This window comes from Ranitomeya variabilis, chromosome 3, assembly GCF_051348905.1.
Source record: "Ranitomeya variabilis isolate aRanVar5 chromosome 3, aRanVar5.hap1, whole genome shotgun sequence".
In the NCBI taxonomy this organism is placed as follows: domain Eukaryota; kingdom Metazoa; phylum Chordata; class Amphibia; order Anura; family Dendrobatidae; genus Ranitomeya; species Ranitomeya variabilis.
Genome location: NC_135234.1, coordinates 761,636,039 through 761,708,127, shown reverse-complemented (window position 1 = coordinate 761,708,127; position 72,089 = coordinate 761,636,039). Strand labels below are relative to the sequence as shown.

At 44.8% G+C, this 72,089-nt stretch overlaps 1 protein-coding gene across 2 annotated transcripts; it reads right to left on the bottom strand.

Annotated features, from left to right (window-relative positions):
• Positions 1-33,870: 33,870 nt before the first annotated feature.
• THAP12 (THAP domain containing 12) lies at positions 33,871-67,403 on the bottom strand. Of its 2 annotated transcripts, none has more exons than XM_077298730.1 (5): positions 67,104-67,403; positions 60,552-60,672; positions 54,246-54,350; positions 53,006-53,042; positions 33,871-35,889 (listed from the first exon to the last, which is right to left on the bottom strand). In XM_077298730.1, exons 1-5 carry the CDS (start codon positions 67,190-67,192, stop codon positions 33,965-33,967), a joined length of 2,277 nt encoding a protein of 758 aa, XP_077154845.1. In that variant the 5' UTR covers positions 67,193-67,403; the 3' UTR covers positions 33,871-33,964. The 2 variants fall into 2 exon arrangements, with proteins under 2 accessions (XP_077154845.1, XP_077154846.1); XM_077298731.1 differs by having other exon boundaries at positions 33,871-35,886.
• Between the last annotated feature and the right edge of the window lie 4,686 nt (positions 67,404-72,089).

Sequence of the window (72,089 nt, the reverse complement as noted above, 5' to 3'; positions counted from 1 at the left end):
AGGTAGGCCTAAGAGCATCTCTGAACGCACAGTGCGTCGAACTTTGAGGCAGATGGGCTACAGCAGCAGAAGACCACACCGGGTACCACTCCTTTCAGCTAAGAACAGGAAACTGAGGCTACAATTTGTACAAGCTCATCGAAATTGGACAGTAGAAGATTGGAAAAACGTTGCTTGGTCTGATGAGTCTCGATTTCTGCTGCAACATTCGGCTGGTAGGGTCAGAATTTGGCGTAAACAACATGAAAGCATGGATCCATCCTGCCTTGTATGGAGCATCTTTGGGATGTGCAGCCGACAAATCTGCGGCAACTGTGTGATGCCATCATGTCAATATGGACCAAAATCTCTGAGGAATGCTTCCAGCACCTTGTTGAATCTATGCCACGAAGAATTGAGGCAGTTCTGAAGGCAAAAGGGGGTCCAACCCGTTACTAGCATGGTGTACCTAATAAAGTGGCCGGTGAGTGTATATTTGGACAGAGACAACATTTTTCTAATTTTGGTTATAGACATTACCACAATGAATTTTAAACAAAACAATTCAGATGCAGTTGAAGTTCAGACTTTCAGCTTTCATTTGAGGGTTTCCACATTAAAATTGGATGAAGGGTTTAGGAGTTTCAGCTCCTTAACATGTGCCACCCTGTTATTAAAGGGACCAAAAGTAATTGGACAGATTCAATAATTTTAAATAAAATGTTCATTTTTAATACTTGGTTGAAAACCCTTTGTTGGCAATGATTGCCTGAAGTCTTGAACTCATGGCCATCACCAGACGCTGTGTTTCCTCGTTTTTGATGCTCGGCCTTCACTGCGGTGGTTTTCAGTTGCTGTTTGTTTGTGGCCTTTCTGTCTGAAGTTTACTCTTTAACAAGTGAAATGCTGCTCAGTTGGGTTGAGATCAGGTGACTGACTTGGCCATTCAAGAATATTCCACTTCTTTGCTTTAATAAACTCCTGGGTTGCTTTGGCTTTATGTTTTGGGTCATTGTCCATCTGCAGTATGAAATGACGACCAATCAGTTTGGCTGGATCTGAGCACACAGTATGGCTCTGAATACCTCAGAATTCATTCGGCTGCTTCTGTCCTGTGTCACATCATCAATAAACACTAGTGACCCAGTGCCACTGGCAGCCATGCATGCCCAAGCCATCACACCGCCTCCGCCGTGTTTTACAGATGATGTGGTATGCTTTGGATCATGAGCTGTACCACGCCTTCGCCATACTTTTCTCTTTCCATCATTCTGGTAGAGGTTGGTCTTGGTTTCATCTGTCCAAAGAATGTTATTCCAGAACTGTGCTGGCTTTTTTAGATGTTTTTAGCCTTTTTATTCTTGATGCTTATGAGTGGCTGCACCGTGCAGTGAACCCTCTGTAGTTACTTTCATGCAGTCTTCTCTTTATGGTAGATTTGGATATTGATACGCCGACCTCCTGGAGAGTGTTGGTCACTTGGTTGGCTGTTGTGAAGGGGTTTCTCTTCATCATGGAGATTATTCTGCCATCATCCACCACGGGTCTTTTTGCATTGATGAGTTCACCAGTGCTTTCTTTCTTTCTCAGGATGTACCAAACTGTAGATTTTGCCACTCCTAACATTGTAACAATTTCTCGGTTGGGTTTTTTCTGTTTTCACAGCTTAAGGCTGGCTTGTTTCACCTGCATGGAGAGCTCCTTTGACCGCATGTTTACTTCACAGCAAAACCTTCCAAATGCAAGTACCACACCTCAAATCAACTCCAGGCCTTTTATCTGCTTAATTGAGAATGACATAACAAAGGGATTGCCCACACCTGTCCATGAAATAGCCTTGGAGTCAATTGTCCAATTACTTTTGGTCCCTTTAAAAACAGGGTGGCACATGTTAAGGAGCTGAAACTCCTAAACCCTTCATCCAATTTTAATGTGGATACCCTCAAATGAAAGCTAAAAGTCTGAACTTCAACTACATCTGAATTGTTTTGTTTAAAATTCATTGTGGTAATGTCTATAACCAAAATTAGAAAAATGTTGTCTCTGTCCAAATATATATGGACCTAACTGTAACTACTGTAATACTGCTCCTATGTACAAGAATATAACTACTATAATACTGCCCCTATGTACAGAATATAACTACTATAATACTGCCGCTATGTACAAGAATATAACTACTGTAATACTGCTCCTATGTACAAGAATATAACTACTATAATACTGCCCCTATGTACAAGAATATAACTACTATAATACTGCCCCCTATGTACAAGAATATAACTACTATAACACTGCCCCTATGTACAAGAATATAACTATAATACTGCCCCTATGTACAAGAATATAACTACTATAATACTGCTCCTATGTACAAGAATATAACTACTATAATACTGCCCCCTATGTACAAGAATATACCTACTATAATACTGCCCCTATATACAAGAATATAACTACTATAATACTGCCCCCTATGTACAAGAATATAACTACTATAATACTGCTCCTATGTACAAGAATATAACTATAATACTGCCCCTATGTACAAGAATATAACTACTATAATACTGCCCCTATGTAGAAGAATATAACTACTATAATACTGCTCCTATGTACAAGAATATGACTACTATAATACTGCTCCTATGTACAAGAATATAACTACTATAATACTGCCCCTATGTACAAGAATATAACTACTATAATACTGCCCCTATGTACAAGAATATAACTAATATAATACTGCCGCTACGTACAAGAATATAACTACTATAATACTGCTCCTATGTACAAGAATATAACTACTACTAGATGGTGGCCCGATTCTAACGCATCGGGTATTCTAGAATATGCATGTCTACGTGGTATATTGCCCAGCTACGTAGTATATTGGCCAGTTACGTACTATGCAGCACAGAGCCACATAGTATATTGGCCAGTCACGTATGTCACAGGTTAAAAAATAAAAAATAAACATATACTCACCTTCCGAGGGTACCCTTGTAGTCCTGTCGCCAGTGTGCGGTGCAGGCAGCAGCTTCCGGTCCCAGGGTGTGAAGACGTCGCGGTCACATGACCGTGACGTCATGGCAGGTCCTTCTCGCAGACTATCCTTGCCACCGTAACCTGCCGCTTGCATGGACCGGTCAATGGAGCGTCGCGTGGAGCGGGAAAGGCGGCAGAAGGTGAGTATATAATGATTTTTTTATTATTATTATTTTTAACATTAGATGTTTTTACTATTGACGCTGCATAGGCAGCATCAATAGTAAAAACGTGGTCACACAGGGTTAATAGCGGCGGTAACAGAGTGAGTTACCCGCGGCATAACGCGGTCCGTTACCGCTGGCATTAACCCTGTGTGAGCCGTGACTGCGGGGAGTATGGAGCGGGCTCCGGGCACTGACTGCAGGGGAGTAGGGAGGGACTAATCGGACTGTGGCCATCGCTGATTGGTCGCGGCAGCCATGACAGGCAGCTGGCGAGACCAATCAGCGACTGGGATTCCATGACAGACAGAGGCCGCGACCAATGAATATCCGTGACAGACAGACAGAAGGACAGACAGACGGAAGTGACCCTTACACAATTATATAGTAGATAATACTGCTCCTATGTACAGGGATATAACTACTATAATACTGCCCCCTATGTACAAGAATATAACTACTATAATACTGCCCCTATGTACAAGAATATAACTACTATAATACTGCCCTCTATGTACAAGAATATAACTGCTATAATACTGCCCCCTATGTGCAAGAATATAACTACTATAATACTGCTCCTATGTACAAGAATATAACTACTATAATACTGCTCCCTATATACAAGAATATAACTACTATAATACTGCCCCCTATGTACAAGAATATAACTGCTATAATACTGCCCCCTATGTGCAAGAATATAACTACTATAATACTGCCCCTATGTACAAGAATATAACTACTATAATACTGCTCCTATGTACAAGAATATAACCACTATAATACTGCTCCTATGTACAAGAATATAACTACTATAATACTGCTCTTATGTACAAGAATATAACTACTATAATACTGCCCTATGTACAAGAATATAACTACTATAATACTGCTCCCTATATACAAGAATATAACTACTATAATACTGCCCTCTATGTACAAGAATATAACTACTATAATACTGCTCCCTATATACAAGAATATAACTACTATAATACTGCTCCCTATATACAAGAATATAACTACTATAATACTGCCCCCTATGTGCAAGAATATAACTACTATAATACTGCCCCTATGTACAAGAATATAACTACTATAATACTGCTCCCTATATACAAGAATATAACTACTATAATACTGCCCTCTATGTACAAGAATATAACTACTATAATACTGCTCCCTATATACAAGAATATATGTATTATAATACTGCCCCTATGTTCAAGAATATAACTACTATAATACTGCCCCGATGTATAAAAATATAACTACTATAATAGTGCTCCTATGTACAAGAATATTACTACTATAATACTGCCCCTATGTACAGGAATATAACTGCTATAATACTGCTCCTCTGTACAAGAATATAACTACTATAATACTGCCCCCTATGTACAAGAATATAACTACTATAATACTGCTCCCTATATACAAGAATATAACTACTATAATACTGCCCCCTATGTACAAGAATATAACTACTATAATACTGCTCCTATGTACAAGAATATAACAACTATAATACTGCCCTCTATGTACAACAATATAACTACTATAATACTGCCCCTATGTACAAGAATATAACTACTATAATACTGCTCCTATGTACAAGAATATAACTACTATAATACTGCTCCTATGTACAAGAATATAACTACTATAATACTGCTCCTATGTACAAGAATATAACTACTATAATACTGCCCCTATGTACAAGAATATAACTACTATAATATTGCTCCTATGTACAAGAATATAACTACTATAATACTGCCCCTATGTGCAAGAATATAACTACTATAATACTGCTCCTATGTACAAGAATATAACTACTATAATATTGCTCCTATGTACAAGAATATAACTACTATAATACTGCCCCTATGTACAAGAATATAACTACTATAATACTGCTCCTATGTACAAGAATATAACTACTATAATACTGCTCCTATGTACAAGAGCTGTTGAGGAGCTGCATACATGAAACGGAGGTTAGTTACAGTCAGTGGCGGATTATAATGAGGTCAATCTGGGCCCACACCACTGGGCCCTGGGCTACCGCTCAGATTGACCGCTGCCATCAGGGCATTACTTCCCTGACTGGCGTATGGGCCCAGCGGGCAGAGGGGCCCCGTGGCGGGCAGAGGGGCCCCGCATCGGGCCCCGTCTCATCTGCTCACCGCGCCCCTACCGGCGCTGCGGCAGTTTAACGCTATATCAATAGTTAACAGCCGCCAGCCAAATGGAGGCTGGCAGCAGGCGTCAGCAGCAGCGCGCACGTCGCTGGCGTCTGATGTAATTATCAGTCGCCGGCGAGTGCGCGCTGCTGGAGGGAGGTTCGCCGAAGAATCGCGGGCAGGTGAGGAGAACTCGGGTTTTTTAAATTTTTTTATTTTGAACGACCATCCGGGGGGCTCGGGCCAGAATGCTGGACACACTGGGGGCAATATGCTGGACACACTGGGGCAGAATGCTGGACACACTGGGGGCAATATGCTAGAGCCACTGGGGGCAATATGCTGGACACATTCGGGGCAATATGCTGGACACACTGGGGGCAGGATGTTGGACACACTGGGGGCAGATGCTGGACACACTGGGGGCAGGATGCTGGATAAACTGGGGGCAGAGATGCTGGACACTGGGGGCAGGACTGGAGACAGATGGGGCAGGATTGGAGACATGGGCAGAATGTAGATACGGGGCATGATTGGAGACACTGGGCAGAATGAAAGACATGGGGCAGGATTGGAGATAGATCGTGCAGGATCATGGGGCAGGATGGATACGATGGAGACTGATGGGGCAGGATGGGGAGATCATATTGGGCAGGATGGATACTCATGAGGGCAGGATGGGAGAACATATGGTTGATGCCAGGAATGAGATACACGGGGCCAGGATGGGGGATATTATTATTACCATAGGGGCTAATTAAGGGATATTATTACTGCAGTGATGTATTTATTTTATTTTTTGAGTATACTCTTTTAAATGGGGGGGCGGTCCTGTTACTGTGTAGAGTGACACTATGTTGCCTTTTTTTCTTCATGTGGTGTAATGTAGAAGTTGGGAAAAATTAAGTAATGTGTTCTGCAAGCGGAGCTCGAGATAACTGTTATTTCCTGCACAAACGAGTCCTGGCTGGAAGACATGATGGCGGTCTGTGCTGGATGAAAGATGAAGGACTTCACCTAGAGACGTCACTGGTGAGTCAGTGTGTTACCTATACACTGACACTATACACTGTATACTATATACAGAGCTCCTGTGTATAATGTCACCAGTGATCACTGTATTACCTGTACCCAGACACTGCATACTAAGTACAGATCTCCTGTGAATATTGGCACTGATGGTGATAGTATTGTGTTTTGTTTTGTTTTTTTCTTCCTAACTGAAGGGTAAATTGACTAGATCAATGGATGTTTGACAGGTTATAGTTTCACACAGCAACTATTTTTCTGGAATAATCTGGTTCAGTTATATGGTGACCCCGTCGCATGACCCATCACATGACCGGGGAGCCTGGCTACCCTTAATCCACCCCTGGTTACAGTAAAGGATATGTTAGGATGATGATGTTTTCACCTACAGTGGGGCAAAAAAGTATTTAGTCATTCAGCAATAGTGCAAGTTCCACCACTTAAAAAGATGAGAGGCGTCTGTAATTTACATCATAGGTAGACCTCAACTATGGGAGACAAACTGAGAAAAAAAAATCCAGAAAATCACATTGTCTGTTTTTTTATCATTTTATTTGCATATTATGGTGGAAAATAAGTATTTGGTCAGAAACAAAATTTCATCTCAATACTTTGTAATATATCCTTTGTTGGCAATGACAGAGGTCAAACGTTTTCTGTAAGTCTTCACAAGGTTGCCACACACTGTTGTTGGTATGTTGGCCCATTCCTCCATGCAGATCTCCTCTAGAGCAGTGATGTTTTTGGCTTTTCACTTGGCAACACGGACTTTCAACTCCCTCCAAAGGTTTTCTATAGGGTTGAGATCTGGAGACTGGCTAGGCCACTCCAGGACCTTGAAATGCTTCTTACGAAGCCACTCCTTCGTTGCCCTGGCGGTGTGCTTTGGATCATTGTCATGTTGAAAGACCCAGCCACGTTTCATCTTCAATGCCCTTGCTGATGGAAGGAGGTTTGCACTCAAAATCTCACGATACATGGCCCCATTCATTCTTTCATGTACCTGGATCTGTCGTCCTGGCCCCTTTGCAGAGAAACAGCCCCAAAGCATGATGTTTCCACCACCATGCTTTACAGTAGGTATGGTGTTTGATGGATCCAACTCAGTATTCTTTTTCCTCCAAACACGACAAGTTGTGTTTCTACCAAACAGTTCCAGTTTGGTTTCATCAGACCATAGGACATTCTCCCAAAACTCCTCTGGATCATCCAAATGCTCTCTAGCAAACTTCAGACGGGCCCGGACATGTACTGGCTTAAGCAGTGGGACACGTCTGGCATTGCAGGATCTGAGTCCATGGTGGCGTAGTGTGTTACTTATGGTAGGCCTTGTTACATTGGTCCCAGCTCTCTGCAGTTCATTCACTAGGTCCCCCCGCGTGGTTCTGGGATTTTTGCTCACCGTTCTTGTGATCATTCTGACTCCACGGGGTGGGATTTTGCGTGGAGCCCCAGATCGAGGGAGATTATCAGTGGTCTTGAATGTCTTCCATTTTCTAATTATTGCTCCCACTGTTGATTTCTTCACTCCAAGCTGGTTGGCTATTGCAGATTCAGTCTTCCGAGCCTGGTGCAGGGCTACAATTTTGTTTCTGGTGTCCTTTGACAGCTCTTTGGTCTTCACCATAGTGGAGTTTGGAGTCAGACTGTTTGAGGGTGTGCACAGGTGTCTTTTTATACTGATAACAAGTTTAAACAGGCGCCATTACTACAGGTAATGAGGGGAGGAAAGAGGAGACTCTTAAAGAAGAAGTTACAGGTCTGTGAGAGCCAGAAATCTTGATTGTTTGTTTCTGACCAAATACTTATTTTCCACCATAATATGCAAATAAAATGATAAAAAAACAGACAATGTGATTTTCTGGATTTTTTTTCTCAGTTTGTCTCCCATAGTTGAGGTCTACCTATGATGTAAATTACAGACGCCTCTCATCTTTTTAAGTAGTGGAACTTGCACTATTGCTGACTGACTAAATACTTTTTTGCCCCACTGTATGCACAGAATAGTTTAATATTAGATTGGTGAGGTCTATCTTTTGAAATCCCCTTGTATTGCAGAGTGGGGGGCTGGTGTTCCTCTTTAGAATGAGGTGACAGTGAGCAGTGATAGAACTTCCCCTTTCAGGGAGTCGGGTGTTTCAGCGGTCGGTTTTAGATGTTATTACTTATCCTGTGGAATATGCTCTTATCTTACTGTATAAGAAATGAAAAAAGTTAGAAAATCCAAACTGGGAGGAGAAAAAAGGAAATAATTAGGTGGTGCAATTAAAGGAAAGAAGAAAGGAAGAGGGAGAATGAAAAGGAAGGAAGGAAGGAAGGAAGGCTTAAAATGGAATGTTTGTTTGGACTATGGGTCTAAACATGGTGCAGGATCATGGGGCAGGATGGAGGCAGATGGGGTTTAGGGAGTCGGGAGGAGTCGGGACTAGTTGTAATATCAGCCCTTTTCAGGGTAGGTTACAGCAGTTCATAGCACTGTTTGCCAGGCAGGTCTGAGCCAGTGCTGTGCAAGTGTTAGTCACAGCATTTGGTGTAATCTAGCTCAGCCAATACTTTTGGGCTAGTAGCATTGTCTGATAGTCATCTGAGTAGCCCGCCTGTGAAGCTAGCTACACCGCCTGTGTATCTCAATTTTTACTGCATCTAATCCAGTAAATCGTTTTGGGGTTTTGGGCCTAGGAGCAGTGTCTGCACGTCAGCAGAGTAGCCCGCCTGTGAAACAAACTATACCGCCTGTGTATCTCTATTTTCACTGCATCTAATCCAGTTAATAGTTTTGGGCCTAGGAGCAGTGTCTGCACGTCAGCAGAGTAGCCAGCCTGTGAAACAAACTATACCGCCTGTGTATCTCTATTTTCACTGCATCTAATCCAGTTAATAGTTTTGGGCTTAGTAGCAGTGTCTGCACGTCAGCAGAGTAGCCCGCCTGTGAAACTAACTATACCGCCTGTGTATCTCTATTTTCACTGCATCTAATACAGTTAATAGTTTTGGGCCTAGGAGCAGTGTCTGCACTGTCCGACGAGCCCTGGTGCAATACGTTATGACGTATAGCCTGGGCCAACGAGCTCAAGAGGTGGGGCAAATCACGCTGCAGGAGTGGTCTCAGATCAGGGACCTATGCACCCTTCTGCACAGTTTTGAAATAGCAACGAAGATGTTTAGTGCTGACGATGCCATTATCAGCATGACCATTCCGGTGATTTACATGCTGGAGCACACCTTACACAGTGTTCGGAGTCAGGTGGTGGAACAAGAGGAGGAGGAGGAACAGGAGGAGTCATATGCGGAAGGGATCATATCTCCAAGGTCAAGAAGGTTGGCAGCACCAAGGCAGCTGGCATTGGAGGCTGGGGGAGAGGGATTACCGAGGGCGCATGGTAGCAGCCAAACTGTTGAGGAAGGTGCAGGAGGCGAGGAAGAAGTGGAGGATGAACTGGCGCTGGGCATGGAAGACTCATCAGATGACCTTGATCAAATTTCTGTTGTGCGAGGTTGGGGGGAGAGGGCAGACAATGGAAGCATGATTCTCACCTCGCCACCACCAAGACAACAAGGACTAGGTCCTCCTGGATGCGCAAGACACGAGTGCCTTCTTGCTGCACTACCTGCAACATGACCCTCGGATTGTCAGAATCTAAAGTAATGCCGACTACTGGGTTGCCACACTCTTAGATCCCCAGTACAAAAGTAAATTTGGCGAAATAATTCCTGCCATAGAAAGGGATTCATGCATGCAGGAGTATCAGCAGAGACTGTTACAGAATCTAACATCTGCTTTTCCACAAAACACCATTGGTGCACGTAGTCAATCTCTGAGTTCTAACTTGCCAACCGTGGGATTATCGAGTCATCACTCTAACCGTAACAGTAACATCGTATCTCGTGGTAACAGCAATTTTTTCCAATCGTTTCAAGATTTTTTTTAGACCATCCTTTGCAAGGCCACAGGAGACAAGAAGTCTGACGCACAGCCAACGCCTAGAGAGGATGGTACAAGAGTATCTCCAAGTTAACATCGATGCCATGACTGTGGAACTGGACCCTTGCTCATTTTGGGCTTCCAATCTTGAAAAATGGCCTGAGCTCGCCACTCACGCCTTCGAGATCTTGTCGTGCCCCGCAGCCAGCGTTCTCTCTGAACGTGTGTTCAGCGCTGCTGGTGGTGTGCTGACAGATAAGCGCACGCGGCTGTCCAGTGACAACGTAGACAGACTAACGTTCATCAAGATGAACAAATCCTGGATCCACAAGGACTTTTCTACCCCTGTGTCATCTTGGGGAGACTAAAAGCTTGATGATTTTTGAAAATCACCTCACCAACCGTTTTAAAAAACTCTGGCGAAATTGATGCCGCTTAAGTGGTGTCTGTGGCCGAATTTTTGGAAAAAATGGAGACTCTTTGATTTAGTCCCCTTGCTGAGTTTTACATGACGTTGCCATCGTCAATTCCAGGTGGGTGGGGTTGTCTGCAGAGTTGTTTACTCATACTATGGCCTGGGATTCAGAGGTCTGCTCCAAAGCTTCAGTGTCTGCTACTCAGTAGAGTAGCCCAGCCACCCACCGCCTGTTTACCTAAGTACTATTTTTAACAGCATCTGGCCCAGGAAATCCTTTGGGGCCTAGTAGAATTTGGTGCTACTCAGCAGCGTACTTCACCCATGAAGCAAGCTACACCGCCTGTTTACCTAAGTACTATTTTGTAACGGCATCTAGCCCAGGAAATCCTTTTGGGCCTAGTAGAATTTAGTGCTACTCAGCAGCGTACCCCACCCATGAAGCAAGCTACACCGCCTGTTTACCTAAGTACTATTTTGTAACGGCATCTAGCCCGGGAAATCCTTTTGGGCCTAGTAGAATTTGGTGCAACTCAGCAGCGTACCCCACCCATGAAGCAAGCTACAGCGCCTGTTTACCTAACTACTATTTTGTAACGGCATCTAGCCCGGGAAATCCTTTTGGGCCTAGTAGAATTTAGTGCTACTCAGCAGCGTACCCCACCCATGAAGCAAGCTACACCACCTGTTTACCTAACTACTATTTTGTAACGGTATCTAGCCCAGGAAATCGTTTTGTACCTAATAGCATTTTGTGCTACTCAGCAGAGTACCCCACCCATGAAGCAAGCTACACCGCCTGTTTACCTAACTACTATTTTTTAATGGCATTTGGCCAAGGAAATCCTTTTGGGCCTAGTAGCAATTTCTGCTACTCAGCAGAGTACCCCACCCATGAAGCAAGCTACACCGACTTGTTCCTTTCTCAATCTAACCCCTCGGCTCTGGGGTGTCCACTCTCCCTCCAGCTCTCTCCTTCTCACAGGTGGACTACCGCGTGTTTTCACACTGTGGCAAATCTTTTGGGCCCAGGCATAAGAAGTCGTTGAGGTAATGGATAATATGTGCCCCCTTACAAACGTCCATGACGACACATTCGAGGAAGCAACTAAACGCCTCAAATAGTGATTAGGATATGGAGCACCCCATGGGCAAACAGCGATCTATGTAGTATGCTCCTTCACAGAAGCAGGGAGGACACTATTCGGAGGCACAGGTAGTAACCGGAACGCCCCCTCAATGTCTGTTTTGGCCATTAGGGTGCCCCTTACCAACTTCTTGACCCACCTGATTGCCTCGTCAAAGGAGGTACAGTACATAGTACTGTACTTGGTTCCACGTCGATGTTGTCGTTTCCTGACCTGCCCCTTGGATATGACAAATGGTGGATTAGTCTGAATGTATTGGGTTCATTTTTTGGCACAACTCCCAACGGGGGTACCACTACGTCTTCTAAGGAAAGTGTTCTGAATGGACCCGCCGCCATTCTACCTAAAGATATTTCTTTTTTTTTTGTCAAGACGTCTGGGTGTTGGTAGAGTGAGTTTAGATTTTTACTCCAGCCTTTCTTGATTTTCGAAGGGCATGACATGCTTATATCTGTGTCTCCTCCTCCTTTTACTCTTCCACCTCTTTTCTTTTCGCATGACTATGTATAGTTGTGACTTTTCCATGTGTTTGTTGTGTCTTCTGAGCAGTTTGTCAGCTTTTGGACACCTTTTAAGGTGTTTTCTATGTGTTTTCCATGTGTTTGTATGTGTTTGTGTTTGCCTGCCATTGGTTTCAATGGGGTTCGACGGTGTTCGTCGAACATTTCGACGAAAAGTTCGGCGAACATCTCCCTGTTCGACGAACCGAACCCGAGCACTAGGGAGGTGGCTCATCTCTAGTGAGGACCTACTGTGTTACTCTGCGCATAGGAAGGCTATTGCATTCTACCTGAATAAGGAGACTCTGGATTTGTCTTCAGACCGGCCGGACTCTGCCTACCCTGTGATCCAGTGCCCTGGACTGCGGACACTGAAGTCTTCAGTAAAAGGTAAAGAGACTGCAACCTTGTGTCCTCGTTTTCCCTGCGCCTCACACCATTTACCATTACCATCTAAACTTCTGGGAAGCCCTGGGGATACACTTCACCTGTGGGAAGGTACACCATCTAGCTGCCATAACATCACCCCAGCGGACCCCTAAGCAGGGTCGGTCACCCTAACCGAATACCACCGGTGGCGTCACGAACAATCATTCTATAAACTCTTGTCCTGTCATTACTGGACGCCCCTCAATGGGCCACCGTGACATGCCCCCCCGAACCGAAGGACCCGGTACCGAGTACTCCATTGTCCTTACGTGGGGGCAATCCATAAACAACAAAGTTTTTAAATTTTGTAATAAACTGAATTTACTGTGAGCGACTGAATATTTTTTACTGCACCTGTACATAATCAGTCCAGGAAAAGCAGGATGATAACTTCTGAGATCACCCAAATGTAACCAAAGCGGTATGTGCTGGGGTTCACATACTTTCCTAGGGCTCTCTGGTCATGCATTTCTCATTTCACCACATATCTGGGCTGATGTGAGTCAGTTTTGGAAATCCTTGTTATATGTGGTTCAGGGAGCATCAAAGTCGGCGCTGATTGTGGTTACTACAAAGTAAACTGAGGAAACCACAGCGCGGCTCCCACCCATTACTTATCTGTGATCTCAGGACGGGCACCGCAGAGATCATCTCTCTCTAGATTTCTCATGACTGTCGCATCAGAATTTTACAAATAAGGTATCATTTTTATTGGAGTTCAATCGCCTATACAGCCATACCGCTGCTTCCATGTGTAACAGCCTGCTGCCACGTTCCATTTAAAGCATTGTCGTAGAGAAAAATGGTGACATCCATGAAGACATCTTTGGAGAAAGGACATATCACCCTCACATTGAAAATTATGGGATTAATTATAACTTGGGTTCGTGAAAAGTACTGACACTTCAACCTACATTGAACTGGGACCTCCTGCCGTGAACAGGTAATTACAGTAGAGATCTGCTCTGAGGACCAGCCAACAGGTCTCGGACTCAGATATACAATGGTGCACTTCCAAGGCAAGAGCTTCCTCTGTTCAAAGGACTGATCTCAGACTTTCTGGAGGAAGTGGTCAGTGATGAATATTGGAGATTGCATTGATCCGATATTTATGAGAGATACATTTTCGGTGTCGTAGGGAAGAAACAGACATAACGCATTCACTCACATCACTGTAAGGCCGGCATAACAGCTCCAACTTAAAATCGTTTTGATGGATGATGCTATCCATGTCATGTTTCTTCTCTATAGAAAGATAAAATCATGATAGGAAACATTACAACAATATCTTCCGCCTGGGACCTCCAGGGGCGAAGATATCCTGAAAGTTAGGGATCTCAAAATCTGCTAAAAGACCTAGGACATGAGGCTATCTCCAGGAAAAAAGAAGGTGGAAGCAGGGTATTGTACTTCCTGAATACTCAGGCGGAGGACAGCTTTATGTGCCGGCCTTCAAATGGATACGATCACTGGTGGACACAGGCAGAAAAAGACCCCTGTGCAGGAACAATACATGGGCCCTTTTCAGTCTGATAGATCATCATAATGCACAATTGCACCTGCTTTGGAGAAAGCTGGAAGTTATAGTTCATCAGTTGAAGGAGACCAGTGCATTACTGAGCAACATGCCACCTCTGGATACAACAAAAAAAGAGCTATGACCTCCAAAGTTGAACAACCATACTCAAGCCTGACCCCGCCATGCACAATGCCAAGCGGCAGCTGGATTAGGGTAAAGCCATCATCACCGGTCTCTGTTGTGGTGGAGATGCATTTGCCCATCTTAGGGGTACATTTTAGACATCAGGAGGACATATTCTGAGTCTTAACCCAAATTCTGCTGGAAACCTTCCCAGAAAAGCGGAAAAGGGAGATTTGGCCCCATGCAAATGAGATTCCTGAATGCATAACGTGGGTGGTGAAGAGGGAGGGGGGTCACATACATTTACAAATTAAAAGAAAATTTTTAAAAAAAGTTAACGCCACAAACTTTTTCTTCAAATGCAAATCTACCAGTCATGAAACCTGAGCCCAAACCGAGCATATTTGGAAAATCCGCTCACGGCTCAGTCATCGCTTTCATTAATATTTTCCCCGCTGTAAACAAATGAAGCAAATTAGAACCTGTAAAGCCACAAAATCTGCCAAAATTAGAAACCCACAGCGGTTTACATAACAGGAACAGATGAAGTCCTGCGCAAACGCCCCGGCGTAGTCCGCACGCACGGCCGGCCGTAGAGCAGATCACTGGTCCTAATAACTGCAGTGCCATCTAGTGGTCACAAAGATCATTTCACCCTGAAATCCAAAAAATCAGCAGAATGTACAGATTTGGAGGGGTTCTCTTATGGAAACCAGTTTGACTACCGTCAAGTTCTCCACTTGGGAACACCCAGCTTTCCTGAAATCCTCTGTGCTGCTGTGAGGACTCTGCCCTCTTGGGATCTTGTGTTGCCTGCCATTACGCTGACAGGTAGCGATGGCAGAACTGATTGGACAGGTTTGAGGTCCGAGGTTCTGCTGACAGGTGACCTCATGAGGCGCCGCCGTTTCGGATCCTTTCCATTTTTGTGTATTTTGGGTTCAGTTACATTTTCCGTTCAGGAAGTTTTCAGGAATTTAATCGGTATTTTGCATATTTTTCTTGCCGCTATCTCCGAGCCACCTGAGTATCCGGTTCTGCTCCGTGACCTTCTGACGCCTGTGTGAAGCTGGATTTAAAGAGACGCTGCACAATATTGGGAAAAAAAAGTAGCAAACCCTCAGCTGTGAGCAGTCATTGGCCATATTCACTAGATACAACTGTAACAAACCTTCAGCCGTGAGCAGTCAGAGGCCATAGTCACTAGATACAACTGTAACAAACGTTCAGCTGTGAGTAGTGATTGTTATTTTGTGTTTCTTTTAAACTTTTTTTCAACTTCAGGCTTTGAAAAACAACCGGTGGGGAAAAAAAATGTGCAGTGACTTCTTTAAGGTTTTTGCACCGATAACGCAGCAAAAACTGATCCCTGCGTTTATTGCTGCTTTTTTGCACTCGCCCATTGTTTCCTATGGGTGAAAAAAACTCTGTAAGAAGTGACGTTCTACAGTTTGCAAACATGCAGCATTTCTCCAAATCAGTCAGGGAAAAAAATCTTTATTTGATCTTTATTATTTTTAATGTATTTTTAATGCAACGTGTGCATGAGATTTCTGAACTCTCAGACTTTTCTGGTGCTGTGAATTGCAGTGGAAAATTTCCATAAAAATGCAGCAAAAAACGTAACGTGTGAACATGGGCAAAAAAAGGCTGGAAAAAAAAACACTTCTGGAAAACAATTCCTCACTTTTCAGGAAAAGAAAAACTCGACAATATAGGAGTCTCACTAATGGTGCAAAGTTTTACAAAAGTTTTGCTACTTTTTTCTGTTTGTGGCAAAAAATGTTATCAGTTAAGTGGGATAAGGGTGAGAGCCGACGAACGAAACACCAGTTTTCATGAATTCTTCCCAAACTACGCGAAAAAGTTGCAAAACTTTCCATCATATATGATAAAACTTTACTTACATAAAAGAAGGAATACCCCTTTAAATTGCATTATTCACATCCAGAGCCGCTTCAAAAATGGAGCTGCCTGCAACCTGATGAATTACGTGTACTCACAGTAATGCTTTGCCATCATATGCCTATAGGGCATGAGCTCTACTGCCCCAGCAGGGGGCGGCAGTGATACGTGAGCTTACATTAACACCAAAAAAATTAAATGCAGCTTTGGATGTGACTAGAGAAGGTGATGCTGATATGTCATAATCAAATACAGGGGATATTGGGTTAAAAATGGCTAATAAAAATAAAGCAGTGAAGGTCACCACATTCCCCTCCCCCTTGTATCAATTACGTCTCTCATGCTTCCCATGTATAAAAATACTTTTATTTGCCATAAACGACAACCTGCCCCGATCCTGCGGCGGCCGAACATAAAGCGATAATATCCCAGGACTTTACGAGGCCAGACAGGCGCTTTTTATTTCAGTCATCAAGGCTGAGAGCGAGCAGAAGGTAATCGGAGCGAGAGGAGACGTGACGGCGTAAAATAATGGAAGGTTAGAAGGATCTGGCGAAGCTGAGGTCACGGAATACCAGGAACACGACGCGGAGACTTCAAAGAGGTCGAGAAGGAGAAGAAAGCCGATAACTGAGCGTAAAACGAGAGTTCATCAATAGGGATCATTATCATTATCAGGGCAAGTAATTATCTTCGCCTTGTTTCTCCGATGCTGCACCCCCCAATGTCCTTCTCCAGTGATTGCTTTCTTCGTATGATGTGTCCTAAGTAGGCAAGTCATAACTTGGTGATCCATGACGTCGGTGACATGCCTGGTTGATTAGTAAAAAAATTGATTTGTTTGTTCTTCTTGCAATCCGTGGCATTGATAATATCCTTCTCCAGCATATTTAGAAGCCGTCGATTCTTTTTGTCTTGTTTATTTATCGTCAGTACAGACCAAAAGTTTGGACACACCTTCTCATCTAAAGATTTTTCTGGATTTTGATGACTATGAAAATTGTACATTCACACTGAAGGCATCAAAACTATGAATTAACATGTGGAATTATATACTTAACAAAAAAGTGTGAAACAACTGAAATTATGTCTTATATTCTAGGTTCTTCAAAGTAGCCACCTTTTGCTTTGAGGACTGCTTTGCACACTCTTGGCATTCTGTTGATGAGCTTCAAGAGGTAGTCACCGGGAATGGTTTTCACTTCACAGGTGTGCCCTGTCAGGTTTAATAAGTGGGATTTCTTGCCTTATAAATGGGGTTGGGACCATCAGTTGTGTTGTGCAGAAGTCTGGTGGATACACAGCTGATAGTCCTACTGAATAGACTGTTAGAATTTGTATTATGGCAAGAAAAAAGCAGCTAAGTAAAGAAAAACGAGTGGCCATCATTACTTTAAGAAATGAAGGTCAGTCAGTCCGAAAAATTGGGAAAACTTTGAAAGGGTCCCCAAGTGCAGTGGCAAAATCTATCAAGCGCTACAAAGACACTGGCTTACATGAGGACGGCCCCAGGAACGGAAGACCAAGAGTCACCTCTGCTTCTGAGGATAAGTTTATCGGAGTCACCAGCCTCAGAAATCGCAGGTTAACAGCAGCTCAGATTAGAGACCAGGTCAATGCCACACAGAGTTCTAGCAGCAGACACATCTCTACAACAACTGTTAAGAGGAGACTTTGTGCAGCAGGCCTTCATGGTAAAATAGCTGCTAGGAGACCACTGCTAAGGACAGGCAACAAGCAGAAGAGACTTGTTTGGGCTAAAGAACACAAGGAATGGACATTAGACCAGTGGAAATCTGTGCTTTGGTCTGAGGAGTCCAAATTTGAGATCTTTAGTTCCAACCACCGTGTCTTTGTGCGACGCAGAGGTGAACGGATGGACTCTACATGCCTGTTTCCCACCGTGAAGCATGGAGGAGGAGGTGTGATGGTGTGGGGGTGCTTTGCTGGTGACACTGTTGGGGATTTATTCAAAATTGAAGGCATACTGAATCAGCATGGCTACCACAGCATCTTGCATGCTATTCCATCCTGTTTGCGTTTAGTTGGACCATCATTTATTTTTCAACAGGACAATGACCCCAAACACACCTCCAGGCTGTGTAAGGGCTATTTGACCAAGAAGGAGTGATGGGGTGCTACGCCAGATGACCTGGCCTCCAGTCACCAGACCTGAACCCAATCGAGATGGTTTGGGGTGAGCTGGACCGCAGAGTGAAGGCAAAAGGGCCAACAAGTGCTAAGCATCTCTGGGAACTCCTTCAAGATTGTTGGAAGACCATTCCCGGTAAATACTTCTTGAAGATCATCAAGAGAATGCCAAAAATGTGCACAGCAGTCATCAAAGCAAAAGGTGGCTACTTTTAAGAACCTAGAATATAAGACATAATTTCAGTTGTTTCACACTTTTTTGTTAAGTATATAATTCCACATGTGTTAATTCATAGTTTTGATGCCTTCGGTGTGAATGTACAATTTTCATAGTCATGAAAATACAGAAAAATCTTTAAATGAGAAGGTGTGTCCAAACTTTTGGTCTGTACTGTACATATGTTAGGACACTAAAGACCAAACTATGTATGGGCCGTGTTTCCATTACCAGAGAAATGTTCCTTGATTTGAAGATCTTGTCCGGTAACTTCATTGCTGGTTTGCCCATCGCTATTCTCCTATTGACGTCTGGTGTTGTCGCTGCATCTTGATTGATCATCGATTCGAGTAGGCTGAAGTTCTTTACAACTTCCATTCATTGCGTTCTATCTCAGATGTGTCCCGGTTGTACCTGGAAGTTGTCAACATCTTTGTTTTTCTTTGTGTTGAGTAGCAGTCCCATGTTTCAGGTTTCCATCTTGATGCTCCGTAATGAATCCTTCATTCCATCTACGCTTGTTGCCATCAATGTTGTATCATCTGCGCATTTTATATTGTTGATGATTCATCCAGCAAGTTTGAGTTCTTGCTTGCGGAGCTCTGCCAATGAAAGCAGAGACGGAGAGATGAACCTGTACAGCATACGCTCTATATTGGGCCGTGCCCTATGGTGGAACATTGCCCACAGCTCGGTCAATCAAGGGTAGTGGTCGCAGTCTGTGTGACATTGGGTCACTCCTCAGTTTGGTAACCTCAGCTTTCAGAGTCCAGAAGTTGACGTGACCTCACCAGATATACTATTTTACTGGTATTGACACTTGCTTATCTTGACCCTCGTAACGTTGTGGTCTGAGCCTGATGTCATCTCCGGTGCTCCTGCCTCTAAGTTTCGTCTACTTAAGATTCTTCCAGAGTCCGGAAGTTGACGTGACCTCACCAGATATACTATTTTACTGGTATTGACACTTGCTTATCTTGACCCTCGTAACGTTGTGGTCTGAGCCAGATATCATCTCCGGTGCTCCTGCCTCTAAGTTTCGCCTACTTAAGATCCAACTAAGAAAGTCCATGGCTTCATATGGAGATAAGTTTGTAGATAGGCAAGGTTTCTTAGACTTCACACCCTAACTAAACCACGATCAAACCATACATGGTCACTATCTTGGTGACTTTCGTTGCATGAGCTCAAAGTACGTTGGCAGCCAGAAAAATCATTGCGGCGATTGTTGCACGCAGGGCCGGCGTCAGCACCCAGCGTACCCAGGCAAGTGCTGGGGGCCCTGGCAAGACAGGGGGGCCCATTTAGGGCCGGCGTTAGGGGCAGGCAGCTGCCAGTGCCTAGGGACCCCGCTCCCCCAGGGGCCCTCAGCTAGCAGCACATCACGTAGCTGCTATGAAGCCCCTGTGAGGCAGGGGGGACCGCCTGTCGCAAGCGCCAACTCCCCCACCGCTGCATTGAACTTTACCGGCGTCTGCTGGTAAAGTTCAAAGCAAATGATGGAGAGCGTCACCCGACGCTCCCTCTCCCATCATTACCCACTCTGCCTCTGACACTGCGGCAGGTGCGCGATGATGTCATCGCGCACTCGCTGTGTGTCAGGCAGTGAAGCGGCAGCTGCCGAGACCGGAGCAGGGAGGGAGCAGCGCGGCGCGGGAACGTTGAGAGGTGAGGAGTGTTTTTTTTTGTAACTATAACAGTGAGTACTGGACTATGGGGCCATTCTTGGGGGGAGGGGGGCTGTGCTGTATACATGGCTGTTCTATATACTACAAGGCTGTGCTATATACTACGTGGGCCATGTTATATGCTATGTGATCTGTTATATGCTACGTGGGCTGTTCTATATACTACATGGCTATTCTATATACTACGTGGGCCGTGTTATATGCTACGTGGGCTGTTATATGCTACGTGGGCTGTGCAATATACAACATGGCTGTTCTATAAACTACATGGGCCGTGTTATATACTATGTGGCTGTGCTATATACTATATGGGCTGTTATATGCTACATGGGCTGTGCTATATACATGGCTGTTCTATATACTATGTGGGCTGTGTTATATAATATGTGGCTGTGCTATATACTATATGGCTGTTATATGCTACGTGGGCTGTGCTATATACTATGTGACTGTGTTATATGCTACGTGGGCTGTTATATACTACATGGCTGTGTTATATGCTATGTGGCTGTGCTATATACTATGTGGGCTGTTATATACTACATGGCTGTGTTATATGCGATCATGAATCGTGGTATGTGTTAAAGGGGGGGCCCACTGAGATTCTTTCGCCCGGGGCCCTCAAAAACCTGGAGCCGGCCCTGGTTGCATGCTGCAAGTAATTCAATCCACAATTGGAATGGATGAAACCTCAGCATGTAACAGGTCTATACACTACCTGGTATATACGATGCCCTCCCGCCATGATGAATACTTTAAATAATAGACACATGAGTGCAGTCTGGGTTCATTACAGATGCCTGGATTGCTTTGTCTTGCATGACTTCCAGAAGAATAGGAAACCATTAGAGATAATTCTGATTGATCGGGCTGGCAGATGAAATACACAGGGGTTTAAATCAACACATGGAAACGGATACTTCTCTGATTTGTAAGATTAAAAAAAAGCTTCATCAATCAACCGCAAAAGGAAATGACATTTCAGAGGCTCCGAGCAAAAACAGAGATAAAATTGGAAGCAGATCTTAGTCCGTCGCTGGTTGGGATGCCACACTCAGGTGTTTCTGACATATTGGGAGGAAGTTTATCACAGTATCAAGATATCAATTGACTCTGGAGTCAAAATGGTGCAAATTGGACTTTTTTTTTTTATTTTATTTTCCTTAGGCGTCCCCAAAAACTGAACAGAACAAAAAAACATGCAACATGAGAATATATATAGTCAACAGCATTGGGATTTCACCACATGGCAGCTAAGAGATTTCTACAAGGCATCTGTGGGAATTTTTGCCCTTTCTTCCAGAAGAACATTTGTGGGGTCAGACCCTGATGTTGGGGGTCCGGGCTCACACTCTCTGGTCTAGGTGGGGCTGAGGTCCGGGCTCTGTGCGGCCGCTCATGTTCTCCATGTATGTATGTATGTATGGATCTCTTGCACTGGGCACAGTCATGGGGGACAGAGAAGGGCGAACCTCAAACTGTTCCCCAAAACATGAAGCTACAATTGTCCTCAGTGTTTTGTGCTGAAGATTAAGATTTCCCATCACTGGAGCTGAGGGTCCGAGGCCGCCCCCTGATAACAGCCCATAGCATCATCCCCCTCCACCATCTGTACAGGGGGCACAATGCAGTCAGGGGGTAACGTCCTCCTGAAATCACCAATCCCAGACTCCTCCATCAGACGCAGATAGAGAAGTGTGATCCATCACTGCACAGAACACGTCTCCTCCAGAGTCCAGTGGTGGCGGCTTTACACCACTCCCTCCGACGCTCGGCATTGTGCTTGGTGATGGCCGCATGCAGCTGCTCAGCCATGAAGCTCCTGGCGGGGGCGCGGTGTTAGTGTTCATGCCAGAGGAGGTCTGGACTCTGCAGTTATGGGGTCAGCAGAGCGGTGGTCTTTTCTCTCTGCTCCTCAGCACTCGGCCCCCCGCTCTGTAACATTACGGGGTCTCTGCTAAAGTGATAGGTAATCCCTATAAGAGAATAAAAATCTTGTTAGTCTTCGCACAGTATTTCATTTTTAAGCAAAACTTCTCACCACCTATAGTAGAAAGTAAGGAGTCCACTTCTTTGTTTTTGATATTTAAGGCGTTCCAGTTTTCCGGTCTACCTTTTTTTGCAGGAGGATAATCAATACATCAACATTATATATAACTTTCACCTTACTTCTTGACTCTGGTCATGAAACGATAAAGAAAGTGTGGTCATCTGGTTACGAAACTGGGCAGATTTGTCTGGAAAAGTGGAAGGATAGCTATGGAGTTTAACGGTGGTTGTATTGGCTTAATTAATGCTCACAGATTTTACAAAAGCAGAGAACTTTAATCAGGGCTGTGGAGTCGGTAAGCCAAACCTCCGACTCAGACTCCTCAATTTCTATGATTCCGACTCCACCAAAATGGGCTCCGACTCCCTAACAGGGCTGTGGAGTCGGTAAGCCCAACCTCCGACTCCTCAATTTCCATGACACAGACTCCGACTCCACCAAAATGGGCTCCGACTCCACAACTCCCTGACAGAGCTGTGGAGTCGGTAAGCCAAACCTCCGGCTCAGACTCCTCAATTCCCATGACACAGACTCCGACTCCACCAAAATGGGCTCCGACTCCCTAACAGGGCTGTGGAGTTGGTAAGCCAAACCTCCGACTCCTCAATTTCCATGACAGACTCCGACTCCAGTGCCCTGACTTTAATGACTTATGTGCTGCCATATGGTGCCATTGTATGGCTCTGTGTTACAGAGGTATTCCAGAAGTCATACTTCTAAAGGCAACTTGCTGTGATTTTCTTTCTCTAGGCCGTTTCCCTTCCTTTACCAGTCATCTCCAACCTCTACAGCAGCACAAATGGATGCAAACTCCAGCTATCTCCCTGAATTGAGACCCCATACTAGACCCCTCCAGAAGTATTGTGAAAGTTGCAACATATACACTCATGACCAAAAGTGTTGGCACTCTTGAAATTGTTCCAAAAAATTATTGCAACTACAAATTTTGTTATACACGTTTACCTCCTTTGTGTGTATTGGAAAAAGACAAAAATACAGGAAAAAAAGCAAATTGAACATAATTTCACACAAAAAAAACCCCAAAATGGACTGAATAAAATGGTTGGCACCTTTCCAAAATTGTGGGTAAACAACTTTGTTTCAAGCACATGATGTTCATTTAAACTCACCTGTGGCAAGTAACAGGTGTGGGAAATATGAAAAGCACACCTGAAACCAGATAAAAAGTGGAGAAGCTGACTTAATATTTGCATGGACATGGAGAACAGAAAGAGAACTGTATGAGGACTTGAGAACCCAAATTGTTGAGAAATATCACCAAAGATACAAGTCCATCTCCAGACATCTTGATGTTCTTTTGTCCACGGTGCACAACATAAATCACGAAGTTGACAACCCATGGCAATGTATCTGATCTCCATGAACGTTGAAGAAAGGTTGTAGTCCGGATGGAGCCTAAGAAACCCCAATCACTTTCCAAAGAAATTCAAGCTGTCCTGCAGGCTCAGGGTGCATCAGCTTCAGCGCAAACTATCCATTGACATTTAAAATAAATGAAACGCTATGGCAAGAAAACCCAGAGGACCCCATTGCTGACACAGACATAAAAAAGCTAGACTGCAGTTTGACAAAATGTAAGTCAGTAAGCCAAAATCCTTCTGGGAAAGCGTCTTGTTGACAGATAAGACAAAAATAGAGCTTTTTGATAAAGCACATCATTCTACTGTTCATTGAAAACTGAATGAGGCCTACAAACAAAAGAACACACTGCCTACAGTCAAATATGGTGGAGGTTCAAAGATGATTTGGGCTTGCTTTGCTGCCTCTGGCACTGGGTGCCATGAATGTGCTCAAGGCATTATGAAGTTTGAAGATGACCAAATGATTTTGGGTGGCAATGTAGTGTCCAGTGTCAGAAAGCTGGGTTTGCGTCCGAGGACATGGGTCTTCCAGCAGGACCATAACCCCAAACATACTTCAAGAAGCCCCCATGAATGTATGGAAACAAAGCGCTGGAGAGCTCTGAATTGGCAGCAATTAGTTTGGATCTAAATCCAATTGATCACCTGTGGAGAGATCTTAAAATTACTGTTGGGAGAAGGCTTCACATGAGACCTGGAGCAGTTTTCAAAAAAAATAGTGGTCCAAAATCCAAGTTGAGAGTTGTAAGAGGCTTGCTGATGGTTATAGCAAGCTGTGGAGACACGAGGGTCAGTGGTTGCTCTTGTTCACTGTCTTTAGAAAGACTGCACAGAGTTCACCCCACTCAAAGCCCATAATCCTTCCCCATGGGCAGACTATGACTCAGACACTACAGGCTGAGGGTGACACACCGCAGTAATACTTTATTCGATCATCAACAGTCAACAACATATAGTACATTCGCAGCAAAAACACAAGATGGTGCAAATGTCAGAGTGTCACCCTCCTGCTGGCTCACCGGGGATTAGAACCTTTGCGACTTTGGTACATCCAGGGCCAACTACTCCAACTAGTAGCACCCCGCTTTTGGTGGGCACCCACTGAGAAGGGAGCCGCAACCTAAAAAGAAGGACCAAGCACAGTGAAATAGATGGCCAGGTGACCCGATTGTCCAAAACTGGGTTCTCCAAATGTTTTCATGGTTTCAGTGATGGACAGTAGAGCAGATCTGTATTCCACAAACTGGAGATGTGGTTCCTCGGCTGATGTTCTGTAGAGTCAGTCTGAAGACAGAGGCAGACAACTTTTATATTCTACAGCTCTCATTCAGGGCATTCTCCCACAGGATTGGAGGAAAGAAAGGGAAGGTAATCCCTCATTGTTCGATTGTTCAATTAGACTGCATATTTGTCATCCAAGTTGTGCAGACTAGTACATCACTGGGGGCTGATGCAATACGTTATCAGCAGGGATTCCACAAATTAACATAACTAAAGGTCAATGACAGACACATGAACCAATGGCTCTTGACCTACTGAACAAAGGAACAATTTATCTGGCACCAGTGGCCAGGTTGACGGTGTGTCTTCACAGACTAGATTTATTGCAGTTATTTATTCCAAATCGTGTGGAACCATATATTAGGCTGAAGGCGACAACAAATTTGTCAGGCCCATCTTTGGGGCTTGGTGTGATGATATGTCTAATTTGTTTTTTTTGTTGTTTTTTGTGTTACTCAAATACACACAACGGAAATAAACTTGTGTATAACAAATCATGTGTAATCGCAATAATTTTCTGGGAGAAATACTTCATTTTCCAGAACAATTTCAAGGGTGCCAACACTTTTCACCATGACTGTATTTTTAAATATTATGTCAGAGATGGGGGCCGGCTTAGCCATTGAAGTGACCAGTCGGCCACATTAGACTAAACTATTATTTCCAGGATGAATTCTTGTTTTAATCAACGCTATTTTCAGATAGGTATAATATATTTACAACCATTTTTTTTTTTTTATTCAGAACAAAAAAAAAAAAAAGAATCCAAACTATATTTTGAATGTTTTTGACATAAAAGGCCTTTTTATGTCTCGGAATAGTGAGAATCCGACAACCAGCGTCGATCAGCTGATCTAGGAAGCACCTGCAAGTCCACCTGGAAGAGACTGAGGATTTTCAGTACCAGGCACTGCACCAAAAAATTCACAGATTTCACTTTGGTCACCAATGAAAAAGGTTGATGCCCTATTTTTATCAAAGTTCCTATAACTCCGACTTCATAAACCAAAATATTATTGCTCATCAGTGTAAGTGCTCTTTCTCACATCAGTTTTTTTTTGCCATCTGTTAAGGACAGATCACTGACACATTACATTCTATGTGCAATAACGATTGATAAAACTGCCACAAAAAATGGTTCCAGCACGCTCAAAAAACAAACCAGACTGTTTTTCATGTACGAGATACTGACGCCAGAATCCTTCCAAAGTCAAAAACTTAAGGCAGATCTTTAAAATGCCCTTAATATTCATAGTAACTAGTGATGAGCGAATGTGCGCGAATGTGTTATCCGCCATGCTCGTGTGCTAACCGGGAGTCTTCAGCATGCTCAAAAAATATGTTTGAGTCCCTTGCGGCTGCACGTCTCCCGGCATTTCGACAGCTGCCTAAGAAACAGGCAATCCCTGCATGTGTTGAGGCTGGAGCCGCAGGGACTCGAACATATTTTTCAAGGATGACGAAGACATTCGGTTAGCACCCAAGCATGGCGGATAACACCTTATCCGAGCACGTTCGCTCATCACTAATAGTAACCCATCGTTACTATTAGAGATGAGCGAACCTAAACTGTAAAGTTTGGGGTTCATAAGGTACCTAGTGTCAGGTGTTGAACTATGAACACTGACTTCTCGTGGAAGTCCGTTTTGCAGTTTGGGATTCTAGTTCGAAAGTTTGGTTCCCCATTGATTTTAATAGGGTTTGGGTACAGTCCTGATACTTTGGACTAACGTTTGTTCGGGTACCAGAACCTAAACTTCCATGGGTCTACTCATTCCTAGTCAGTATGTGATAGGGTTGACATAGAGCACCCCATCCGTAGTGTTGACATTGTCTATTATCTCTAATGGGTCAGACTGCCAAGACCGAGGTTATCTACGATCCGGGCACTAGTTGGAAGAGCCTTGTTGTGTTACAGCTGAGCTCAATCCTCGACAATGCATGTACCATATGCTGGGCAGTACGCAGGAAATCCCAATGCTGAATGTCTGAAAATTGCAAACATTTGTCTTCTAAAAGGGAAGGATGGCAAGCAAGCATAGTCTATGAAGGCGGCTAAAACAGGTCACCGATAAAGTGAGAATTCTTGAGGTATAAATCCAGGTTTGTGCGTACAACTAAGTGACGGTGGAAGAAAGTTTTTATTGGCGCCATTGATCAAAGCTCCTTGTTTCTTGAATTATCGGTTAGATGCAGACTATTCCCTTTATCCATCCTTTCATCACCCTAAAACCTGACGGAATTCTCTCCGACAGATCCCATTAGTTGAGCATGTTATCCATTAAGTCTTTACCATTTGCCATCTTTATGATTAAACATTTTTTTACAAATTACCGTCCAATTTGTTACGACTTTGTCTTCTTTTGTTTCCCCCGACTTTTCCTTCTGGACTTGGGTTGGAGATGGGAAGGATTGCGGTGACATGAAAAGCACATGAGAATGTAATGAGGAAATGTTTTCTTCATGACATACAGATTGGCCGTCTGCAATCACAGTTCCTGAGCAGCTGCGGCTGATAAACGCTGTCACAATCTTTCAAGGATGAATTTAAAAGCGGAGAAATTGGAAGGAGAAAAAACACAGAACATCCAGCAGCCGGAGTGACGGACGATGCGAGGATTAAGTCGTTCTTGTGCAAGGAAAATGATTTGTGGAATTTGTTTTTGCCCAACTTCTTGCTTTCTAAAAATGAAAAAAAAAAAAAATACTCAAACTTTTTGAGCAAATTTAGAGGCAAAGAACGGGGGTATAAGGTAATTCATGAGCATTAACAAAGAAAATAAAAATGATGACCACCTGCTGGTGTCTAACGTGGAAAAGGAGCTTTTGGGTCAATCAGGCCCCAGATCAAAGGTTATGACTGCTAATTCTACACCCTGTATAGTTCTCCGTTGGATGACTTTTTAGCTTTGCAATTTGCATTTGATTAGGGAACTTTTTCTAGCAGGAATCTGGACACTAAGGATTCCCTGAAGCCATCTGTAGTAACGGCCACACGTTGTGAACAGATTGGTAAATTTGCAGAATTGGTTGGTTCTGAACTAACAAATCCACTCACCAGTAAGGTGATTTTTTATGGAAACTAGTAATGAGGCTGAGCCGATACGGCAACGTGTATCACGATATTACATGATCCCGTGATGTGGCAGATCAGTCGCAAAACATCCAAACCTTTTTTTTTTTTTTTTTTTTTAAATACAGGTTGTCTGCAACTTGTCTGTGACCTGTCGGTAATTAGTTTTTTTTTTTGCAGCCAAATTGCAGCTCTAAGTTACTGTCTGGAGCCCTAAATATTTTGTGGACTGACCCACAAAGTGAACCAACTTCCTTAAATTCTGCTCCCGTTTCTGTTCCATTCTTCAACTTTACTAAATATTGGCGACAACTCAGTATGCAAACACAAAGAACAATTAAATCGGTACTTGGTGTCGGTATATAATGGGCACAGCTCAAAGAATCGATCATCCCATCGTTTTGGAAATACTCATTGAATCAGTACTCATTGTCCCTTTATATCGGTACAGCTCAATGAATCTGTACTCATCCTCCCTTTATATCGGCACAGCTCAATGAATCTGTACTCATCGTTCCTTTATATCGGCACAGCTCAATGAATCTGTACTCATCCTCCCTTTATATCGGCCCAGCTCAATGAATCTGTACTCATCCTTCCTTTATATCGGCACAGGTCAATGAATCTGTACTCATCCTCCCTTTATATCGGCCCAGCTCAATGAATCTGTACTCATCCTTCCTTTATATCGGCACAGGTCAATGAATCTGTACTCATCCTCCCTTTATATCGGCACAGGTCAATGAATCTGTACTCATCCTCCCTTTATATCGGCACAGCTCAATGAATCTGTACTCATCCTCCCTTTATATCGACACAGCTCAATGAATCTGTACTCATCCTCCCTTTATATCGGCACAGGTCAATGAATCTGTACTCATCCTCCCTTTATATCGGCACAGCTCAATGAATCTGTACTCATGCCGCCCTTTATATCGGCACAGGTCAATGAATCTGTACTCATCCTCCATTTATAATCGGCACAGCTCAATGAATCTGTACTCATCCGCCCTTTATATCGGCCCAGCTCAATGAATCTGTACTCATCCTTCCTTTATATCGGCACAGGTCAATGAATCTGTACTCATCCTCCCTTTATATCGGCACAGGTCAATGAATCTGTACTCATCCTCCCTTTATATCGGCACAGCTCAATGAATCTGTACTCATCCTCCCTTTATATCGGCACAGCTCAATGAATCTGTACTCATCCTCCCTTTATATCGGCACAGGTCAATGAATCTGTACTCATCCTCCCTTTATATCGGCACAGCTCAATGAATCTGTACTCATGCCGCCCTTTATATCGGCACAGGTCAATGAATCTGTACTCATCCTCCATTTATAATCGGCACAGCTCAATGAATCTGTACTCATCCGCCCTTTATATCGGCACAGGTCAATGAATCTGTACTCATCCTCCCTTTATATCGGCACAGCTCAATGAATCTGTACTCATCCGCCCTTTATATCGGCACAGCTCAATGAATCTGTACTCATCCGCCCTTTATATCGGCACAGCTCAATGAATCTGTACTCATCGTCCCATTATATCGGCACAGCTCAATGAATCTGTACTCATCTGTCCTTTATATCGGCACAGCTCAATGAATCTGTACTCATCCTTTATATCGACACAGGTCAATGAATCTGTACTCATCCTCCCTTTATATCAACACAGGTCAATGAATCTGTACTCATCCTTTATATCGGCACAGCTCAATGAATCTGTACTCATCATTCCTTTATATCGGCCCAGTTGGATAAATCAGTACTCATCCTTCCTTTATATCGACACAGGTCAATGAATTAGTATTCATCATTCCTTTATATCGGCCCAGTTTTATATAAACCAGAACTCATGGTCATTTATATCAGTACAGCTCATTGAATCTGTACTCCTCATCCCTGTGCATCGCTTCCGCTCAATGAATCTGTACTCATCGTCCCCCAATATCAGCACAGCTCAAAGAATCTCTAATCTTTGTCCTTTTGTAGAAAATGGATCTGATGTTCTCGAATGCTCCAGTTGAATAGCTAATGTATCCGCATGGCAGACCATTTTAGAAGGTGGCACGTAATGAATAAAGGTTTGCAATGGAAATTTCTGGGCAACAGGTCAAGAGGAAGCAAAAGTAAGACACATGCATTTGCCCGTTATTTCTATTTGCTTTTTAAAGTTGCTTTAGAAACAGACTACGGCATGATCCGTGGAGTGGTAAAGACATCTTCGGACTGAATGAAATGAGAAAAGTCATGCTCTAACTCTTTTAGATACCACTATAAATCTCTTCTGCCAGAATTAAACATTTGGTGTGGATTACTGCAAGGATCCAGATGTTCAGCTATGACAATCTAAAAGGAATTTACCAAAACCTAAAGGAATCGTAGACCACCTGCAACATCTTCTAGAAGAGCCGTTATTCTTCGTAGAGTTGATGAAATGCCATCTGATGAAACCGGTTATGACCAAGACCCGGCTCTGTAATGACGACTTAAGAGAATTATTCTGATCCTGTAAAGGTTATTAAACCAACTATGGAATCATTCTGCCAATTTTTTTGTACGGTCATCACTACAAAAGCTGCTGCAGGCTGGGGTGGGAACGTAAAAAAAATGCCTACATTTCTTCGTATCCGATTACCAAAGTGATATAATACTGAGCTAAACATGCATCTACACAATCATTCCATGGCTTACAAATAGTTTGGATCTTGCATTTTCACTAATTTTTCCATCTGCATGCTGTAATTATGGAATTGTCTCAGCTATTGGGCGTAGACCAGCTGTCATGATGTCTCCCATACATAGACATGAATGATTCCTGCTCTCCTGTCTCTTTGTAACAAATGTACCGAAGCAGCAGAGATCATTATGCTGAAGTACTGAGCAGTGTGGCTGTGAGTCCAGCACTGTGGTGAGATAAAACACTAAGAAAGCAGCAACACGGTTTGTGTCTCTCTGCCCCTCCAATCTCCATAGATTTCAATAGGTCGCTGTAACTTGATCTCTAAGGGAGCTGGAATTTCGTCTTGTTTTTGGAATAAAGCTGTTTTACAAATGCGGAGGTGAGGAAGCAGGGTGAGAAGCGGCTCAAAGTTACTAGCAGGGACGCTTCTGGTTATAAAAGTTCACCACAGACTGAACGACCGTGTTCCTAACTGTGTTATGATATTGTTGAGTAGCAAAAGTCATACACCAGCCATGCACATTAGACCGAGGTTGGTTTAGCGGACATATGCTTTCTATTGATCCCACCATATATGCTTTCTATTGATCCCACCCACAGTCATGCATGCTTGGCTTGGTGTGCATGAGTGTCAAACAGGGAACAACATGAAATCAAACAGCCCGATCCATCATTCCCTCGATATATGAGATTCAGCAACATTCGTGGGGTGTTATCCCACATACAGTTATATGAAAAAGTTTGGGCACCCCTATTAATCTTAAGCTTAATGTTTTATAAAAATTGTTTTTTTTGCAACAGCTATTTCAGTGTCGTATATCTAATAACTGTTGGACACAGTAATGTTTCTGCCTTGAAATGAGGTTTATTGTACTAACAGAAAATGTGCAATCTGCATTCAAACTAAATTTGACAGGTGCATAAGTATGGGCACCTCACCAGAAAAGTGACATTAATATTTAGTAGATCCTCCTTTTGCAAAAATAACAGCCTCTAGTCGCTTCCTGTAGCTTTTAATGAGTTCCTGGATCCTGGGTGAAGGTGTTTTTGACCATTCCTCTTTACAGAACAATTCCAGTTCAGTCAAGTTTGATGGTCGCCGAGCATGGACAGCCCTCTTCAAATGATCCCACAGATGTTCAATGATATTCAGGTCTGGGGACTGGGATGGCCATTCCAGAACAGTGTAATTGTTCCTCTGCATGAATGCCTGAGTAGATTTGGAGCGGTGTTTTGGATCATTGTCTTGCTGAAAGATCCATCCCCTGCGTAACTTCAACTTTGTCACTGATTCATGAACATTATTGTCAAGAATCTGATACTGAGAGGAATCCATGCGTCCCTCAACTTTAACAAGATTCCCGATGCCGGCATTGGCCACACAGCCCCAAAGCATGATGGAACCTCCACCAAATTTTACTGTGGGTAGCAAGTGATTTTCTTGGAATGCTGTTTTTTTGCCGCCATGCATAACGCCTTTTTGTATGACCAAACAACTCAATCTTGGTTTCATGAGTCCACAGGACCTTCTTCCAAAAAGAAATTGGCTTCTCCAAATGTGCTTTTGCATACCTCAGCCGACTCCGTTTGTGGCGTGCTTGCAGAAACGGTTTCTTTCGCATCACTCTCCCATACAGCTTCTCCTTGTGCAAAGTGCGTTGTATAGTTGACCGATGCACAGCGACACCATCTGCAGCAAGTTGATGCTGCAGCTCTCTGGAGATGGTCTGAGGATTGTCCTTGACTGATCTCACCATTCTTATTCTCTGCCTTTCTGATGTTTTTCTTGGCCTGCCACTTCTGGCCTTAACAAGAACTGTACCTGTGTCCTTCCATTTCCTTACTATGTTCCTCACAGTGGAAATTGACAGGTTAAATCTCTGAGACAGCTTTTTGTATCCTTCCCCTGAACAACTATGTTGAATAATCTTTGTTTTCAGATCATTTGACAGTTGTTTTGAGGAGCCCATGATGCCACTCTTCAGAGGAGATTCAAACAGGAGAGCAACTTGCAAGTGGCCACTTTAAGTAGCTTTTCTCATGATTGCATACACCTAGCTATGAAGTTCAAAGCTCAATGAGGTTACAAAACCAAAAAAAGTGCTTTAGTAAGTCAGTAAAAAGTAGGTAGGAGTATTTAAAACAAGAAAATGATAAGGGTGCCCATACTTATGCACCTGTCAAATTTAGTTTGAATGCAGATTGCACATTTTCTGTTCGTACAATAAACCTCATTTCAAGGCAGAAACATTACTGTGTCCAACAGTTATTAGATATATGAAACTGAAATAGCTGTTGCAAAAAAAACAATTTTTAAAAAACATTAAGCTTAAGATTAATAGGGGTGCCCAAACTTTTTCATATAACTGTACATCCTTCAATTCTGATTATCTTTGGTTTTATAGAGCCAGAGAAGGGTGGAGTTAGACAAAAAAAACAAAATAGGTGGTAAGTCATACTGGAGTGTTTGGCCAAACCCAGGGTGCACCAAGCACCGGTACTTGGGTTGAACATTCATTCTGTGCCAGTCTACCTTTAAATAAGGGATAAAATAGACAATAAAGAAGTCCCTTGTTCAAAGTGGGTGGATAATCGACATACTGTAAAATCGGCACTTGAGAAAATAGTTTAAAAATTACTTTCTGCAAGGAAAACAAGATTATATTTTTGTTCCGTTAAGTCTTAGAAAAAAAACCACAACTATTTCAGTATAAAAATACAAACAGTACAATATTTGTACACTTTTCTTTCCCCATCTCTATAGCTTGGCTATTCTGTACTACTCCTGTAATTAATATACAGTGCAGAAATCAAATCTATTAAAATTTCTTCGCAACGTCTCCAAGTATAAAGATTCTCTGTACAGAACTACAATGTTAGGGTCGACTTAGGTCGAAATACTGAATATGCCCTAGTCATGGATCATTTTATAAAGTTTTGGTAACAAACTGCATTTTTTTGGCAGATGGTCAACAGAATGGCAAATTTTATGTTCCAAAGCAGGAAAAACACAAAATTATTGACAACTAAGAACAAAAATATTGGACTTATGTGCAATCGGCATCAAACTTCGACCACAATTTCCGAACTTGGAGATGTGGACTCAAACTTATCGCTATTTTCCACAATTTTCATGTACATGTCCACCATTACATCCAAATCATGTTTGGAGTCATAGCTTATGTTGACGAAGGCCAGTTGACTTGATCTTTGCTCCATGGGTGTGCTCTCTAAGTAGAACCTCAGACGCTTTCGTCCACTTTCAAATTTCTCATTTTCGACTTTAAAATCGGGTAAAATGCACAAAACCTTAAGAAGGGCGTAAACGTTGGGAAAAAATTTTATGTCTGGGAGATGAATAGACTCGAAGATGTTAGATGGAAGCTCAACATCTTTGCTTCTGTGTTTCCACTTGACACGCCAGCAGTGAAGTTCTGCAGAGAGCGTTTCGGGACTGGGAAGGTCATATTTATATAGATCTGTATTATGTTCTTCACTGGTGCTGAATTTTAGCTGGCCCATAACAGATGGAACAAGTGACAAGCATTTGAGGGCCTTCAGGTGCTGTTCAGAAAATATGTCCTTCAGTCCTTGAATGATGTGTTCGATGGTCGGTATGCTAAGAGTTTCTTTATAGAAGTTTTCTGACGTTAGGTCCGGTTGCAAGTTTGTGTGCTGTATTCTACGGAAACGACTTGGAAGTTTTACCGGGATGTCGATCTCGGCGGCTAAGTTTGTGGCTTCCTCAAACCAAAACTCGTGATAAACTTCGATGTTCTCCATGACTTCATTCAAAGCGTGTAAAACTGCAGTTAAGCTGTTGGCTGCAGAAAATACATCGGAAATCAGCCCGTGCAAGTTTTTTCCAAAAGCTCGAGTAAACGATAGAGCGTTTTTCAATATGACTATAGTGACGACAAAGTCAAAATCCGTCAAGGCACTGGACAGTTGAAAAGCGCGTGCGGTGATTCTCGTATTCCATCTAGAGGAGTTATCGCAGGCTATTCCATCCAAGCAGAAAACAAGAGAATGAAGGAGAGTCACTATAATTTCAAAGGTATCGTGCCTACTTGTCCACTCTGATCTCAGGATTTCCTTCAGTTCATTACCCTTTTCAATATTGTCCATAAAAAGATTGGTGATGGCATTTTCCAGCTCGTACTGTAAGCTGGGCGTCTTACTAAAAAGTAAATAAATATCTTCCAAAGTCCCCAACACCACCGAAACACCAGCAATAGGTATTGATTTTGCCAACCAAATATTCAAGGCACAAGAAGAACAGAGCGTATATGTTGCTTGGGGACACTTTTGCAATAGCCGCGACGCTACAATTTTCATTTTAGAAGAGAATTTACTGGAAGCAATGAACGACTGTCCGCGGCAATATTCCAGATTTAGTTTCCATTTTTCTGTGATGGTCGTTAGGAAGCTCATGGCTATGATTTCAGCATCCCCTTCACAAGAGAGGAACCCAACAAAGTCTTCGTGGAGGTTGTTGGCGTCGTCTATATGCCTGATGAAAATAGGCATGTGCTCTTCTCCAGCCAAGTCAACCGCGTCTTCGACAATAATTGAAAAGAATTGAGAATTGCGCACATCCCGCATCACCTCCTCTCTTATGCAGCTATCGCAAACTTCCAAGATCTGCTCCTGCTGAAAGCGTGAGCAGTATTCCTGATTGACTGCGAGCATCTCAAATCTCTTTCTGAGAACTTCATCCCCAGAATTTATACGATAATCAAGAAGGGCCTGGAAGTTGTCCGGGGAATAAATTCCATCTGGATCTTTAAAACTTCGTCCTTCCAAGGAAACATTTTGCTTTCCCATCAGTAGCACAATCTCGAACAAAGACTTTACGTAGTCCTTGTTATATCTTTCCTCATCGGTCATTGGCGTGCTTTCTTCTGAGTCTTCAATTTCTATCTGGATTTCTACATCATTGTTGTTGCCCTCATGGTTTTCTTGCAAAGGCATGACAGAAGCATCTACTGAAAGAAAAAGATAAAAAACAACTGTTTACTGCACAGAAGATACACAATTTTCCAAGAATGACCTACAGAATTGAGTTTGCTCTCAACAACCAAGTGATCGATGGTGGTGCTGGGTGTCGGACCTCTTCTGATCTGATATTGTTGACTTATCCTGGACAACCAAGACTTTGACAACCAGGGTTGTGGACTCGGTAAGCCAAACTTTCGACTCCACAGCCCTACCTCACTACTGAGAATATACATAAATTGCAGCACAGATTCATCTCAACTAAAAGCCGAGATCCTTAGATCAGGAACAGAACAGACATTTATACGACATTTCAGAACTTTCGCAAATTCTATGAAAACATTTACTGCATTGTACTACTGTACCCAATTTATTATATATTTTAGGAGTCAGAATCGGTCCATTTTATACCGACACCACCAAAATGGACACCGACTCCACAGCGATATGGACAACTAATTTAATGTCATGCAGAGCAAATAAAACTGGTAAAACTAAAAAGAACAATGGCAAAACTGCATGGACCTGAATTCTAAGTAATGTTTGTGACTTCTTTGTTTTGCATCAGACAGAAAACAATGTGACCAAAACTGAATTTCACTGCTCTACTGGCACAGTCAGAACAATTCTGTATTACATTGTAGTTGTCAGACATCGCCTTCCTTGGCCCTGCTCTTGTGACAGTCCATACAAACATGCTCTACATATTTATACACGAACGCTGGAAATGGCTTTGGGGATAACAGAAGTAAATTAGGTAATTTGTGCAACATACAAACCAAAATGCCCAAAATTTTTGAATGCCTCTGAGAAAGTGGGGCAAGAAGTGACTAAAGTCAGAAAAGTTCTAAAAAAGTACACCTAACGTCTGACATGCTGTGCGCATCCCGGCGATGTAGCAAATGTCTCCTGCAAGTAAAAAAACATGCAAAAAGTTGTGGCCAGACGCTCCCATTTATTAAAAAAAAGAAATCTGCTTTTTGATGTTCCCCCATGGAGCATCCAGATCCCGGACTGGACAGGCTACAGGTCACTTGTTACCAGGTGTTTCCCTTCAAGGCCCACAATCCACAAATTATAAAGTCTACTTTGTGTTAGTGGTTAAAGCTGCCGACAATTTTATTTTATGTCTAGTGTCTTATCACCCCCCATAGAAGTCATGGAAGCTCTGCTCACACTTTTAGAGTCAGAAGCAGGTCGAACGCCTAAAGGGTTTTCATATCGCTTAGATTTAAAAAAAACAAACAAATAAATCAAGCAAATAGTGGTGATTTGGTGCAGATGTATTACATAGGGACATTTATTGGGGCCAATCTTGTGGTCGACTACGACCAAGAACAGTGTTCGAAGCGCGTCGGTTTTGGTCTCCTTTTCATGTTTAATTTTTGTTTTTTCTTTTTTAATGTTGTTTTTCTATTAATAAAAGTGTTTTAATTTATACATCTATTTTTTATTTCTCCAAATAGTCCTGGCTTTTCTTCTCTTTTTTTGCTGCATATCCCCCCGGGTGCCGCACAGCATCTGTACACCTGTGCCTTGATGAGCTGGCTCCTCTCCTGCAATCATGCTAATACAACCATCGGATGTGTGATCGTGGGGGGAAATTTGATCCCAGGGGCAATAATCGACAGGAACAAAGTAGAAGTCACCACAGCCTTGTGGTCGTGTCTGGTTCTGTGGCTTAGCGCAGCACCGTTCACTATCCTGCAGTGCTAGATACATCGGCATGGCCCATGCCTGTCGATAAGACTATGACTAGACCGTGACGCTCCATCAAGGCCATCGATGCAAGATCCCGGAAAGAAAAAAGTAATCATGAATAAATTCCTGAATATCTTTAATAAATTAGTAAATCACATTGGCTTAGTCTGGAGGTAATCACGACGGTACAGCGAGATGACCGCGGTCTTGTTGTTCTGCCAGAAACCTGTCGTAGAGCGTTAGGAGAAGAGCCGATGCTCACACTACAGCGAGCTCCTCCGTAGACAAAACTAAGGTTATTGGAAAACTAAGGGAACTTAGGAATTTAGTCTTAATGACATTTTAGATTTTTTTTATTAATTCTTTATAATGCAGCCACTATCCGCCTCGCACTAGGATTTTGTTGTAAATCAGCTGCGGATTTTAGGTGAATGATACAAATCAGCAGAAAGTAGATACAGACAGCGACAAATCAGACCACAATTCTGGATCACGTACATAGTTTTATTTGTTTGCTTTACTTCTCTATAAAAAAAAAGAAAAATAATATTACAATTACAAACTAGTTGGATCCATTCTTAAAGGGGATGTCCATTTTTCAAAAGTTCAATGGTACAAAGTTTGGAACTGCTTGAAAATAATAAAGTGAGCATTACTTACCTTCAGCCGTTTCTACGATGCCTCTGCAGCCAATCACTGGGCTTTGTGGTCGTGCTGAAGGCAGGGCTTGTTGACATGAGGTCTCTGCTGCAGCCAATCACTGGCATAGAGCAAGAGAGGTGGTAGAAGGGAATTTCATTACTTTTTTTTTTTTTTTTCTTCAAGCAGTTCAAGATTTTGAGCGACCGATCTGTGAAAATGGAATAACCCCTTTAACTATTACTGGGGATAATCTACAAGACATTTACATTACACCGGCACCATCACAGAATAGAAGAGATACCGCGGCATTGGCGACCAATATGCAGGGTGACTGGTTAAAACATGGTAGGGTGCAGCCATAATAACCGGTAAAATCGATGATCGGACATAGTCTCGTCAGGATAGCACATATACAAAAAAACAAAACAAAATGTGAGCGCCCGCGCCCCAATCCGCAGGAGTAACAGCTTCATAGTCACTTTTCTTTAGAGACTAAGTGAGATAGGAAAGCCACTGAGGACCCTTCCCTGTTTTTACAGTCGTTCTCACGTGAATTAGTGTTCTTTAGTACAGTAGATCTTGAATGTTTGTGAACCCTTCAGAATATTCCATATTTCTGAATTAATTTGACCTAAAACTACATCAGGATTTTCAAACAAGTCCTAAAAGTAAATAAAGAGAAACAAATCTAACAAATGAATCAAAAATATTACACTGTCATAATGATCAAATATCACAAGTCTGAGTAGTAAAAGTATGTGACCCCCTTTACTCTTGGTCTCATGCAACCACAAATCATCGTTTCGGTAGACTTCTCGCTTGTCCAGGGGATCTAGAGCAAACTGCAGACAGGGAGCAATGTTCTTTTTGGCTTTTTCCTTGCATTGCTTCCATTGCTCATCATTGTTGTTCAGTGTCCTCAGTGTTAACGTGAGAGAGACCTTTGGTTGCTTAGAGGTTACCTTGGGTTCCTTTGTGACCTCATCTTGCTACTGGAGTTATCTTTGTTAGTCGACCACTTCTGGGTAGGTTAATAACTTGTACACAATCTGTGGATTGTTGGAGTTACAAACTCCTTAGAGATGATTTTGTAACCTTTTCCAACCCGATGAGCATCAACAATTAGTTCCGTGATCCTCAGAGATCTTCTTTGCTCATGTCAAACGTGTGTTGCGTAGATCAAATTTTGATTGATCCCTGCTCTTTATATAAAACAGGTCGCCCATTCACACCTGATTGTTATCCCATTGATTGAAAATCCAAAAGTCTACTTTCATTTATCAGCTAAATCTAAAGGTTCACATACTCTTGCCAGGCACAGAAGTGAATTCTTGTCCTTTGGTTTTTTTTTCTCTGTATCTATTTTTAGCACTTGTGTGAAAATTTGATGCAGCACTGGGTCAAATTTATGTAGAAATGCGGAAAATTCAGAAGGGTTCACAAACTCTGAAGAGCCACTGTGTATCTGATTGAGGGTCTCCTTGTGGAGAGCCAGCTGTACAGTCAGTGCAACCTGGGAAAATGAAGCAAATAAGCTGTTCTCCAGGAGGAATAAAATAATTATCTTGCTAGAGTCACCTATAGGTGGTCATTTTGAGAACATCTTTAAAAATTATTTAGAAGGGGGCTTTTCTCGTGAAGACCACCACTGTCCTCATACTCTCATAGGGAATAAGGGAGGTTCACGTATGGCCTTCAGAAACCAAAACAGAGTCCTTTTATAAGGAGTGGCTTGTGTTTTGATGGACGTGGCCCATCCAGGCATTTTTTGGGCAGCCATTCGCTTCAACGGTTGCTACGTTCATTGGGAACATGTATGGCCAGAAGCGGCCAAGCCAAACTAAACAGTGATGATCTTTTGACCACGGGCTTCTGGCCATTAGGGTCTGCCGCCTTCTCCTGTACCAGTCATCCGATGCCACGTGAACGAGGTAGGAACAGTAGGTAGCGGTGGATTCGCGTGACAGTCAACTTTAAAGGGCAAGTCCATTTTCACCAGAACTTGGTTAAGGTAGAATTAAAAACTCTCAAACTTGCCCTCTGATAATCCAGAAAGTCTAGTAATGCAGTAAAATAATCTGGACTTTCACCGGCGCTCCATGCCGATGACGTCCGACTGTGTGGTGGACATTCGAAAAACATTTCCCGCATTTTCAAGGTCATTGTTAGCTTCACGTTCGGTTAGCAGAGACACTGTCTGCTGTTGAACCACGAGAGCCAAGACGGCTTTATAGAGGGTGCTGAGTCCATTTCTGGAGAATGTGACCTCCAGCTGTAACTGCTTACAGATCCGACCTATGGGGCGACCATGGATCCCGAGAATGAAGTGGCGCAGCACTGATGCAATGTTGCGTCCGCCTCTAGTTTTGTCCCTTGCCCAGGGGCGCTGCAGTTTAGACGCAAAACCGGCACTACACTCAAAACCAGAGTTGCAACCCTTCATTCTTGTGTTCCCCACCTATCATCCTGGATAAAGGTCATCACGTTACAACAACGAAAATCCGTGCGTCTTTCTAATAGACTTTGTGTTCCGCACCCTTCCCAGGCGATGAATGAAAAACACTAAGTTTACAACTAGAGGCTACAAAATTAAATTAACCCCATGAATCTCACAGCCGAGGGTTTGTTACATTGGAGTTGCCATCTCTGCAATGAAAACCAGCTCTTTCTCCTGCCCGTTTGTTACAATGTGTCAGCGCAGGTAAAATGTGTTAAAACTGGGGGGTCAAGGAGGATTCCAGCAGATGCCACCACCAGAGAGCGAGGGGGTGATGGACAAGAGTCGTCTATGTGAAAGAGGTAAGGGTGGGTTCACGGTGGCGGCTCGTCTTGTGCAGAGATGTAGCGCATCAGCCGCGGGCTGACCGTGGGGACGCCTCCTTGGCTACGTTCGATATAACAGAAGATGAGATTGGTCAGCGCCATTCGAAGACTCGCTTGTTGGCTGTCGGGCACCCGAGCCAAGTAAGGTACAAGACACCGAGCAAAGTCCATGTGAGGATCTTCTTCCTCTAGATCCTCTTGGAAATGTTGGGGGTGGATGGTATAATGGGGTCCGGCAGCTTCGGACTCGGTCTTTATGAAGTCTGGGGGTGATGGAGGCTCTTCCTTGATGAACACAACCTGAACCGGGTCATCATCCGTCTCCTCGCCTGTCCTCCTCGCGGCAGGTTGCTGGACAGCCTTCCTAAAAAAAACAAGATTTTGGGATGGTTTCTGAACGCTTTCCAGGCTGCAAGAAGATCGAGAACTTGGAAGTGAGACTTACTTGTCAACCACGACTGGCTGAAGGAACATTAACTCCTTGAAATGGGGGCAGGCAGGTACCTCGGCCCCGGGGGGAGGCAATTCTTGGCCCATCTGCCTGTGGAGCTCCTGTCGAAAATTCTCCTTGAGTAAGTGCCATTGTGTCTGCACCTCCCGCACTGGAAATAAACCACAGGTTTTGCCCCATTAAGTCATACAATAAAGTAATAGATTATATACATATATATATATATTTTTTTTTTAAATTAGATTTGCAAATGCTTTGCTATATCTGCAATGATGCCCTGTACTCTAGTCACATCCGGAGCTGCAATTAAACTTCTGTAAGTATCCTGCTGCTGTATATTATGGCGTGCACTGGCAATATTGGGCACTGAATGGTGGGAATGATCGCACTCCTTGGAGGTAGGGGGTCTTGTCTGTGGACGGCCGTTCTGGGACCCCCCCGTGAAGTATATTAGTGCAATACTTGGAGGAAATAAATTTAAAAAAGGGACAGCTTAAGAGATTGCAAGTAGAAACTTGAAGGCAGCTTTAGCTGTGACTGGAGTAGAAGCAGCAGAAGTATTTGCGAAGTTCTGCATCTTAAGATATCTTTTCACTTTTTTTCTACCCACCTTTCATGGATCGTTGCTGCGGGTTCAGGCTGTCCCAGTCCATAAATATCTCGGAGGAGATCTGGTTCCAGACGGTCCCTCTCCTCGCCAGCTCGCTGTAGGAGTCGTGCCAAGGGTCGTACAGCTCGGGATGCCGACGTACGAGCGCTATCAGGAGCTCAATATCAAGGAATGATTTGGACGCCATGAGGAAACTGTGTTGTAATCCGAATACCACCTCCGTTCCTGTATAGACAGGAAATATTTGCCAGGGCGTCAAAAAAAAAAAAAATGTCCGACGCGGGGAGGGAGACATCTTTCCATCCCTAGGAGAGGCCATTCATGGACTCCAACCATCATCACTCTCCAAACATCTTTTTGGCAGTGGCCGATACTGCGGCTCAATCCCATTCACTTAAGGAACTGAGCTGCAATACCAGACACCGCCACTATCTAAGGGACGGCGCTGTGATCCTCTCAATCAGCAGATCAATGGGACCCCACTGGTAATGATTGCCTAATCTAGGGAGAAACCCTAATTAAATAAATGATGATATTTTCCTAATTATACTTAAAGGGAGGGTGCCGTGATTTTAGTTTTTATATTAATAATTATTGATTATACAATCAATTATTTTTAATACAAAAGTAAATGTACCTCTTTCATACTTTTTTATTTATTAACTTTTACTTTCACCACTGGAGGCCGCCATTTTCATTAGTGTGGGTGTAAGTGTCTGGGCACGACACTTGCACACCTCACTTACGGCAGCCATGGGCATAGGAGCCAATGGTCGGGCTCCGACCGCATCTCCTGCTCTCAGCTGTGACTTGGCCACGCCCACTGAGCTGCCGCGTCACAGCTGTGAGAGGAGATCGCGGCCATTTTGTTTATTTCCCTCTGCCATCGCACACACAGCTCAGTGCGTGCGATGGCAGAAGCTGCTGCTGGGAGAAGCTGCTGCCGAGGGTCCAGGGTAAGTATCTGCAGTGAGGAGCTGTGATTGCAGCCTGTACTTAGTATTACATTACAGGCTGCAATCACTGCCGACCTGTTCAGAGCAGAGCAGGGAGATCGTCACACTGCTCTGCCCTGAACATGACTCAGCACTTCCTGGGAGAGGACGGAAGGTAAGTACAGGGTTTTTATTTTCTTATGCATCTACCACTGCTACCAGCCCCTATATAGCACCTAGCACTGCCTGCCTGCCTCTGTATACCACTGCCTGCCTCTGTATACCACTGCCTGCCTCTGTATACCACTGCCTGCCTCTGTATACCACTGCCTGCCTCTGTATACCACTGTCTGCCTGCCTCTGTATACCACTGCCTGCCTGCCTCTGTATACTACTGCCTGCCTGCCTCTGTATACCACTGCCTGCCTCTGTATACCACTGCCTGCCTCTGTATACCACTGTCTGCCTCTGTATACCACTGCTACCTGCCTGCCTCTGTATACCACTGTCTGCCTGCCTCTGTATACCACTGCCTGCCTCTGTATACCACTGTCTGCCTGCTTCTGTATACCACTGCCTGCCTGCCTCTGTATACCACTGCTACCTGCCTGCCTGCCTCTGTATACCACTGTCTGCCTGCCTCTGTATACCACTGCCTGCCTCTGTATACCACTGCCTGCCTCTGTATACCACTGCCTGCCTCTGTATACCACTGCCTGCCTGCCTCTGTATACCACTGCTACCTGTCTGCCTGCCTCTGTATACCACTGTCTGCCTGCCTCTGTATACCACTGTCTGCCTGCCTCTGTATACCACTGCCTGCCTGCCTCTGTATACCACTGCCTGCCTGCCTCTGTATACCACTGCTACCTGTCTGCCTGCCTCTGTATACCACTGCCTGCCTGCCTCTGTATACCACTGCCTGCCTGCCTCTGTATACCACTGCCTGCCTCTGTATACCACTGCCTGCCTGCCTCTGTATACCACTGCCTGCCTCTGTATACCACTGCCTGCCTCTGTATACCACTGCCTGCCTCTGTATACCACTGCCTGCCTGCCTCTGTATACCACTGCCTGCCTGCCTCTGTATACCACTGCCTGCCTCTGTATACCACTGCCTGCCTGCCTCTGTATACCACTGCCTGCCTCTGTATACCACTGTCTGCCTGCCTCTGTATACCACTGCCTGCCTCTGTATACCACTGTCTGCCTGCCTCTGCATACCCCTGCCTGCCTCTGTATACCACTGCTACCTGCCTGCCTGCCTCTGTATACCACTGTCTGCCTGCCTCTGCATACCCCTGCCTGCCTCTGTATACCACTGCTACCTGCCTGCCTGCCTCTGTATACCACTGTCTGCCTGCCTCTGTATACCACTGTCTGCCTGCCTCTGTATACCACTGTCTGCCTGCCTCTGTATACCACTGTCTGCCTGCCTCTGTATACCACTGTCTGCCTGCCTCTGTATACCACTGCCTGCCTGCCTCTGTATACCACTGCCTGCCTGCCTCTGTATACCACTGCCTGCCTGCCTCTGTATACCACTGCCTGCCTGCCTCTGTATACCACTGCCTGCCTGCCTCTGTATACCACTGCTACCTGCCTGCCTCTGTATACCACTGTCTGCCTGCCTCTGTATACCACTGCCTGCCTCTGTATACCACTGCTACCTGTCTGCCTGCCTCTGTATACCACTGTCTGCCTGCCTCTGTATACCACTGTCTGCCTGCCTCTGTATACCACTGTCTGCCTGCCTCTGTATACCACTGTCTGCCTGCCTCTGTATACCACTGTCTGCCTGCCTCTGTATACCACTGTCTGCCTGCCTCTGTATACCACTGTCTGCCTGCCTCTGTATACCACTGTCTGCCTGCCTCTGTATACCACTGTCTGCCTGCCTCTGTATACCACTGTCTGCCTGCCTCTGTATACCACTGCCTGCCTGCCTCTGTATACCACTGCTACCTGTCTGCCTGCCTCTGTATACCACTGCCTGCCTGCCTCTGTATACCACTGCCTGCCTGCCTCTGTATACCACTGCTACCTGCCTGCCTGCCTCTGTATACCACTGCCTGCCTCTGTATACCACTGTCTGCCTGCCTCTGTATACCACTGCCTGCCTGCCTCTGTATACCACTGCCTGCCTCTGTATACCACTGCCTGCCTCTGTATACCACTGCCTGCCTCTGTATACCACTGCCTGCCTCTGTATACCACTGCCTGCCTCTGTATACCACTGTCTGCCTGCCGCTGTATACCACTGCCTGCCTCTGTATACCACTGTCTGCCTGCCTCTGCATACCCCTGCTACCTGCCTGCCTGCCTCTGTATACCACTGTCTGCCTGCCTCTGTATACCACTGTCTGCCTGCCTCTGTATACCACTGTCTGCCTGCCTCTGTATACCACTGTCTGCCTGCCTCTGTATACCACTGCCTGCCTGCCTCTGTATACCACTGCCTGCCTGCCTCTGTATACCACTGCCTGCCTCTGTATACCACGGCCTGCCTCTGTATACCACTGCCTGCCTGCCTCTGTATACCACTGCCTGCCTCTGTATACCACTGCCTGCCTCTGTATACCACTGCCTGCCTGCCTCTGAATACCACTGCCTGCCTGCCTCTGTATACCACTGCCTGCCTGCCTCTGTATACCACTGCCTGCCTGCCTCTGTATACCACTGCCTGCCTGCCTCTGTATACCACTGCCTGCCTGCCTCTGTATACCACTGCCTGCCTGCCTCTGTATACCACTGCCTGCCTGCCTCTGTATACCACTGCCTGCCTGCCTCTGTATACCACTGCCTGCCTGCCTCTGTATACCACTATCTGCCTCTATATACCACTGCTACCTGCCTCTATATACACCTACCACTGCTACCTCTGTCCTGGGTAGCTAATACTGTCCCGTGTACTGTGTCCTCAGCAGTCAGTATCACACAGGACAGGATTAGATACACGGCTCAGCAGTCGGTATCACACATGACAGGATTAGATACACGGCTCAGCAGTCGGTATCACACAGGACAGGATTAGATACACGGCTCAGCTGTCGGTATCACACAGGACAGGATTAGATACACGGCTCAGCAGTCGGTATCACACATGACAGGATTAGATACACGGCTCAGCAGTCGGTATCACACAGGACAGGATTAGATACACGGCTCAGCAGTCGGTATCACACAGGACAGGATTAGATACACGGCTCAGCTGTCGGTATCACACAGGACAGGATTAGATACACGGCTCAGCTGTCGGTATCACACAGGCCAGGATTAGATACACGGCTCAGCAGTCAGTATCTAATCCACTCCTATGCACTCCTCTCCCCCCTGCGTGTCTTTCCTCAATGTGGTTTATTATTTTTGTTGTGGGAGATGAGGGAGTCGAGGATTATGCGTTCGGTATGGTTTAAAAAAGATTAATAAAGGACTTTATTCTGGCCGAGTATTTACAATACAACTATAGGATTAGTAATGGATGGGTGCCTTATAGACGCCTCTCCACTACTAAGCCGTGGGCTTGATGTCACCGGACAATATGGAGGTGACATTAACCCCACAAACATGAACCCCACTTGCTACCGCTACAGGGTAAGTGGAAATTGCCAGGCAAATCGCCAGAAAAGGCGCATGTAAAAGGCGGCTGAGAGCTGATGTTTTTAGCCTGGGGGGGGGGGGATCAGTATCCATGGCCCCTTCCTAGGCTATTAATGTAAGCCCGCAGCTGTCTGCATAATATTTCATGGTTATTAATTATAGGGGGCCCCACGTCTTTTTTTGGGGGGTGTCCCCCATTTTAATAGCCAGTAAAGGCTATAAGTATACAGTTGCGAGCGTGTGAGTGTGAGCACACCCTCCCACCCACAGACCAGTACACTGCTGTCCTGAAATACTGTGCTCCTGTCACCCTGCTCCTTCCACCATACGTCTCTCACCTCCCTAGAGCAGCACAATACCATATGGATCACGTATAATGCCTATATATATATATATATATATATATATATATATATATATCCCCATAAAGACCACACATTATGCCGGGATATTATAATATATATATAATATCACACATTATGCCGCCAAGTATTGTGTGATCTATGTGACGGTATTATATGTGATCTATATGGCAATATTATGTTTGATCAGTGTTGTGGAATGATGTAAAAACTATGACGGTGGTATATGAGAACTATATTGTGGGATTATGTGTGATCTATGTGGAAGTACTAGGTGAGAATTATATGGCGGTATTGTGTGTGATCTATATGGTGGTATGTGAGAACTGTATGACAGTATTGTGTGATCTATTTGATAGTATTGTGTGTGATGTATATGGCGGTATTATGTGTGATCTATATAGCGGTATTATGTGAGAACACTATGGCAGTATTATCTTCAGAAAGCGGACCCATTCTATGGTGGTTCTGGCTGAGCACCTGCACGCAGGTCTGGGGTAATAGAGGGGGCAGCATGACCTTCAGTTAGGTGCAGTCAGGGCTGGTGAGGCAGCTGAAGAGAGGGGTCTCATTTTTATCATTACTACATGGCTACATTTCCTTCCCAGCGTCACCCCGTACTTCGCCTGTCGTCTCACTTTCACACATCGCCAGGACAGGATGGAGAAGACAGGATCTGAGGAGGGGATTAGGATCTTTGCACGCAATGTCTGGATCAGAACAGGCCATCAATCCACAGAAATGTTTCCTGGATTTCTGTGGAGCAGACGGTCCATCCATGTGTATAAAGGACAGCGCTCTGTGTACAATCCCTGGCTGCTCCGCGCACTGAACATGGTGCCCTCCATAGACCAGCACACTGCTCTCCTGAAATACTCTGTGCTGCTGTCACCCTGCTCCCTCCACCACATATCTCCCAGAATCCTTGCTGCCTGCCATCCTCGGTGACTGTCTACTTGTCAGTACAAGGCTGCCGTCACACTAGCAGTATTTGGTCAGTATTTTACCTCAGTATCTGTAAGCCAAAACCAGGAGTGGGTGATAACTGCAGAAGTGGTGCAGATGTTTCTATTATACTTCTCCTCTAATTGTTCCACTCCTGGTTTTGGCTACAAATACTGATGTAAAATACTGACCAAATGCTGCTAGTGTGACGGCAGCCTTACTCTGCAGTCACCAACAAAATGGCTGCTTACTGGGTTCCTGAATCCTCTCATCCCTTAGCAAACACATGGAAGGAGAGGAGTGACATCACACACGTCAGCAGACTCCGCCCATAATTACTGCAGTGCTGTCATGTGAGCTAGTTGTACACGAGGTTTTTCTGAAATTTCAGCAGCTGCTCCCCCTAGTGTTTAAAAGTGGAAATTCCAAAACTTTTCAAATTATTTTTCATATTTTACTAAATTATAAACAAATGAAAATATTTTTTAAGAAAATTTAAACATTAATTCTTTACATTTTTACAATTGCTGTAAAAAAAATTTTTTTTATGGCACCTTCCCTTTAAGTTTTTAGGTCAACAGTCAACTTAACTGTAACAGGTTTCTTAGCGCTCCTGTTATTAGGAAGGGCAGATCACTCTGTATATAGGGAGGAAAGCACTCCTGTTATTAGGAAGGGCAGATCGCTCTGTATATAGGGAGGAAAGCGCTCCTGTTATTAGGAAGGGCAGATCACTCTGTATATAGGGAGGAAAGCACTCCTGTTATTAGGAAGGGCAGATCACTCTGTATATAGGGAGGAAAGCGCTCCTGTTATTAGGAAGGGCAGATCACTCTGTATATAGGGAGGAAAGCACTCCTGTTATTAGGAAGGGCAGATCGCTCTGTATATAGGGAGGAAAGCGCTCCTGCTATTAGGAAGGGCAGATCGCTCTGTATATAGGGAAGAAAGCGCTCCTGTTATTAGGAAGATAGTGAGGAAAACGCTCCTGTTATTAGGAAGGGCAGATCACTCTGTATATAGGGAAGAAAGCGCTCCTGTTATTAGGAAGGGCAGATCACTCTGTATATAGGGAGGAAAGCGCTCCTGTTATTATGAAGGGCAGATCGCTCTGTATATAGGGAGGAAAGCGCTCCTGTTATTAGGAAGGGCAGATCGCTCTGTATATAGGGAGGAAAGCGCTCCTGTTATTAGGAAGGGCAGATCACTCTGTATATAGGGAGGAAAGCGCTCCTGTTATTAGGAAGGGCAGATCGCTCTGTATATAGGGAGGAAAGCACTCCTGCTATTAGGAAGGGCAGATCACTCTGTATATAGGGAGGAAAGCGCTCCTGTTATTAGGAAGGGCAGATCGCTCTGTATATAGGGAGGAAAGCGCTCCTGTTATTAGGAAGGGCAGATCGCTCTGTATATAGGGAGGAAAGCGCTCCTGTTATTAGGAAGGGCAGATCGCTCTGTATATAGGGAGGAAAGCGCTCCTGCTATTAGGAAGGGCAGATCGCTCTGTATATAGGGAGGAAAGCGCTCCTGCTATTAGGAAGGGCAGATCACTCTGTATATAAGGAGGAAAGCGCTCCTGTTATTAGGAAGGGCAGATCGCTCTGTATATAGGGAGGAAAGCGCTCCTGTTATTAGGAAGGGCAGATCGCTCTGTATATAGGGAGGAAAGCGCTCCTGTTATTAGGAAGGGCAGATCGCTCTGTATATAGGGAGGAAAGCGCTCCTGCTATTAGGAAGGGCAGATCGCTCTGCATATAGGGAGGAAAGCGCTCCTGTTATTAGGAAGGGCAGATCACTCTGTATATAGGAAGGAAAGCGCTCCTGTTATTAGGAAGGGCAGATCGCTCTGTATATAGGGAGGAAAGCGCTCCTGTTATTAGGAAGGGCAGATCACTCTGTATATAGGGAGGAAAGCACTCCTGTTATTAGGAAGGGCAGATCACTCTGTATATAGGGAGGAAAGCGCTCCTGTTATTAGGAAGGGCAGATCACTCTGTATATAGGGAGGAAAGCGCTCCTGTTATTAGGAAGGGCAGATCTATCTGTATATAGGGAGGAAAGCACTCCTGTTATTAGACAGCCGGCCCTCTGGAGACACAGACTTCACATCCAGCATGAATTACTGGGAGGAAAGTCTGAATATTGGATCTGGCTGCAAACTGCAAATCATTTGTGCTAAAAACAAATGACGGGATGACGACTGCAGGCTAAAACTGGTGTCACTGGAGGTAACCACTGACACATGTAACCTGAGGTGTCCATGGCCTTTACATGACGATCATATTACAGCTTCATACGACCACTGAGCAGTCAGGTGGCAGACATCGACTTCAATCGGACCTCAAGGACTGAGGATTTTCAGCGGTACATTTGACCTTTTAAAAGTTTTTTATTGCAATTTTTCGGGAAGCGCGGTGACCAAAAAAACAAAAGACAATTCTAGAGTTCTGATATTTCACTTCTTTTTGGCATATACAGTACGGTTTCAATAATTTCACATGTTGTTAGATCAGACTTTTTATTTTGGACAGAACGATACCAAATAGGTTTATTTTTTAATTTCGTTAATTTTTGAAGAGGGTCAAGGAGGCAATTTAAACTTTCATAGCTTTTTTCTTAGTCTTCCTAGGTCACTTGATCCTGCGAGTCGTTGCGTGTTAAATGCCGCTGCAATGTGGCATTTAACAGGTTAACAATAGCAGGTGGAGCACTGATCCACCCGCAACTGTTAGCGGCAGGTCCTGGCTGTAACACACAGCCATCACCTCCTGCCGGGTACGGGGCGGGCTCACTGCTTGAGCCGCTCCATACAACCGCGTCCGACTTGCACGGTGGATATTGTGAAGGGGTTAAATGGTTAAAATGCAGCGATTGGAGCTGGTTGCAGATCTGCAGTTACAGGCTGGTGCCGACTGTGCAACACAACCAGCGCCTGTCTGCTCTGAAGACGCTTCGGCTCCTAACCAGGATTCATACTTTGCTTTAAATAACCTTCAACAATTTTCTGTTTTCTAGGATCAGTTTACACTGGACGGATCCCATGCGGATAACCGGGGCAGCGCCAGAAGGCGTCGTCCTGGGCTCAGGATTATTTTCACGCAAATGCAATATACAGATATATACAGTAATCAGAACGGAGTGAAGCCATGTTGGCACCTTATAGATCAGACTAGTTATTCTGATTATTTCTTCATCAGTGGTGAGCATGTGCGCGATGAAAGTATTTATACCATGGGGGCGATATAAATATACCCGCCTCCGTACGGGCGCTGGGACTTACGCTTATCTGTTGTGACGTACGACCAGAATTAATGTAGGAAACTGATGGAGACAGATGAAGATGAATGGACGCCAATCACTGGAGTTGGTGCGATTGGATTTGCAGGATCTGGTCCATCAATCACTGACGGCGGCATTTAATAAGCGCAGACAGGAAGCACGTCATTGATACCCGCAACCGGCGCCCCTGTCATGTGACTGCTGGGCGCCTATGTGTTGTTGTAACAGCCGGGGGTCTGCAGAAGACCCCTATGCCTCTCATCACAATCCTGTGAAAACCAGGGCTCATAGACATAGTGATTTCTGCTACCCATAGTGATGAAGTCCTGCTATATAACCGGAAGATCGCAGCTTCAAATCGCCTAAAAGGACTATTGAAAATAAAAAAAATAAAAAAAAGTTTTAAAAACCATTTAAAAAAAAAAAAGTTCAAATCACCCCCTTTTGCCCCGTTAAAAATACGACAATAAAAAGAAAATACAGACTTGGTTTCGCTGCGTTCAGAAATGTCCCAGCTATCAAAATATAAAATAAATTAATCCAATAGGTAAACGGTGTAACGAGAGAAAAAAAAAAAAAAGACAAAATTACGTTTTTGGGGTTTTTTTTGCTGCTGCAACTTTGCAATAAAATGTAATAACGGGCGATCAAAATATCGTATTCCCCAAAATGCGATTAATAAAAATTGCTCAGGGCACAAAACAAGCCGTCACCCAGATCACGAAAAAGAGAAACGCTACGGGTCTCGAAGAATGGCGACAAAAGCAAAAACTTTTTTTTTTTTTTTTTATGCAAAATTCTGTTACTTTTTTTTTTTACCACTTACAAATAATAAACTAGACATGTTTGGTATCTGCGTACTCGGACCGACCTGGACAATCATAATGAAAGGTCGGTTTTATCGTATAGTGAACATGGCAAATAAAATAAAAAAATTTGTGGAATTGCACTTTTATTGTAATTTCCCCGCACTTGTATTTTTTTTCCCCCCATTTTCCAGTACACTATATGGTAAAATCAAAGGAGCCATTCAAAAGTGCAACTCGTCCTGCAAAAACACAAGCCCTGATACGGCTGTATTGATGGAAAAAAAAAAAAAAAAAAGAAGGTATGGGTCCTGGAAGAAGGGGAGGAAAAACGGACAATCGCCTGGGGGTGTTCAGGTTAATGGGGTGGGCAGCTCTTATCTGATGGCATCCGCTGCTCTTTTTTTGATTAGTCGGCCTGATGATCGATGACGGGAATTAAGAGCCGGGCACAGACCACGGTCGTAGTCAGATGTGCGGCATTGCGAGCCGACATGGGACCAATTATCACGGACATCTGAAAGAGCCCTAAAGGTTTCTCAAGTGCTAGTGATGAGCTAACGTGCTCTGATAAGGCGTTCTCCGCCATGCTTAGGTGCTAACCGAGTGTCTTCGACGTGCTCAAAAAATAATGTTTGAGTCCCCGTGGCTGCATGTCTCACGGCTCTTTGACAGCTGCAACACATGACGGGATTTGCTGTTTGTAAGGCAATCGAAACCCTTCATGTGTTGCAGATGTCAATCAGACATGCTGCCGCGGGGACTCAAACATATTATTCGAGCGCGCCGGAGACAGTCGCTTAGCACCTGAGCATGGCGGAGAACACCTTGTCCGAGCACGTTCACTCATCACCAGTGCCAATAATGAAGCCTCGGCGGTGATACAGACCCAGTCACATTTGATTACTGACCCCCATAATAAACGCTAAGACAGAAAAGGGAAATCACTTACGTTTCCGCTCTTTCAATATCCGGATTTCTTCTTCGCTCTGAGGAGAAATGAAATAAGATGAATGACGGGAGGAGAAGGTTAAAAAAAAGATCCATCAGCGATTGAGCAGAGGATGATGACTACTCTACACGGCCGCAGAGACAGAGGATCCAGCGAGAATCCAAGAAAGGAAAGAAGAAAAGCTGCAGGTTTTGGGTCGGTTTGTTTTTTTCTTCCCCTTTGCTTTCTTGGGTAAAGAACAGTGCAAGTGAAGAGGATGTGAGTCCATGAGGACCCCGGCCCCCTGTGCATTTTGTGCTGCATACCCCCCACCCCCATCCATAGGCTACTGTAGGGATCCCGAAAATAAACGCATAAAAAAACGCAGTCTCATTTTTAAGTGCAGATTTCCAGCATCTCTGAAATAAAAAAAATTCTGCAAAAACGCAATAATCCGAACAGATTGCTTTTATGCATTTGGAGAAAAACATGCAGCATTTCTGCAGAGTGGAACATGACCCAATACAGTCCTGATCCATCCTCATCCCGCACCGTCCGCCCCAGAGGTGTCACCCATAGATGAAATGTAAGGTCCAGGGGGGGATGTCTATCTGGTACAGTGGTAGAATCCAACCTGTGGGACCCCCACCGATCCTGGGAATTAATGGTGCAGCACTGCACACATTACACAGTTTTTCCCCAAAATTTACAGGGACCGTCTCACGGACCACCTACAGGCTGCTAAATCAGTGCCCCCTTTGTTCCGCACAGCGCCCAAGTGGGGGGGAGTACGGCCATTCTGGGGCTGCTCCATGAGATCGGTGTCTGACTTACATTATAACAGGATAGTGTCGCTCTGCTGAGCCCCCCGACCACGTGAGCGCTGCTCCGAGACTCCTCCGCAGGAAATCTCCAACACATCAATGTATGGGCCATGCGGGGCAGCGGGGGAGAAGCCGAGCCCAGGGGAAGGAACAGGGGACAAGCCGAGCTCGGGGGGAGAAACGTGGGACAAGCCGAGCTCGGGGGGAAGAAACGTGGGACAAGCCGAGCTCGGGGGGAGAAACGTGGGACAAGCCGAGCTCGGGGGGAAAAAGAGGGGACAAGCCGAGTTCGGGGGAAAAAGAGGGGACAAGCCGAGTTCGGGGGGAAAAAGAGGGGACAAGCCGAGCTCGGGGGGAAAAAAGAGGGGACAAGCCGAGCTCGGGGGGGAGAAGCGGTTCTGATCTATTTCAGGGGCAGATACAGGGAACATCCTTACCAGCTCCTTTATTCTTTTCCTGCGTCTGCCGGGGTTTCCGAGGTGACTAGTGAGGTCAAATATGGTTGGGATGGCATTCTCCCGAAGGACGGTCCTGTACGGGCTCTGAAAAGGAAAAGAGCATAAATTATTATTAGGGCTTTTATATACATGTTCGATATGTGGGACGGAGAGGAGCAGTAAGATGCAGGGGGGCTACACGTGGATATAAATTAAAAGGCCCCTCCCTGCTGAGGTCCCCCCAACTGAGGCTCCGCCCTCCTATAAGGGACCCCCTCCAATCCTATTAGGGACCCCTCTCCTCCTATTATGAACTCCCTGCCCCTTATTAGGGACCCCCTCACCTCCCCTCCTATTATGATCCCCCTGCCCGTTATTAGGGACCCACATTTCCTAATATTAGGGACCCCCTGCCCTCCTTCTTGGTGTTCTAAACATTCACACAGGAGGGCTCTCAGGCGCGTCGATTCCACATTGGGGGGCGACTGGTAGTACGTGGCAGCTATCAGCAGGTATCATCCTTTTCCAATTAATATGCGGATACCTGGCAAATGGCCGACGGATGCCACGTCATTAGCGCTCAGATGTGGAGATCAGGCACGTTGGATTTCAACTCGTCCTCTAAAATCCGTGTGTCACCCCTCATCTGATGCATAGGGGCACCCTTAGGATATTATCATTATGCTTTGCTTATATTCCGCAGCGCTGTACAGACATTATCATCGCTGTCCCCGATGAATGGAGAACCTGGAAGAAACCCACCGAACACGGGGAGAACATACAAGCTCCTTGCGCTGCGGTGCTAACCACTGAGCCACCGTGCTGCCCTAGGAGATCTCAGATGCTGATGGCACATGTGCTACAGACATAATGCCACAATGGCCACGAGTCACCGCAGTGCTAACGTTGGATGAGGCCGACTGGATAAATCTATGTAGCTTATGCATGGATGCAGGATTAAGGCGACTGTCAGCAACTAGTGGCAGCCCGCTGCAATTAGAGCACACTGGGAGTTGTAGTTTCACAATGGCAGAAGGGACGTAGGTTGCTGACCGCTAAATTAAAGGGATTGTTCAGGAGTATAAATATCTGTCTTTTGGCAAATAAACACCGCCATCTGCTGGTTGTAACAACTCTGCTGGCATCACGGCATGGCCTCTCATCTCTCACACTATCTTACCCACTGCTCCAGGTCATGTTGTGGTTTCTGTTTCTTGCCAGCTCCATATTCTGTGTCTCTGCATGCTTCCTGGCTGTGTGCATAGGGGGGCGGCGCCACAACTCTCTGGTTCTTATAGGAATCAGGTGCATCTGTCTAATCTGTTCCTGACCAATTACCAAGAGGCCTCCAGTATATAGTGCAGCTCCACCCAGTGGTCTGGGCCTGTGCAATGTGTTAGCTCAGTTTGTGTTTAGCTGCTGAGTTTGCCAGGCCTTGCTCTGTGTTACTCTCTCTCTGGAGGCTTTTCTCTGTTCTTGCCTTGATCTTGTTGTCCGCCCTCCAGGAGGCAGAATATCCTGGTCCCTGTGTCTTTGTTCTTGTTCCTTGTCTTGTTCCATTACCTTGTCTGAACTTAGTCCTATCTCTGTCTCCTTGTCTGTGGCTTCCTTCCCTGCTGTGTCTTTCCTTGTGTTCTCCATCTGCTTATGCTCCGCACTCTTGCGGCTCTGCCTGCTCTGAACCCTTGTGACTTTGCCTGGGCTCCGCTCTCTTGCAGCTTTGCCTCTGCTCCGCACTCCTGCGGCTCTGCTCCATTCTACTTTGCTCTGCTCCTGCAGAGACCTCTTGCTGAAGCTCCTCTCTGCATTCCTTGCGGTTCCGCTCTGCTTAGCTTCTGTTGCTGCTCTCTCTCTTGCTGCTCTACCGCTCCTATCTGCAGCCTTGTGGTTCTCTTCCTGTGTGAACAGGTCCCAACCTGTTCCTTCCCACTCCATTCCTTCCTGCTTGTTTCCGTACCTGCATCTCCTGTATGAACAGGTCCCAACCTGTTCCTTCATACACCACACCTTCATACACCGTGCCTGCCAGCCCTGTGCCTCTGCCGTGCCTGCCAGCCCTGTGCCTCTGCCGTGCCTGCCAGCCCTGTGCCTCTGCCGTGCCTGCCAGCCCTGTGCCTCTGCCGTGCCTGCCAGCCCTGTGCCTCTGCCGTGCCTGCCAGCCCTGTGCCTCTGCCGTGCCTGCCAGCCCTGTGCCTCTGCCGTGCCTGCCAGCCCTGTGCCTCTGCCGTGCCTGCCAGCCCTGTGCCTCTGCCGTGCCTGCCAGCCCTGTGCCTCTGCCGTGCCTGCCAGCCCTGTGCCTCTGCCGTGCCTGCCAGCCCTGTGCCTCTGCCGTGCCTGCCAGCCCTGTGCCTCTGCCGTGCCTGCCAGCCCTGTGCCTCTGCCGTGCCTGCCAGCCCTGTGCCTCTGCCGTGCCTGCCAGCCCTGTGCCTCTGCCGTGCCTGCCAGCCCTGTGCCTCTGCCGTGCCTGCCAGCCCTGTGCCTCTGCCGTGCCTGCCAGCCCTGTGCCTCTGCCGTGCCTGCCAGCCCTGTGCCTCTGCCGTGCCTGCCAGCCCTGTGTCTCTGCCGTACCTGCCAGCCCTGTGTCTCTGCCGTACCTGCCAGCCCTGTGTCTCTGCCGTACCTGCCAGCCCTGTGTCTCTGCCGTACCTGCCAGCCCTGTGTCTCTGCCGTACCTGCCAGCCCTGTGTCTCTGCCGTACCTGCCAGCCCACTTGTCTGAGTTTCAGCCATGTTCTTCTGCCAGTCCTGCCTGATACCTGGCACCTGTCCTAGTGTTCCTGTTCTCCAAGTGGGATCAGCAGCCACAGCCAGACACCACCCTGGAGTAGCACCTGGCAGCTGCCTGCCGCACAAGCCTGACCTCACCATCAGAGGTTCCAGTGAAGACCAAGGCAGCTGTCATAGTCACGCCCCTTCCAGGGTAGTCTGGTTTGTTGGCATAGTGGGGCCACAAACCCCCCGAGCTCATGCCCACCAGTCAGGGCGTGAGTGTGACACGGGTCTGGTCTGGTATTGCAGCTCAGCTAAAGTGAAAGGTGCTGAGCTGCAATATCACACTCAACATGAAAACAGGTGGTGGAGCTGTTTTTTTTTTTTTTACGTAGCCATGTTTTTCTAATACTGGTAAGGGATTGTACCAGGATTATGTGAGATTCCATATTGATAGGATAAGGGGTAACTTACTGATCACTAAGAACTAGGCTCTACAGAGTCGAGCATGTGCACCTCTACTCCATCTATCCTCTATGACACTGCTGTGTCCAGCAATTTCTGGCCGTCCCATAGAGAATGCAGAGCCTCATTCTCAGGATGACCTCCGGCGACCCCCAAATATCAATAAGAGATCTCATACACACAGTCATGGCTGAAAGTGTTGGCACCCTTGAAATTGTTCCAGAAAATGAAGTATTTCTCTCAGAAAATTATTACAATTACACATGATTATTTCCTTTGTGTGTATTGGAACAACACAAAAAAAAAAAAAGAGAAAAATAGGCAAATTTGACAATTTAACACACAACCCCAAAATTGTTGGCATCTTTCTAAAACTGTGGGTAAACAACTTTGCTTCAAGCATCTGCTGCTCGTTCAAAATCACCTGTGGCAAGTAACAGGCGTGGACAATATGAAAATCACACCTGAAACCAGATAAAAAGGAGAGAAGGTGACTCAATCTTTGCATTGTGTGTGAAGCATGGAGAACAGAAAGAGGAGAAGAGAATGGTCTGAGGACTTGAGAACCAAAATTGTTGAAAAATATCCACAATCTCAAGGTTATAAGTTCATCTCCAGAGATCTGGATGTTCCTTTTGTCCACAGGGTGCAACATAAGAAGTTTACAACCGATGGCACTGTAGCTAATCTCCCTGGATGTGGACGGCAGAGGAAAAATGATGAAATGTTGTAATTCAGGATAGTCCGGATGGCGGATCAGCAGCCCCAATCCAGGTCCAAAGAAATTCAAGCTTCCTGCAGGCTCAGGGGGCATGTCAGTGTGAACTATCTATCCACATGTGAATGAAATGAAATGCTATGGCAGGAGACCCAGGAGGACCCCACTGCTGACACAGAGACATAAAAATGTTAAGACTGAAGTTTGCCAAAATGTACATCAGTAAGCCAAAATCCTTCTGGGAAAGTGTCTTGTGGACGGATGAGACAGAGAGAGCTTTTTGGTAAAGCACATCTTTCTACTGATTACTGAAAACGGAATGAGGCCTACAAAGAAAACACAGCACCTACAGTCAAATATGGTGGAGGTTCAAAGATGTTTTGGGGTTGTTTTGGATCCTTTGGCACTGGGTGCTTTGACTATGTGCAAGGCATCATGAAATCTGAAGATTACCAAAGGATTTTGGGTGGCAATGTAGTGCCCAGTGTCAGAAAGTTGGGTTTGTGTCCTAGGTAATGAGTTTTACAGCAGTATAATGACCTGAAACACTTCAAGAAGCCGCCAGAAATGAATGGAAACAAAGGGCTGGAGAGTTCTGAGGTGGAGTCCGCAGCAATGAGTCCGGATCTAAATCTAAATCCCATTGATCACCAGTGGAGAGATCTTACAATTTCTATTGGGAGAAGGTGAAATATGAGAGACCGGGAGCAGATTGTGATAGAAGAGTCGTCCAAGATCCCAGCTGAGAGGAGTAAGAAGCTTGTGGATGGTTATAGGAAGTGACAGACTGCAGTTATTTACTCCAAAGGGGGTGACCAAATATTATACTGAGGGGGCCAACATTTTGTCCAGACCATTTTGTGGTTTTGTGTGAATTTATGTCCAATTTGCCTTTTTATCCTCTATTTTTTTGTGTTGTTCCAATACACACAAAGGAAATAAACCTGTGTATAACAAGACATGTGTAACTGCAATAATTTTCTAGAAGAAATACTTCATTTTATGGAACAATTTCAAGGGTGCCAACACTTTTGGCCATGACTAATACTTGGCACAGCCAATTTAAGAGATGTATCACTGATTAACCCCTCCACGACATGTCCTGTCTCCCCTTTTGATGCAGGCTCCTGTGCCAATAACAGCAGTGGGTGGAATCGAGATTCACCCGCAGCTGTTAACATGTTAGATACCGCTCTCAATCTCCGACAGCAGCATTTAACATGATCGCGCCATTAACCTTGCTCATCGGCACCCCATATGATCAACCGGGGGTCTGCAGGAGACCCCCATGCTTGTCATTGCCGATCTGCTATGAGTGCTGCCCAGTGGCCGGCGCTCATAGCAGATGATCTTTGCTACATACAGCACAGCTGAAGCCCCGCTATGTATAGCACAAGTGATCAGATGTCTCCTAAGGATGTTATTAAAGTAAGAAGTAGGAAAAAAAAACAACACATTTTAAAAAGTTCCAATCACCCCCCCCCCTTTTTGCCCCATTCAAAATAAAATAATTAAAAAAAAATACACACATTTTGTGTCGCCGTGTTCAGAATCGCCCGATCTATCAATATATAAAATTAATCCAATTGGTAAAAGGCGTAATGAGAAAAAAAAAATATTGTAGAATCGAACTTTTTTTTTGCAATTTCATCGCACTTGGTATTTTGTTCCCAGTTTTCTACTACACTATATGGTAAAATCAATGGTGATGTTCAAAAGTACAACTAGTCCCGCAAAAAACAAGCCTACAAACGGCCATATTGAAGGAAAAATAAAAACATTATGGCTCTGGGAAGAAGGGGCGCAAAAAAAAAAAATGAAAATACAAAACCGAAAAATCCCAAGTTGTTAAAGGGGTTGTCCAGGACTTTAACACGGATGGCTTATCCTTAGGAGAGGTCACCAATGTCTCATCGGTGGGATATGACACCCGGTACCCCCGACGATCAGTTTTTGTGCTGCACAGGACAGCTCCATCGCCAGGTACTGCACATCGATCTAATTAATAGCGGGTGGGTAGTACCCCGACAAGTGTCGCACCCCCACTGATCGGATATTGGTGATCTATCCTAAGAATAAGCTTAAATCTTTGCTGCATTCTCTACTGTAGGTACAATGCAATGCACCTCCTGTGTCAGCGCCGTCTCTCCTTGCTTTATATTGCAGCACTGCTCATTTATTGTACAGCTATAAGTGACTCGTGCTTAGCTGCGTAATCAAAGTCTGAACCGAAATCTTCCTCTGGTCTCATTAGTGGCGCAAGCTGTTGCTCGATAGCTCCATGCTTTACACTGCAGCTGCGCTCCACTAGGGATTATATTGTAGCGGCATGGTGTAATGCGAGTTTATTGTGACCTCACGGAAATCAAACTCATCTCGGGCTAGTGGCTTGTGCGCAGATTGCCTGGTACTCACACTTCTGCAGATCATAGAGTCCTCAAAGTGCTGGGCGCATAATCTGTAGTGCTTGTTCAGCTGATCGGGGGTCTTGTCCTCCAAATCATATCTCCGACAGTTCTCCACCCACTTCTGACACCTGCAAAATAAATGATTCAAATACAAAAAAAAAATAAATAAATAAAAATGTAAACTGCATTGAAATTAAAATAGCAAAAAATAAAATTACCCCACAAAATGAAAACAAAAAAAAAAAAAAGTAAAACGTTTTGAAATAAAATAGAAGAGAAAAACTGAAAAAAATGTAAAAAACATTTCTCCACCCACTTCTGACACCTACAAAATGAATGATTAAAAAAAAAAATTAAAATAAAAAATGTAAACTGCATTGAAATTAAAATAGCAAAAAATAAATTAACACCACAAAATGAAAAAAAATGTAAAAAATTGAAATAAAATAGGAGAAAAACTGAAAAAACTATTGAAAAAAAAATGAATAAAATCACCCCATCCATCATTTACCTCTCAGAAAGTGAGAAGAAAAAAAAACAAACAAAAACCTGTATTGCTGCATCCATAAAAGTCTGATCAAAAAAAATAAAGATAACATTTCACACCATAAAGAATTTAAAAAATACCATGTTTATCCCCAAAATAATAAGTCCAGTTTTGCACAAAAAGAAAACAAACAAAAAAAGAACAAAACATCTTCGTGGACCTTAAAATAATTAAAAACTTTAGGGTCTCAGAAAATAGTTACATAGTTACATAGTTATTAAGGTTGAAGGAAGACTGCAAGTCCATCTAGTTCAACCCATAGCCTAACCTAACATGCCCTAACATGTTGATCCAGGGGAAGGCAAAAAAAACCCATGTGGCAAAGAGTAAGGCTACGTTTACATTTGCGTTGTGCGCCGCAGCGTCGGCGCCGCAGCGCACAACGCAAACAAAAACGCGGCAAACGCACGCTAAAACGCTGCGTTTTGCGCCGCATGCGTCCTTTTTGGCCGAAAGTTGGACGCAAAAAAAATGCAACTTGATGCGTTTCTTGCGTCCAACGCTTGCGGCCATGCGGCGCAAAACGCAGCACAACGCATGTCCATGCGCCCCCATGTTAAATATAGGGGCGCATGACGCATGCGGCGACGCTGCGGCGCCCGACGCTGCGGCGCTGACCGCAAATGTGAACGTAGCCTAACTCCACCATGGGGAAAAAAATTCCTTCCCGACTCCACATACGGCAATCAGACTAGTTCCCTGGATCAACGCCTTATCAAGGAATCTAGTGTATATACCCTGTAACATTATACTTTTCCAGAAAGGTATCCAGTCCCCTCTTAAATTTAATTAATGAATCACTCATTACAACATCATACGGCAGAGAGTTCCATAGTCTCACTGCTCTTACAGTAAAGAATCCGCGTCTGTTATTATGCTTAAACCTTCTTTCCTCCAGACGTAGAGGATGCCCCCTTGTCCCTGTCTCAGGTCTATGATTAAAAAGATCACCAGACAGGTCTTTGTACTGTCCCCTCATATATTTATACATTAACATAAGATCACCCCTTAGTCTTCGTTTTTCCAAACTAAATAGCCCCAAGTGTAATAACCTATCTTGGTATTGCAGACCCCCCAGTCCTCTAATAACCTTGGTCGCTCTTCTCTGCACCCGCTCCAGTTCAGCTATGTCTTTCTTATACACCAGAGACCAGAACTGTGCACAGTATTCTAAGTGTGGTCTCACTAGTGACTTGTATAGAGGTAAAATTATGTTCTCCTCATGAGCATCTATGCCTCTTTTAATACATCCCATTATTTTATTTGCCTTTGTAGCAGCTGCCTGACACTGGCCACTGAATATGAGTTTGTCATCCACCCATACACCCAGGTCTTTTTCATTGACGGTTTTGCCCAGAGTTTTAGAATTAAGCACATAGTTATACATCTTATTACTTCTACCTAAGTGCATGACCTTACATTTATCCCCATTAAAGCTCATTTGCCATTTATCAGCCCAAGCTTCTAGTTTACATAAATCATCCTGTAATATAAAATTGTCCTCCCCTGTATTGATTACCCTGCAGAGTTTAGTGTCATCTGCAAATATTGAAATTCTACTCTGAATGCCCCCTACAAGGTCATTAATAAATATGTTAAAAAGAAGAGGGCCCAATACTGACCCCTGTGGTACCCCACTGCTAACCGTGACCCAGTCTGAGTGTGCTCCATTAATAACCACCCTTTGTTTCCTATCCCTGAGCCAGCTCTCAACCCACTTACACATATTTTCCCCTATCCCCATTACTCTCATTTTATGTAACAACCTTTTGTGTGGCACCGTATCAAAAGCTTTGGAAAAGTCCATATATACTACGTCCACTGGGTTCCCTTGGTCCAGTCCGGAACTTACCTCTTCATAGAAGCTGATCAAATTAGTCTGACAGGACCTGTCCATAGTAAACCCGTGCTGATACTGGGTCATGAGGTTATTCCTCTTCAGATACTCCAGTATAGCATCCCTTAGAATGCCCTCCAGGATTTTACCCACAGTAGAGGTTAAGCTTACTGGCCTATAATTTCCGAGTTCAGTTTTTGCCCCTTTTTTGAATATTGGCACCACATTTGCTATACGCCAGTCCTGTGGTACAGACCCTGTTATTATGGAGTCTTTAAAGATTAAAAATAATGGTCTATCAATGACTGTACTTAGTTCCTGCAGTACTCGGGGGTGTATCCCATCCGGGCCCGGAGATTTGTCAATTTTAGTTATTTTTAGACGCCGCTGTACTTCCTGCTGGGTTAAGCAGGTGACATTTAATGGGGAATTATTATCACTAGTCATATTGTCGCCATGGGATTTTCTTTTGTAAATACTGATGAAAAAAAGTCATTTAGCATATTGGCTTTTTCCTCATCCTCATCCACCATTTCCCCCAGATTATTTTTAAGAGGGCCAACACTATCATTTTTTAGTTTCTTACTATTTATGTAGTTAAAGAATATTTTGGGATTATTTTTGCTCTTTCTGGCAATGAGTCTCTCTGTCTCAATCTTTGCTGCCTTGATTTGCTTTTTACAGAATTTATGTAATTTTCTGTATTTATTTAATGCCTCCTCACTACCTACTTCCTTTAATTCTCTAAATGCTTTCTTTTTGTCCCTTATTGCGCCCCTTACAGCTCTATTTAGCCATATTGGTTTCCTCCTATTTCTAGTATGTTTATTCCCATACGGTATATACTGTGCACAGGTCCTATCCAGGATGGTAATAAACGTCTCCCATTTTCTTTGTGTATTTTTGTGTCTCAGGATATCGTCCCAGTTAATTGCACCAAGATCCTCTCTCATCCGTTGGAAATTTGCCCTCCTGAAGTTTAGTGTCCTTGTCACCCCCCTACTACCCATCTTATTAAAGGTTACATGAAAACTTATTATTTTGTGATCACTATTCCCCAAGTGACCCCCAACCCTTATATTTGATATGCGGTCTGGCCTGTTGGTTAATATTAGGTCTAGCAGTGCCCCCCTCCTTGTTGGGTCCTGAACCAGTTGTCAGAGGTAATTGTCTCTCATAGTTGTCAAAAACCGATTACCTTTGCTGGAACTGCAGGTTTCTGTTCCCCAATCTATTTCAGGGTAGTTGAAGTCCCCCATAATAATGACTTCTCCTTGAGTCGCAGCTTCATCTATTTGCTTTACGAGGATATTCTCCATTGCTTCCATTAGTTTTGGAGATTTATAACAAACCCCTATCAGTAATTTATTATTTTTTCCCCCTCCCCTTATCTCCACCCACAGGGACTCTACATTTTCATTAGATTCACCTATATTATCACGCAGGATGGGTTTTAAGGATGATTTTACATATAGACACATCCCTCCCCCTCGCTTATCTGTACGGTCATTTCTGAACAGGCTATAGCCCTGCAAGTTAACAGCCCAGTCATGGCTCTCATCCAGCCATGTTTCAGATATCCCCACCATGTCATAATTATGTTCCCACAACATTAGTTCTAATTCGTCCATTTTGTTGGCGAGGCTTCTGGCATTAGTATACATGAACTTGATGTTCCTCTCTGCACCTCTATTCTTTCTTAAATTACTAACTGTTCTAACCCCACCCCCCATGCCTCCGCCACCCCCAACTTCCTTATTTGTGCCCAGGTCTCTATCTGCACTATCTTCCCCACCTATAAAATGAATACCCTCCCCCCCAATCCCTAGTTTAAACACTCCTCCAACCTTCTAACCATTTTCTCCCCCAGCACAGCTGCACCTTCCCCATTGAGGTGCAGCCCGTCCCTAGCGTAGAGCCTGTAGCCAACTGAGAAGTCGGCCCAGTTCTGCAGGAACCCAAACCCCTCCTTCCTACACCAATTCTTGAGCCACTTATTAACCTCCCTAATCTCCCGTTGCCTCTCTGGCGTGGCACGTGGTACAGGCAGTATTTCAGAAAATACCACGTTGGAGGTCCTTGCTTTCAGCTTGCAGCCTAATTCCCTGAAATCATCTTTAAGGACCTTCCACCTACCTCTAACTTTGTCATTTGTGCCAATGTGCACCATGACTGCTGGGTCCTCACCAGCCCCTCCCAGTAATCTGTCCACCCGATCAGCGATGTGTCGGACTCGAGCGCCAGGTAGGCAGCACACCGTCCGACGATCCCTGTCTTTGTGACAGATTGCCCTATCTGTTCCCCTAATAATTGAGTCCCCCACTACCAGCACCTGTCTGGCCTGCCCTGCTCTCCTATTTCCCTCCTTACTGGAGCAGTCACTCCTCCGGCTTTCAGAGGACATGCCTGGCTGCAGCAGTGCTACCCCTGTACTGGCACCCCCCTCATCTGCCAACTTAGCAAACTTATTGGGGTGTGCCAGATCAGGACTAGCCTCCCTGGCACTATTCCCTCTACCCCGCCTTCTATCTGTCACCCAGCTAACTGCCACACTGTCCTGCAGCTCCATCCTACTATCCCCCTCCTCATCTATCCCATTGAGCGTCTGCTCTGTGAGCAGAAGACTCCTCTCCATATTGTCTATGGATCTCAGTGTTGCCAGCTGCACATTTAGATCCAGTATCTGGGTTTCCAAATGCACAATGTGCTCACATCTCGCACAGCAGTATGCACCCTCGACCGGCTGATCAAGGACTGCATACATGTGGCAAGATGTACACTGGATGGCATTAACAATTGTGGAGCACATTTCCTAATGGGGATTGCACCACACAGAAACGTTAATTAAAAATAAATACAAAGTATTAAAAAAAAAAAAAAAAAAACAGAAGCAATTCCTCCCTTGGAAACTCCCTGATTCCAAAGTCACTGAATCACAAGTCACACACTTACCGCCGTTCACACTTATGCTCAGGTCACACTCGCTGTGCTGAAGATTTATAGATTTTTTTTTTCTCTCTATCTCCCCTCAACAGCAATCCACCTTGCTGTTCAGATGCACTTCCAAAAAAAACAAATATATAGCGACAAACCAATTTTTTCTTTAAAAAAAAAAAAATCTAGAAATTTGTAAAACCACTAAAACGTAAAATATATATATATATATATATATATATATATATATATATATATATATATATATATATATCTATCTGTTTGGCATTGCTGTACTGGTGCTACTCGGGAATCACATCACTGGGCAATTTTTACGGCTGTAGTAATAAAACTCAATGGTGGAATTGAGGGTTTTTTTCACTATTTCATCCTATGTGGAATTATTTTTCCTGTTTTTCGTCACATTATACAGTAAAAAGAAAAGCTAAAACCCTCATATGTAAAGTAAAAAAATAAATAAAAAAAAGGGCAAAAAAATAAAAACATTCAAAAAAATAAAAAATAATAATAATAAAAAAATAACAGACGTTTTGTCTAAACGTATAAGTTTCAAGACCTCTGCTTCCATCCAATGAATGGAAACCGTCTCAAAGGGATGGGACCTTGTTACTATTGTATCCACCCAGGACCCTCTTGTTTGTTACAATGTATCAGTGCAGGGTGTCGGTGGGGTAAACGGCGCAGTCACCGAGGTCGCACCGCCATGGTCGCACCGGCCGGCGGCTCTCCTGACCCATAGAGAGCCATGAAGCGGTCAGGCTCGGGTTGGGAGAGCCGCCGGCCGATTTATATGGGGGTCTGACGAGAAGCCCCTCACCCCACTGATCGCAGGGGCGAGGGTCCAGATAAGGATCTGATTAATAAAAGGTGAAACAAAAAATCCAATAATGGCCGGGCAGCACTCCGGACCCCCGAATATTCCGCTATGACAGCAGATCATGTGACCAATCGATCATAAAGGGCGATGCCCCCCGAGGTGACCGCGGGGTCCGGAGACATCGGCCATGTACGGGGGGCTGCTGGGAACACAGGCTATTGCTCTCTGTTATCAGCCATCACACATAAAGGACAGAGGAGGGGCCCCAAGTGTGGAGAAGGCGGGGGTCTCATCACTGGGCCCTAACTCACAGATGTAGAAAAGATGCCCCCCCAAATATACGGCAGAGGACCCCGACACTGAGGACACCCCCCACCCCCGCACGGTCAGGAGCGCCTCTCACCGGCCCGGGTCCCGCGGGAATCTGAAGAACGCCAGGTCGGACTGGGTGCTCTTCCGGGTGCAGTTCGGGGCTGCGCAGAAATTCGGCATTTTCCTTATGTAACGGTTTTTCGTTGGTGGGGGGAGGGGAAGCACCGGGATGACCCGGAATCCTCCCCTCACCAGGGGGCGCGCTGACTACCGGGAGACACACAGGCGGCCGCCGCTCCACACTGCTGTGCGCGGCCTGGAGGAATCACACACCTATCCCACAAAGCACCGCGCGGCCGCTCTAACCTCAGACTCCACTCTGTGGTTCACTGCAGAGTAATCGGGGAAACCATAGAGATGTGCGAGGGGAGGGATAGAGCGGAACGTGCTGGGAGGACCTGGCAAACGGCGTCACCTGTGGCCCTGTACAGAGCAACATCTCCAGACTGAGGGCTCTGAGCCGTGTATCTAATGCTGTAGTGTGATACTGTCTGCTGAGCCGTGTATCTAATCCTATCATATCCTGTGTGATACTGTCTGCTGAGCTGTGTATCTAATCCTATCCTATCCTGTGTGATACTGTCTGCTGAGCCGTGTATCTAATCCTATCCTATCCTGTGTGATACTGTCTGCTGAGCCGTGTATCTAATCCTATCCTGTGTGATACTGACCGCTGAGCTGTGTATCTAATCCTCTCCTGTGTGATACTGACTGCTGAGCCGTGTATCTAATCCTCTCCTGTGTGATACTGACTGCTGAGCTGTGTATCTAATCCTCTCCTGTGTGATACTGTCTGCTGAGCCGTGTATCTAATCCTATCCTGTGTGGTACTGACTGCTGAGCTGTGTATCTAATCCTCTCCTGTGTGATACTGTCTGCTGAGCCGTGTATCTAATCCTATCATATCCTGTGTGATACTGTCTGCTGAGCTGTGTATCTAATCCTATCCTATCCTGTGTGATACTGTCTGCTGAGCCGTGTATCTAATCCTATCCTATCCTGTGTGATACTGTCTGCTGAGCCGTGTATCTAATCCTATCCTGTGTGATACTGACCGCTGAGCTGTGTATCTAATCCTCTCCTGTGTGATACCGTCTGCTGAGCCGTGTATCTAATCCTCTCCTGTGTGATACTGACTGCTGAGCTGTGTATCTAATCCTCTCCTGTGTGATACTGTCTGCTGAGCCGTGTATCTAATCCTATCCTGTGTGGTACTGACTGCTGAGCTGTGTATCTAATCCTCTCCTGTGTGATACTGTCTGCTGAGCTGTGTATCTAATCCTATCCTGTGTGATACTGTCTGCTGAGCTGTGTATCTAATCCTATCCTGTGTGATACTGTCTGCTGAGCTGTGTATCTAATCCTATCCTGTGTGATACTGATTGCTGAGCTGTGTATCTAATCCTATCCTGTGTGATACTGTCTGCTGAGCCGTGTATCTAATCCTATCCTATCCTGTGTGATACTGTCTGCTGAGCTGTGTATCTAATCCTATCCTGTGTGATACTGTCTGCTGAGCTGTGTATCTAATCCTATCCTGTGTGATACTGTCTGCTGAGCTGTGTATCTAATCCTATCCTGTGTGATACTGATTGCTGAGCTGTGTATCTAATCCTATCCTGTGTGATACTGTCTGCTGAGCTGTGTATCTAATCCTATCCTGTGTGATACTGTCTGCTGAGCCGTGTATCTAATCCTCTCCTGTGTGATACTGTCTGCTGAGCCGTTTATCTAATCCTATCTGGTGTGATACTGACTGCTGAGCCGTGTATCTAATCCTATCCTGTGTGATACTGACTGCTGAGCCGTGTATCTAATCCTATCCTGTGTGATACTGACTGCTGAGCTGTGTATCTAATCCTCTCCTGTGTGATACTGACTGCTGAGCTGTGTATCTAATCCTATCCTGTGTGATACTGTCTGCTGAGCTGTGTATCTAATCCTATCCTGTGTGATACTGTCTGCTGAGCTGTGTATCTAATCCTCTCCTGTGTGATACAGACTGCTGAGCCGTGTATCTAATCCTCTCCTGTGTGATACTGACTGCTGAGCTGTGTATCTAATCCTATCATATCCTGTGTGATACTGTCTGCTGAGCTGTGTATCTAATCCTCTCCTGTGTGATACTGTCTGCTGAGCCGTGTATCTAATCCGATCCTGTGTGATACTGTCTGCTGAGCCGTGTATCTAATCCTATCCTATCCTGTGTGATACTGTCTGCTGAGCCGTGTCTCTAATCCTATCCTGTGTGATACAGACTGCTGAGCCGTGTATCTAATCCTATCCTGTGTGATACTGACTGCTGAGCTGTGTATCTAATCCCATCCTGTGATACTGTCTGCTGAGCTGTGTGTCTAATCCTCTCCTGTGTGATACAGACTGCTGAGCCGTGTATCTAATCCTCTCCTGTGTGATACTGTCTGCTGAGCCGTTTATCTAATCCTATCTGGTGTGATACTGACTGCTGAGCTGTGTATCTAATCCCATCCTGTGATACTGTCTGCTGAGCTGTGTGTCTAATCCTCTCCTGTGTGATACTGACTGCTGAACCGTGTATCTAATCCCATCCTGTGTGATACTGACTGCTGAGCCGTATATCTAATCCTATCCTGTGATACTGTCTGCTGAACCGTGTATCTAATCCCATCCTGTGTGATACTGTCTGCTGAGCCGTGTATCTAATCCTATCCTGTGTGATACTGACTGCTGAGCCGTGTATCTAATCCTATCCTATGTAATGCTGTCTGCTGAGCTGTGTATCTAATCCTATCCTGTGTGATACTGACTGCTGAGCTGTGTATCTAATCCTCTCCTGTGTGATACTGACTGCTGAGCTGTGTATCTAATCCTCTCCTGTGTGGTACTGTCTGCTGAGCCGTGTATCTAATCCTCTCCTGTGTGATACTGACTGATGAGCTGTGTATCTAATCCTCTCCTGTGTGATACTGACTGCTGAGCTATGTATCTAATACTCTCCTGTGTGATACTGTCTGCTGAGCTGTGTATCTAATCCTATCCTGTGTGATACAGACTGCTGAGCCGTGTATCTAATCCTCTCCTGTGTGATACAGACTGCTGAGCCGTGTATCTAATCCTCTCCTGTGTGATACAGACTGCTGAGCCGTGTATCTAATCCTCTCCTGTGTGATACTGACTGCTGAGCTGTGTATCTAATCCTCTCCTGTGTGATACAGACTGCTGAGCCGTGTATCTAATCCTATCCTGTGTGATACAGACTGCTGAGCCGTGTATCTAATCCTATCCTGTGTGATACTGACTGCTGAGCTGTGTATCTAATCCCATCCTGTGATACTGACTGCTGAGCCGTGTATCTAATCCTCTCCTGTGTGATACTGCCTGCTGAGCTGTGTATCTAATCCTCTCCTGTGTGATACTGACTGCTGAGCCGTGTATCTAATCCTATCCTGTGTGATACTGTCTGCTGAGCTGTGTATCTAATCCTCTCCTTTGTGATACTGTCTGCTGAGCCGTGTATCTAATCCTATCCTGTGTGATACAGACTGCTGAGCCGTGTATCTAAATCTATCCTGTGTGATACTGACTGCTGAGCTGTGTATCTAATCCCATCCTGTGATACTGACTGCTGAGCCGTGTATCTAATCCTCTCCTGTGTGATACTGACTGCTGAGCTGTGTATCTAATTCTCTCCTGTGTGATACAGACTGCTGAGCCGTGTATCTAATCCTATCCTGTGTGATACTGACTGCTGAGCTGTGTATCTAATCCCATCCTGTGATACTGACTGCTGAGCCGTGTATCTAATCCTCTCCTGTGTGATACTGACTGCTGAGCTTTGTATCTAATCCTATCCTGTGTGATACTGACTGCTGAGCCGTGTATCTAATCCTATCCTGTGTGATACTGTCTGCTGAGCTGTGTATCTAATCCTATCCTGTGTGATACTGACTGCTGAGCTGTGTATCTAATCCTATCCTGTGTGATACTGACTGCTGAGCCGTGTATCTAATCCTATCCTGTGTGATACTGTCTGCTGAGCTGTGTATCTAATCTTATCCTGTGTGATACTGTCTGCTGAGCCGTGTATCTAATCCTATCCTGTGTGATACTGTCTGCTGAGCCGTGTATCTAATCCTATCCGGTGTGATACCGACTACTGAGCCGTGTATCTAATCCTATCCTGTGTGATACTGACTGCTGAGCCGTGTATCTAATCCTCTCCTGTGTGATACTGACTGCTGAGCCGTGTATCTCATCCTCTCCTGTGTGATACTGACTGCTGAGCCGTGTATCTCATCCTCTCTTGTGCGATACTGTCTGCTGAGCTGTGTATCTAATTCTATCCTGTGTGATATTGTCTTTTGAGCTGTGTATCTAATCCTCTCCTGTATGATACTGTCTGCTGAGCTGTGTATCTAATCCTCTCCTGTGTGATACTGTCTGCTGAGCTGTGTATCTAATCCTATACTGTGTGTTACTGTCTGCTGAGCCTTGTATGTAATCCTATCCTGTATGATACTGACTGCTGAGCCGTGTATCTAAGTATAATATATAAGACGTAGTATATGGATATAAGTTTATATCGTACTCTGGAGTGGATGGGTAACCAGTGTAATGACTGGCACAGGATGGAGGCATCGGTGTAGAGGCTGGACTGAAATATGACCCTGGCTGTCTCATTCATGATGTATTGGAGAGGGGGGAATGTTTGGTAAGAAGGAGGCCGATCAGTAGAGTTGTAATAGTCCAGACGAGAATGAGTGTTAAGTCCTCTTTCACACTTCCATCTTTTCAGATCCGTTGCAATGCGTCGTTTTGAGAAAAAAACGGATCCTGCAAATGTGCCCACAGGATCCGTTTTTTTTCCCATAGACTTGTATTAGCGACGGATGGCCACGTCGCATCCGTCGTGTTTTGGCGGACCGTCGTCTGGAAAAAACGTTCAATGTAATGTTTTTTGTCTGCGTCGAAAAAACATACAGCGACGGATCCTGCGGCGTCTGTCGTTGGCTAGAATGGAAGTCTATGGGCGCAGGAT

Bases quoted from the DNA above. Each gene is read 5' to 3' on its own strand.
- THAP12 (XM_077298730.1), bottom strand. From the start codon at position 67,192: ATGCCGAATTTCTGCGCAGCCCCGAACTGCACCCGGAAGAGCACCCAG. The intron at 60,673-67,103 runs GTGAGAGGCGCT...TTTATTTTGCAG, and splicing joins TTCCCGCGGGACCCGGGCCG to GTGTCAGAAGTGGGTGGAGA. The intron at 54,351-60,551 runs GTGAGTACCAGG...TTTCCTTTTCAG, and splicing joins ACTCTATGATCTGCAGAAGT to AGCCCGTACAGGACCGTCCT.